This window comes from Megalops cyprinoides, chromosome 4 (assembly GCF_013368585.1).
Source record: "Megalops cyprinoides isolate fMegCyp1 chromosome 4, fMegCyp1.pri, whole genome shotgun sequence".
NCBI classification, from domain to species: Eukaryota; Metazoa; Chordata; class Actinopteri; order Elopiformes; family Megalopidae; genus Megalops; species Megalops cyprinoides.
Window position 1 is genome coordinate 44,706,871 of NC_050586.1, and position 72,089 is coordinate 44,778,959.

Here is a 72,089-nt window from a genome sequence, read left to right on the forward strand (position 1 = left end):
ATATATAGTATAGTATATATATATAATATAATGCGAGAGGGACCCTAATGCATATGAGATGATTGTCTTCACCTAGCATGTTGAAGCCATGGATATTGTGTGTCAAAAGGAAGGCTAAAAACAACACATGATTGTGAAGATTTTCAAAGAGGCTTACAAGATTTTGTGACAGTTTGTGATTATATTATCTCCAGGGTTATCCTAGCTTGCTAGTTTGTAGAAAACAAAACTAGACATATTTCTCATGGGACTCCCAATTGTTCATGCCAACAAATACCTTGGGGGTATAGCCTCCCAATGAAGCTTGTGGTGTAAGTACTGAATTCTGCTACCTTCTATGTGACCTTATGGGAATTCAGACTCAAAGCCAAGATTAAAAACAAAGAATGCCCCTACATTCAATGAACAGGCTTTCATTTATCAGTGAACACAGAGTCATGATTTCCTCTAATGTGCCTTCATCCTCATATCGTCAGAGGATTAAAACAAAAAATAACAACTATTACTCCTATTAAACTAAAACCATGGCATGCATATTTAATTAGCAGGTGTGATTACATAAGAATCTGTAGGCCTACATCCACATATTCAAGTTGAGACCCAAATTCAATACAAAATACTATAAACTTTATATTTGAATGTATGTATATGTCCAGGCAGGGACACAGGGAGTGCCTGGGCAGGGAGCCCTTGAGGTAGCTTGAGTCTTAGCTATTTTGTCAAAAGTGCCCTTTAGTACAAGATTGCAAAACCATGCCCATTTTAAAATTTGGGCCCCTGCCCCCCAGAAAGTCTGTGCATAGCCCTGCATATGTCAGTGTGAGTCTGGGAATAATCAACTAATTTCCATGGTATCAGATCATCTTTCGATCTCTGAGTATTTAACTAGCACTGATTATTTCATAAGTGGGTAGCAGCTTGCTGTAAGCATGTATGCGCACAGTTGCAATAAAACAGACTTCACAAATTCCATGTAAGATAGATCACCAGACACAACACCACAAACTTAAAATATAACAGGCAATAATAGAAAACATTAAACAAAAGAGGTGTAGAGAAACTGATCGAGTGACAGTCACATGTTTTGTGTTTTGAAAGGTACATCATGATGAGTGGCAGACATGAGGGAAATGAATAATAATTGTTAGTTACTTTTTTCATACAAATCACTAGTACATATATCATATATTGTAAATCATTAAGGCATGCTTTCCAAACCTGAAAAAGTCAAATTACAGTACATAAAAATGATGAAAAATTCTAGTAATTCTAGAAGTAGCCAAATCATGTAAATGGTAAAAGTCCAATAACTCTGAACTGAAAATAATTATTAACCAGTTTGTACTATTTTATGGATAAGTAAATGACCATGTTCCCCTAAGCACACTTCTTACACCTCTACTGTGCTTACTCCTCCAAAATCTATGACCCTGAGGCTGCTGTTTGGTCCTGGTAAGGAACGGAAAGGAAAGGAAGAAGGAAATCACACAAACACAGTTTAATTTGTTTCTTGGACAAGCATTGAAAATTAAAATTCAGGGCTGAATTTCTGCAAGTAGAATAACCTTGCAGAAAATTAATAACCTAGCGTTTTTCAGTGATGCACAGTACCCGTTCAAATACCTCTATGCTAGCACTGCCAGGTGTATGTCTAATAGCAGCACAAATTTGACATGCACCATGTTGTGTGGCTTTGGATCAAAGTTCTCAACCAAGAAATCTAGTTGAAATTTGTTGTCATTACTTCTGACCACTCTCTTCATTTCACAAATATGTGGGGACCTTCTGCTAATTTTACGAGAGAGTTGGTTACTGTAAAAGAGAATATGAAGAAATGCAAAATATATCAGTATAAATACATAAATCTAAATACATCTAAATAATAAATACATCGAAATAATAGAATTCCAAGTCAGGAAGGGTACGTAAAATCGTAACGTAAAAAAAAACACATCATGCCATATGATCACAACACATTTGGAGTGCAGCAGCTATGGCCTGATTACCTGGCTCAAAAGGGAGTATAGCTTGGCATTATTACAGCTGTTGTATGACACCACTGTTTCAGCCTTCCAAATTCACACCCATGTCTTGGGCCAAGCTCTCTCAGGTGGTGATCCCCTCCTTGCTGCCAAATGGGACAGATCACTCTGTACACATTAAACATCTGCAACTGGGCAACTGAGCTTTAAATCAGGATTATTCACTAACTGACACCTGTATCCAGAAAAAGATTAAGCTCAGATTTCATATCACTGGAAAATTCTTTGACATTGGAATGACACATTTAATATGGTATGATGTTTCTTCATAATGGGCAGGCACATAAATGCAAGTTTGGCCATTAATAAAAGAAAGAAAAGTTGCTTAACCACCTGGTTAAATTCATATCACTGTTTTAGATATGATCTGGCTTTCACATTCCTTTGAATATCTACACATTTTTTTGATTATTTGCATTAGTCTTTGTTATTACAAAAAACATCAGGACAAACACAAAAAAAAACAAACAAAAAGTGCAGTTGTGTCTCCCTTTCACACACACACACACAAAGCCAGCGAGAAGTTTTCTCCTGCCAAATAAATTCAGCTGTGGGCTATGGGACATATATGCGTACATAAATAAATGAACAAGGATTGGGAGTTGCTTGAAACCATGTCAGCCAGACAGCAGCAGTGCCAGCCCACTCCCTAATCCCTGGCCCTCTAATGTGTGTGGCTCAGCCTGAGTGACTTGGCCGGTCATCTAGTCTGTGCTGGAAGAGCCCCAGGAGGGTGAAGGAGAATTCTGATTTGACCCATGTTAGGTCTCAGAAGACTTGCCAGTACCCAACACATTCTGTCTTCTCAGGCCCAATGGCTGGCCTGATAGCACAACACAATAAAATAAGGGCCATAGTGAGGTGTATTACTCAGCCATGACGCTGTGTGTGTGTGTACATGTGGTTGTGGGCACTAGGTATGCATATTTGGTCCTCTACTGTAATTTTTCCACATTTTAATGCATATCCAGAAGCTTGAGAAAAGCAAAAACAGCAAATTTCCCTGAGCTTGAAAGGCTATGCCACTCATTCCATTTTCTGTGCTTCCATTTCATTTTCATTACTGGCTTTGTCACTGCTGTTTGTTGTCACGGTCTATGAAAAAAATCAAATAATGTCACTACAAAGTGGAAACTTTCAGCACTTTTTCAGTGTTTTCATTTCTTAGCTTAAACCTATTTCAGGATTCAGAGTTCAGGACATCTCTGTCAGGTGTTATCATACTGAAAATGTTCTTTGTCACTCAAGTATTATGCAAACTAAAGTGCAGGTTTAAAAATACATAGAGCAGTCTGAATTACAGATTATGCACATGTTGCATATTTACAAAACACTGCCCCCACTTTGTCCTTTTCCTTTAAACTGGACAGGTTTCTCAGTTCTCTGAATGAACACCTGCTGTAGAATTATGTTTTAAACAAGGTTACAAAAGTGATTCCAATTGGTTAATGCAAACCATATTCATGGGCTATTTGGTCAGGTAATGCCGAGGTTTAGTCACTTAAAGTTAATTTTGTAAGAGTGAGAGAACCTGCAGGCCTGGAAAATTGGATTCACATGGAAAAGCTGTAGCAGCCAGTGTTGACTGGATGCTGGACATGTAGCATCACCTTTCAATGGCTATTTCACCCCCCCACGTTGTCCTTCCATTTGCCATAGACGAGGGAGACGAAGGAGATGAGGGAACTTAAGGCAACGCACTGCATGATGAATAAGGAAATTCAAAATGTGAAAACATACATCAATACTGTACTGTATCTCAATATACAGACTTTCATAATTCAATAGGCCTTTAAAATCTGTCAGCCATCACTGCTTCATTGCTTGAAATTCCATGTATTATGCATATATTGTACAATAAACATAACATTGGTAATGAAAGTGGCAATAATCAATATTAATCTAGATGCAGATGCAGGTATGGCTATGTCTTCAAGTGTGAGTATAAATTAGCAGTTAGGCAAATTATGTATTCTCACAAGAAAATATATAATTATATTGATAGTTCTAATTATTAGCAACACTTAGTGACAATCCATGTCTATCGAAAATGTATCATCATCCAGAAACTGTCTTGGGCAGCAATTGGATATGATCATTGTCGATCAAGCAGGAAGGTAATTGTGCAATATCTGGCTTCTGATGAGTCATTACTTTAAAGCCATGTTTTTCATTAAACAACACTCATTTCCTCAGGAAGAACAGTAAAAACTTGACAGTGTGGTAATACAGATGAAACAAACACATATTTCGTTCAATCAAATATCTTTATGTAAGCGAAGCAAAATTTGAGGAAAAATTCTTGCCAGCCATGATGTCCTTGTATTTACTTCATTTAGGAGGTCAATTCAGACTTAAGTGCGCTAAGCATTTTTCCTCCTTTTTCTTACGCACCCTCACAAATGCATTTGTCAGTTTTTGGGTTTCAGGAATAATTTACATTCCATCGTATCACTGAAAATGGGTGGTACAAAATTCTTTGACCATGATTAAATGTAAATAGCCCTGAAAAAATACCCGCCTATCAAGAGTCTGGCAGCGACGTGACCACTTTGGGAAAATGGCTGCCTGGTAGTTGAGCTCCTGCTTCCACCCCGCCTTTTTGGTAATTTACGAACAACCAGTCTGAGTTAGGATACCATTAAGTGCTATTTCTTCAATATGAGCGCCCCAATTATTCGTGTCCCTTCGTCTGCTGACTCCCCTTCTAAAACTCCTGACAGAGAAGGAAAAACAATCACGATGACGACGAATGGGACGGTCGCTTATCCCAGTTAGTAAGTACGTTTTCAAGGCCACAGGTACACGAGACTTTGAGGCCTGTTACCCAGTCAGTCACCGAAGCTACAAACCTTCTCAGCGCTCTTAAACAAGAAATGACTGGAATCGCTTCTACCGTGGAAAAGTTGTCCAATAGCCACGACAAGATCAAAGCAGAGCTTCGCCAGCAGAAAAGCGAGCTCAACCTATCGAAAGATGCACTTGAGGCCGTAAAGGCTAAAATGGCGGAGACTGAGGATAGAAGTCGGCGGTGCAATGTCAGGCTAGTAGGGCTCCCTGGAGGTCTTGAAGGTGGCGACTCAATTCGGTTCCTACAACATCATATACCGAAATGGTCTCCAGCCATACAACCCACCCAAGGGAAGCCTTTTTTGGAAATAAACCGAGCCCACCGTATATATACTAGCGCTCGCCGAGGTACTGATAAACCCAGCACCTTGATATTCAGTTCTTGCGATACAGCGATCAAGGTCAAGACCTGCTCCGTCAGGCCAGGAGCTCTGAGCCAGGCAGCAGATTGTTTTTTTTCACGCGGATTACTCAGCTGTTACTGCAGCAAAAAGGAAGGCGTTTAGAGAAATCAGGGGGAAGCTTCGGTCCAAAGGAGTGGATAATGTTCTACTTTACCCGGCGTTACTAAAAGTTATGGTGGGCGGAGAACAGCTGTGTTTCAAGAGTCCGGAGGAGGCTTCTTCCTATTTTAATCAACGCTTCCAGGATACCTCCTTGGCGAAGAGTTGAATGGGCTCTACAGCAAGCAAGGGACACTGGGTTCAAGGACTGGAGAGTTTACTTCTCAGTCAGTGTTTCGGGTTTTGACTCCCTATTGCTTTTACGTTGGACCGGCTACTCCTGGACTTGTTCTGCTTTGAACTTTTGTTTGGTCACGTTAGCTGGTCTTATTCGGTAAGAGCAAAGTTAATGGTCAGTGGTTCTGATATGTTTCTCGTACAGTTTATATTTAGATGGTTATCTTTTAGATCTTAATTTAGAAAGGTAGTTTTTAGCATTGCAATTTAACGATACAGAGGTAGGCTAATGTTTGTTAGCTTACTGTTGTTACTTATGGCCGCATGCATATAGCTGCTGTTTAATATCGGTTTAGCGAGCAAAAGGTCATTTCTTTTCTTATTTGTCACCTGAATTTGTTGTTACTGGAACTAGTCTGGGCTTCCGGACATTTTCTTGCAGACGTGCTTATACCATGCTGGTTGTTCGGTCCGACATATGTACGTGGTATAGGCGGGGTGGGACTCTACTACAGTTAGCCCTTCTTGTAATGTGGTGCACGGGTGCGAGTACGGTTCAGGCTGGAGTGTGGAGGGAGGGTAGACTGGGGGGCCTGGGATATTCTTGTTCGGGAGGGGGCAGTGGGAGGGAGACGGGATTTCGCACTGCTGTTTCAGTTTTGTACACTTGTAGTAGCTGTGTAGATCTCATGTATGGATTTGCTTGGTCCCTCGAACTGCGTATCACTAGCACTTTTCGTACAGATCGAACCATGTGCTATGCATTTATTTTTCGATTACTTTACTCGGTCAGATTGTTCAGCAATTTATTTTTCAAATTCATATGGCTCTAGTGATTAACTCATGGAATTTACGTGGAGTGAACGAACCTGTCAAGAGAGCTGTTTACAGTATCTGCTGAGGAAGAGGGTCGACATTGCTTGTGTACAAGAAACCCACTTACTCTCCAAAGACACTAGCGGTTTGCAAAATAAATACTATAAGATAATCGCACACTCATCGGCTTCTAGCAAACGCGGGGGCGTTGCCATAATTGCTAAACGACCACTAGGTCTGAAGGTTCTATCTCACGGTGCAGATACAGAGGTGAGATTTTGTTGCTTTATTACATCTTTGAATTCAGTTCAAGTATGTATTGCAGTTATATACGCTACTAATATTTCTGAAAAATCCTTCTTTGATGAAGTGAAGCGTATTTTGTCTTCTATCGGTAACACACCCATCATACTAGCGGGGGATTTAAATCATTTGTTTGACCCTAATTTAGATTCTTCCCATCAACCAACCTCTCAATCCATCAATATTACAAATGCATTAAATGGGTTTAAATATGATCTTTCACTGTGCGATCGTTGGCGGATTGAAAATCCCTCTGCAAGAGACTACACGTTTTTCTCGGGGAGACACAAAACATTTACCAGAATAGACATCATTTAGGTCTCTAGTAGCATTTTGCGTCATGTAAAATCCACCGAGATTCAGAGTATTTACTATTTGATCATGGTCCAGTTTCTTGTTGTTTTAACTTTTATCCCGGTCTAAATCGTGAAAAGAGATGGAAATTTAATACTTTTGCTACAAGATAACTTCGTGGAATATATCAAAAGAGAGCTAAGTGATTTTATTACGATAAACTCTTCATCGGAAGTCTCTCCTCATTGGGAGGTGACAAAATGCTGCATAAGAAGCTCTACAATTTCATATGCTTCTCACATGAATTAGTCAAAGTTGTACATTGTACAGCTATCAGCTGTTGTTAAATGCTCAGATAGATTAACATATTTAGGTATATCTATTTACAATATTATCTCCGCTATTTTGAGGCACAGTTACACCAACTTGCTGACAAACCTAAAATCAGGTTTTGAAAAATGGTCCTTCCTCCAGTTCACTCTCCACGGCAGAATTTCCGTTATTAAAATGAGTATGCTGCCCCAGATTTCATTTTTATTTTCAATGTTACCTCTTTCTCTACCCTACAAATTTATTGATCAGATTAACTCCCTATGTTCTCGATTTATTTGGAATGGGAAATGTCCTAGAATTGGATTAGCTACATTGTCACGTCCAAAAGCTGCTGGGGGTCTCGCATACCCAAATTTTTTACATTTTTACTGGGCCTTTCAGATCAGGGTTATGTTAATGTGGTTTCAGGCAGACGCTAGGGTTTCTTGGCGTTCAATAGAGGAAGGAATAGTACGACCATACCGTTTACAAGACTTATCTATGCTTTAGGTTGGCAAAAGGTATTATTGTAATTGCATGGGTACCATTATTTCTCAGTCTCTCAATCTTTAGATGCTCTCTGCCCTGCTGTCTCCAGGCCATCCCGACCATCACCCTCCTGTCCATGGCTTACTGACTCCCTCCGCTCTGACAGGACTGCGCTGCGAGCTGCTGAGAGGAAGTGGAGGAAATCCAGATCCTCCGTGGACCTGGCTACCTATCACTCTCTGCTAACAGCATTTACAACCACAACAACATCAGCTAAGTCCTCTTTCTTCCAATCCAAAATTAATGCTAACATAACTAACCCACGAAAACTTTTCTCCACCTTCTCCACCCTCCTCTCCCCTCCTCCTCCCTCCCTCCCCCTCTCTCCTCTCTGCCAATGATTTCAGGGTTTACTTCGAGGAAAAGGTGACCAGCATCCAGGACTCCTTCACTCCTTCAATAACACTCTTGACCACCATGACCAACTGCATCAACCAGCTGTCCTCCTTCAAGCCGCTCAAAGACTTGGAAGTGCTTAAACTCATCACAGACCACCATGCCACAACCTGCCCTCTGGACCCCATCCCCTCTACTCTGCTCCAGTCTATATCTGGTGAGATCGCCCCATTTCTTTCCTCATTTATCAATTCCTTACTAATCTCTGGTACTGTCCCCAAGAAAGACTTCAAGAAAGCTCTGGTCACACCGCTCCTGAAGAAACCATCCACCGACCCATCAGATGTTACAAACTACCGACCAGTATCTCTCCTCTCATTTCTATCTAAAACCCTGGAACGTGCAGTACTTAACCAACTATCCCCTTTTCTTCTCAGGAACAACCTTTTGGACCCCCATCAGTCAGGTTTCAGAGCTGGCCACTCAACGGAAACCGCACTCCTGGCCGTGACAGAGGCTCTCCACACTGCTAGAGCCTCCGACTCCGACTCATCCTCCTCGACCTCTCCGCTGCTTTCGACACAGTCAACCACCAGACACTAATATCAAAGCTGTCTGAGATGGGCATCTCTGGAACCGCCCTCTCCTGGTTCAAGTCCTACCTGACTGGTAGATCCTACCAGATCTACTGGAAAGGCTCCACCTCTGCACCCACCCCCCTCACTACAGGAGTTCCACAGGGTTCAGTACTGGGACCCCTACTCTTCTCAATTTATATCAACTCTCTTGGCTCAGTTATCAAATCACATGGCTTCTCCTATCACTGTTACGCTGACGACATCCAACTCTTTTTCTCTTTCCCTCCCTCTACCCCCCAGGTCAATGAAATAATCTCTGCATGCCTGGCTAACATCTCCAAATGGATGTCATCCCACCATCTAAAGCTGAACCTCAGAAAAACTGAACTGCTCTTCATACCAGCCGGCCCTTCCCCCCTGCATGACCTCTCCATCACCGTAGATGGCACCACAATACCATCCTCTTGGTCAGCAAAGAGCTTGGGCGTCATCCTCGACAGCAACCTGGACTTCAAGGAGTACATTGCTCGCACGTCACGGGCCTGCCGATTCCTCCTCCACACATCAGGAGGATTCGTCCATTCCTGACAACATACGTGATGCAGCCCCTTATCCAGGCCACAGTTCTCCCTCGCCTGGACTACTGCAACGCTCTCCTCGCAGGCTTCCCAGCCTGTACCACCCAGCCTCTCCAGCTCATCCAGAACGCAGCTGCTCGACTAATCTTCAACCTCCCCAAATTCTCCCATGTTACTACCCTGCTTAAATCCCTCCACTGGCTTCCTGTCGCTGCTAGGATCAGATTCAAGACCCCTGACCCTCGCCTTCTCTGCAATCAACAGGACAGCCCCTACGTACCTCCAAGAACTCATCCAGCCCTACACACCAGCCCGACCCATGCGCTCAGCAGCAACTGGACACCTTGCTCCTTGCATGGTCAAGGCAGGAGGTGCTCGTTCTGCCAGACATTGGCGTTTTGCCTACATCGCTCCCCAGTGGTGGAATGAACTCTGTCCTGCTACGGACAGCTCCTTCACCCCATTCCTTCAGACGGGGCCTGAAGACACACCTCTTCAGACTCTACCTGGACTGACCCAGCACACAATTGCTGCCCCCCCCCCCCAATCAGTGCTGTCGTAAATTGCTGTGCTTTTTAAATTGTTTCTTGTTGCCGCCTTTACTCTGACACTCATTGTGCCGTTTGAAGTTCTTGAAGTTTGAAGGTGTATCGTATTAGTTGCCCTATACGCTGTAGTTGTACAAATCTGACAGTACTGTGTCCTCAAACAGACCTTGCTCTCAGCTGAGAACTGTCTCATTGTGGAACTGTGCACATCCTGTCCCTGTACTGTCGCTATACTTACTGTATGCACTTTTGTAAGTCCCTTTGGATAAAAGCGTCTGCTAAATAAATAAATGTAAATGTAAATTTCCAACACACTACAAGTTTGGGCTGATGTGAGCAAGTTTTTTCTGTGGTCCTCTGCACTGCATTCCCATTTCCCCCATATGGAGGAATAAAGCTCTTGTCAGGTTCTCATCCCTTTGTTTTTTCTCCCTGGGCACGCTGTAACATCCAGACACTAGGTGACATTTTTAAGGTCTCAGGGTTATTTTCCTCTCCGGAACTACAGGAAAAATACTCAGTGGATAAGCTCTCCTTCTCTTTATACCTTCGGCTTCGGTCAGCTCTCCAGTCCTGTGGTATTTCGTTACAATCATCAATTCCTTGCCACCCCTTTTTGAGTTTATTACAGTACAAGCCTCATGAAATTGGTTTTGCATCACTCCAGAACTTGAAAACCTTAAAATTCACAGCAAAATGGGAAAATGATTTACAAAAGTTTGGCATCCTGCCTGATTGGAAAGGACTTCAGCTAGACTACAAAAAAACACTTCTCCCAAGGTTCTTTCTGCCTGGGAAGCACTTGTGGAGAAAGTGCTGCAAATGTTCGAGTGACCAAAGAGTCCTTGAAATAGTTTTTTTCTTGTATATATTCATTATGCTTATATACGCTATTTTGGTGCCAGTATTACACTATTTGTCTTTTGTATCTTTTAAGTACTGTATTTATTTTGCCATACTCAGCCACATATGTTTGTGTTTTCAAGATGCTGAAATATTTTGTACCTTCGTCTCCCCATCCTACCCCTCCCCCTGGGTAGGGGTTGAGGAAAAAGTTAAGATACAAATAAAAAAGTTATTCACAAAAAAAGAGTCTGGCATCCACTCTCAGAGTTATTAGTCCTCATTGCAGAACACAATCAGAAGACTCTCACTTTACTAATGAATGATGCTGATGCTTTTGGGGAGGGGGGGCAGTTCTGGAACAGAGATGAACCTTTTCAATACTTCAACAAGGTGCAAGTTAAAAATGTCTACCAAATATTTTATTTTGAAATGGAAAAAAAACAAGTTTGTTTTTCTTTTTCTTTTATTATTTTAACTAATACTGTAAGAATAAAGCGGCCATTTGGGTTAAAATATTTGATTGTACAGTTAAATGTTAATTTGAAACAGTCGATTCAGATTTTAGTTTATGAATGCCCCTGTGTGCATGGTTAAATATGGACATTGATAAATGGGAGGTTGTCTGTGGTCTGAACTAGCTAGTTCATGTGGTTGTTCAGACCACTACCTAGCTAGAGGGCAAAGTGGGCCCATACTTCCTGACTGTTCTAGGACAACTGTGTCAGCTGTCCCATGGCACCGTTAGCTTTTTATGTTTGCAGCTGTGTCTATACAATGCCCTTTTTATTCATCGTCAGTATGAATGGGCCTACAAAATGTCGGTTTGACAGGCTATCATTTCAATTATAGCGACTGTTACAGCGACTGAGTTGTGACATATTTCTTGACTCCTTCAAACTCGAAAGCATTAAAAATAAATGTTTCATAATAAAATCAATAGATTACATTTTTGTTTGCTAGCAGCTAGTTAGCGCATTTTCAAATAAACTGAGCTGGCTGTATTCACGGAAGAGAATCCTATTCTCTCTTTGTCTTCTGGTGAGAATTAAGTGTTGCTGAACCACTGGAGAATGTCTTAGCTCACTACCAACAATATTGCCATTGATTTATGGGAGTAGCACTTTTAGGATATACCATGATGTACCAACTTGCAGCTACTGTATGTGGTTTGGATCAAGAGCAGTTTTCCCAGCATAACCAGCATAATGTGTGCATCTAGTTGGCATTCGGCTTCGGTCCAGGATATGGATAAGTGTTTCTTTATTTGTAGATAGTTGTTGTTTAGCTGCTGTGATTGTGTGACCAGCTAGTTTCGATCTAGTGTCAATTTGTCGATCTGTCACACCTGTGTTTAGATATAGCCAGCTGTAAGTCGTTATTGCTTTGAATTAGGTAATTAGCACTCTCAGATATTTAACTCTAGTCAGAGGCTGCCTCGTTGTCAATCTGTTACACCAGCTGCATTTCTTGTGCCGCTTTCCTTCTCTTCACCGAACTCGCCTCTCACCAAGCCATGTGTTTTCTCCCTATCCCTGTTCACTCCTCTTCTTCCAGGTGATACAACCACCGCAGACGCAACCCGGCCAATCTGGTTCATCCCACTCTGTCCTCCTTGGAGGTACTGTCAGTGGTGGGTGGACTCTGGAACTGTCAGTCATCGGTCCAGAAAACAGATTTCATCATTGCCTACGCTGAAACCAACTCCCTTCAGTTCCTGGCTCTCACCAAGACCTGGATTTCTCCTAACACTGCTACCCCTGCTGCCCTGTCTTCTTCCTACTCTTTAATACACACCACAGTCTTCAGGCAGAGGAGGGGGCACAGGCCTGCTTGTATCTCCATCTTGGAGATATTGCCTTGTACCCCTCCAGAGCCTCTCTATCACCTCTTTCGAACTGCAATAACTGTCTCTCATCCCCTTAAACTCACCATTGTCATTCTGTATCGCCCCCCAGGTCCACCCAGTCTCTTCATCGATGAACTCGACACGCTCCCGAGCTTCCTCCCGGACACCCCGCTGATTCTACTGGGCGACTTCAACATCCAACCTGAGAGCTTCTCAATGGCTAGCGTGCTCTCGCTCCCACACTCCTTCTCCCTCACCCTCTCCGGCAACCAGCTCGACCTTGTGCTCACAAAGAACTGCGCCACGTCCCACTTCATGGTGACTCCCCTCCATGTGTCCGATCACTACTTTGTATCTTTCTCTCTCTCTCTCCCTGCCACTCTCAACTCCCCTGATATCCCCACTACCACCTTCAGGAGGAACCTTCACTCCTTTTTACACGCCACATTCTCCTCCATTGTTCTCTCCACCCTCCCTCCCCTCACCTCTTTCTCATACATGCCTGCTAATACTGCTACAACTGTTTTTAATGTCTGTCTCAATCTCTAGATACTCTCTGTCCCCTTATCTCCAGGACATCATGGCCGTCGACCTCCTCCCCATGGTTGTCCGACTCCCTCCGCTCCGATAGAGCTGCGCTGAGGGCCGCCAAGAGGAAGTGGAGGGAATCCAGATCCTCTGACGATCTAGCGTCCTACCACTCCCTCCTGACAGCATTTACGACTGCAACAACAGCAGCTGAGTCCTCATTTTTCCAAAACAAAATCAACGCTAACATCACTAACCCCCGCAATCTCTTCTTTACCTTTTCCAATCTTCTCTCCCCTTCTCCTCCCCCCTCCCCTTCTCTTCTTTCTGCAGAAGACTTTAAGGCTCACTTGAATCACAACCCACCAAGCTACAACCTGCCCTCTCAACCCCATTCCTTCCATCCTTCTCCAGTCTGTATCCGGTGAGATCGCCCCATATCTCTCCTCCATCATCAACTCATCTCTAACTACTGGCTTTGTTCCCACAGGTCTTAAAAACGCTCTGGTCACCCCCCTGCTAAAAAAACCTACTGCTGACCCATCTGACATGAACAATTACCGTCCAGTATCCCTCCTGCCATTTGTATCCAAATCCCTTGAACGTGCTGTGCTTAACCAACCTCAAAATCTCCCTTTCTCCCCAAGCACAACCTCCTGGATCCCCACCAGTCCGTGTTCAGACCTGGGCACTCGACTGAAATGTCACTCCTGGCAGTGACAAAGGCCCTCCACACAGCTAGAGCCTCGGACTTGTCCTCGGTCCTAATCCTCCTCAGCCTCTCCGCTGCGTTTGATACCGTCAGTCACCAGCTGCTCATCGCCAAGCTCTGAGACTGGCATCTCTGGCACTGCCCTTTCTTGGTACAGGTCATACCTGACTGGTAGATCTTCCCAGGTCTACAGGAAAGGCTCCACCTCCACACCCACTCCCCTCACTACAGGCGTCCCCCAGGGCTCTGTATTGGGACCTCTTCTTCTCTACATCAACTCACTTGGTTCAGTTATTAACTCACATGGTTTCTCCTACCACTGCTATGCTGGTGACACTCAATTAATCTTCTCTTTTCCTCCCTCCACACCCCAGGTCAACAAAAAGATCTCTGCATGCCTGGCCGACATCTCCAAATGGATGATCTCCAACCACCCGAAGCTAAACCTGGACAAGACCGATCTACTGTTTATCCCGGCCAACCTCTCTCCTCTTCAAGAGCTCTCAGTTACTGTTGACGGCACCACAGTAACTTCCTCTACATCTGAAGAGCCTGGGTGTCACCCTCGCCAACAAGCTGGGCTTCAATGACTTCATCTTGCAGACTCCTGTGGATTTCTTGTCAACATCAGGAGGATTTGCCCTTTTCTGACCACCTGCTCCACCCAGCTGCTTGTCCAGGCCACGTGCTCTCCCGCCTGGACTATTGCAATGCCCTCCTTGCAAGCCCCCCAGCCTGCATCATTCAGCCGCTGCAGCTCATGCAAAATGCAGCTGCTAGGCTGATCTTCAACCTCCCAAAGTTCTCCCATGTCACCCCTTCACTGAGATCCCTCTCAGATCCCGGTCGCAGCCAGGATCCACCTCAAAACCTTGACCCTCACCTTTTCTGCTGCAAAAAAGACCACCCTGACCTATCTCCAGGGACTCATCCTACCCTACACACCCCCTCGACAACTTCGCTCTGCCACATCCGGATGCCTCGCTCCTCCTACCGACAGAACAAAAGGACCACGCTCCTCGCAATGTCACTTTTCCATCATCACCCCCCAGTGGTGGAATAAACTCCCCTCCTCCCTGAGAACAACTCCTTCACTCCAACCCCTCAGACGTGGGCTGAAGATACACCTCTTCAGACTCTACCTGGACTGATACCCGTGCCATTTTGACCCTGTTAATCTAAGATTCTTGGTCCGTACCTCTAGCACTCTCTCTTACATTATATTTGTAGCACGTTTTTGCCTAGGTAGTATAGCAGCACGTTATTATCCCAGTGACTGTATTTGATATGTGTAACCTTAGATCAGATTAGCTGTGGCTTGCTACACCGTCCTTGTGCCTGCTGTTTGCCCACTATATGCACTTTTGTATGTCGCTTTGGTTAAAAGCTTCTGCTAAATGAATAAATGTAAATAACCGGGGCTGCATATGGATTTATGTCACTTCCAGGTTTTCAGAGAAGTCCTGTGGTCGTCGATAGTCAATGTTGCCCTTTCTATTTCCAGATACAAGAGGACAGTTAGCTATGTAGCTAGCTAGTGGTCAGAAACACTTTCCAGTTGCCCTCTGCAATCTATTTCACTTTACTGTACCTTGTCCAAAGCTAACTACCATTTAAACTGTACAGAATGTTATGAAACTGATTACAGAATCATAATGCCAATGTCCCCCTTTTAAATTACAGCACTAAAGTAAAAGGTGACCTATTATAAAATATTTTTGTAGTGGCTAGCTAGCTACATGCTGTTTTCAGCGAAAACCTGTGATTAAAACTACGAGTGCATAGAATACAATACAGGGCAATTTGATATAAAAGAACACCATAGGACAGGGATTATTATTTGAATCACTCTGGTTAATTATCAAACTTTTTGGAGTGCATCTTAATGATGCATTACACCTGCCTTCTATTCCCCCATTTTCAGACCTCAGAGAATGCCATTTGCCATATGCCATTTTCAAAGAAGATAAACATTCATGATTTTATTGACAATACCATCAATTGTGATAAAATACAATATTTGTCAAACAGAAACTATTTTCGATGTTTATGCTGTTACACACAATCGCTACTGTGGCACACGGCTTTTTCAACCATTTCATCCAGGTACAACTTGCAGATTTACGGGTCAGAATGCAAATCTTAATATAATTCTACACACCCTCATTCAGAGAAAAAGTCCCTCCTTTTGGGCAAACTCCGCCCCAAAGCCTTAAGCAGCCCATGTGTGAATTTTGTTAGTGGTAACGGAGGTGTACAGCTCTCTGCAGAGGCACTTAAGTCCTGTAAAGGCCGATTTACACCTCATGCGACCAGCTGGTGCACAAGCAAAAGGATGTACTTTTGACCAGTGCTGTCGTTACGTCCGATCATTTGGGGCTATGCCCCCGAATATTTTAAGCCTAGCCCCAAATATTTTCGCCCTGAAAAAGGAGGTGTTTATAGCAAAACAACAGACAGACTGTGTAACAGAGTGGAACTTGACTTGCAGCGTCCAAAGGTGTGATAATATTTATTATAAAGGTAGATATAACCTCCCCAACCTACCAATGCCGATCTCCCTTCCAAAAAAAAAAAAAAAAAAAGACAATAATGGCCGTCCATACAGAGGATCACTGTGCCCCTGGATTTTGCGAAGGTCTACTCAGACGACAGGAAGATCGTTGCGTTTGATGAATGATTGATGATAAATGTCGTCGCTGCTGGAACACAAATCAACAAACAGGAAAATGAGTTGGAAATTACCCCCTGTAGTCGTAGGCTGTCAAAAACTTGTTTTACCATGACAATTTTCATGGACAACTTTGACAGTCACTTAGACATCATTAACCTACTTGTTAAGGACTTTGGAGTTATAATGGACCCAGACCTCTCTGCTCAACCCACATGCAAAAAAATCTTTGCAGACTAGCATTTTTCAGCCATGAAATATTGACAAATGTATGCCTTCTCTGTCCATAAGAGATGTGGAAAAGCTAGTTCATGCATCTATTACATCTTGATTAGACGATTGTCATACTCTTTTTTTCTGGATGCCTGATAACTTATACCTGAAAATAAAGTTACAAAATAACAGCAGCTGACCTGAATTATTCTATTGCAAGTTGCTGTGATATAAGTGGGTTAAAGCACCCACTACATGTGTTCTTCTAAGCATATACTGTATGATAAACTACTGGTAAGCCATTGGCTAATGCATAGTTAATTCCATCCTTAACTCAACATTAATGACTGTTCCTCACAGCTTTCAGTTTATAAATACAGTCACAAACAGTTATATACAGAGCATAGGTTTATGGCACAATACCTTCTTGATCAGATAATAACTTCAAAAATGTCAAAAGGGAATTTAGCAAACTAGCTATCTATCCAGTTATTCTTCAATATATTTTAGTAGAGAGCATTTTAATATCTTGTTAAAATTTTAAAGCAGTCCTCAGTCGTCAACATCTTTGGAGTAAATCACTGCGGTTCCTGATTTCTATTATTCTACTTTCTGGCAAGATGCTATCCTTGAAGTCATTCAATATATAAATTAAAATGACATATAGGATGACTTATAATGAACAGTAAACATGGTGGAAGAAAAATGCAATGAAAACCCACCTATTTCAAATGAACTCCAACTTACAGTCAAGACAGTTAGCGGACCTGTCTGTCAAAACAGGTCTGTCCAGTCTGGTTAAGACAGGCCAAGACCAATCCAGTGGAGACAAGGCATGATATCAGCACTTCTTACAAATGAAATGCAATACATTTTTTGAAGAGTGAAGAAATAAGTATGATACTTCCTCTACACCCCCCTAATGAGATATCTTAACATGTATGTTCCTCACATTTTTGATGAATCAGCTGACATCTGACAATTTGATGCCATAAGTTTTTCATAAGGGATCATTGTCAAAGGACTGCATTATTCAGGTATTCAGATTATTTTCCCTGTGCATTATCTACCATAATCGCTTGAATATCATACTCATGTGTATATTTCAGGTATGAGGAGGAAAGTAAGATGTCATAGACTTTGCCTAGGGCAGCTTTACATTACAGTATGTAATTAGATTCTACATATCCTACAACTGGTAGATTAACCAGAACTCATTAACTCAGCACACAGAAAGGACATAGTTTCAGAAGAACTGAAATATCTTACATTGTGTTTATCTCAAGTAAAATGTTTAGTAGTCAGTTTAGAGGGGTAATTGAGAGCACAGAAGAAAACACTGACAAATTAAATTAGCCTCCCAACCCTTCTTCTTGGTGATACTGGAGTCCCTTCCAATACGACACAGATGGTCCTCCTGGCAACCAAAGAGCAGACTCCATGGGGAGTTATCGGTGACCAATTTGGAGCCCAGGTCCCCGCAGACTGTTTTCAAGCATCTTTGTGAGTCCCCTCTCATGTTTTGGAGCCAAGGTGGGGCTGATCTCGGCAGGACACCCTGGCATGTCAGAAGCGACCGGCACTCTGTGCTGTCCACAGACACATTACTTTTGCCTGAGAGCCACGGCAAGAGATTACAGTCAATAATCGACAATAGTCAATATGATACCTTGCTTTCAATATCAAAGTGAACAGTGAGGGGTGGCGAGATTTAGGAGTGCGGCGGGAGGATAGTGCAGAAAGAAATTAAAGATGGGAACAGATGTCTGTTTCACAGATGAAAGTCCCCCAAACACAGAAGCGAAGAGGCACTCTGGATGTTTAGTCCCACCTCTAAGAGCTGGCAGAGGCCTCCCATCAGACCTTAAATTCCCAGGCAATTTATTTTATCCACTAGAAGGGAATTGGAGTTCCTTCTGCCTACAGGGTGTGAATGACAAACAGAGAACACTAGGCAACAAGGGTGTACAGATGAGTACTGCGACGGAACAATCTTTGAAATTAATTGCCAGCTGCCGAAGCCACACAACTTAATTACTGTGAGGTTATCGGCTCAGGACAGAGCACAAGGCCTCCAGGCAGAGACCAATAAAATGTAACTGTGAAATACAAAGAAAACCAGAAGATTCTTCAAATTTCAAAGGCAGCAATCACAGCAAAGATATGTCTTTCTTTTCCCTATGCTGCGCATTTTTAAAAGACACCCTTGTCATTTACAGCATGCTGGACATACTTTCCTTTTGAAAGCTAATGAGAATGCACCAACTCAAAAAATCATCTATTAACAGTTGTAAATTGGCTTAAGAAAGCAAATAACTATGATATATGAGTAGGACTCTAATTTATAAGACTCCAATTTATTAAGTGTTGTTTTGACTAAAACACCATGAGATACACCTGCTGGTTTCTTGCTGGAATTTAAACATTAGAAAGAAGATGAGCAAAATCTGTTCATACAACCTGCAGTATGTTTGTGAAAGTACAAGGATTCTTCAAAACTGATTTCCGTGGGTGTTCCTACATTACGTCTTACTGAGAAGCAGTCAGCAGCCAAACCAGATTTACATATTTCAATAAGGTTGATCAATTCAAGACATGACTATCACGGTAGAATGACTGAGCATCACTCCAATCAAATGCGTTTGGCAGGCAAAAAGATCAGATACAGAGATACAATGTAGGAATGGTGTCTTCCTTAGTTCAAAGTTGCAAATGCTGAACTTTATTTCTTAAACAGTTCAGATTCATATGAAGACATCTACTCATGAAATATTGTCATTTAAAAATAAAATATTCCAAAACTTTTTATACCCTGGCCAAATCATGTGATTGAAAATTGTACAAAGTCTGTTTTGCTTTGGTGGCCAGTGTCACCTCACTTCCTATCCCCGCCACTAATTGCATTTTTTCTGTGGGGAACCCAGCCCCCAAAAACTAGCCATGCTCAGCCTGAGCCTGAAGGAAAGAGGGCATGGGTGAGATCACGATGTACAGCATACAGCATTTATCTGTCTGCATTGGGTCTGACATCATGTGCCTGAAACCCATCACCACCCAACAAAGGGGGGGTCACATGCCAATTTTACTGCCTGTATGAAAGACCACAGCACAATAATAAACGCCAGGCTAATTGGCTATTATGGGATCCAATTAATTAGTAAAAAAACCGTACCGCAAAGATAAAGCTCTCTGATTAAATGTCCTGAATCACTCCTTTTTCATTCATGTATTATTTGCCTTTCTGTTCGTTGAGCTCTGTGTGGTGTGCACTGTTTCCTTTCCTCCCCCTCCTCTCTCTGTGCACTTTGTGGTGCGTGGTGTGTGTCTGATGTAGGAAAAGAGAGTGACAGCAGGAGATGCCATAATATTTCCATTTATTGCTCCCTTATGTGACTTTATTGACAATTAAATCATCACCATGCCTATTCCACCACTCAATTTTTTTTTTTTTCGATAAACTAGAACAGTCAGCCCTCAAAGAAGGAGCCTACTGCCCTGACTCTATCCTGCTGCCGGGCAACCACACTTCTAGTACTCAATGTAATGGATCTATGGAAATTAAAATATATCCGTACTACACACATAATATAATGAAATTAAGTTACTAAAACAATATGTACTATAAACAAATGTAAGTGAAATGTAATCTACATGACACTAATGTAGGCCTCGGAATGAGGTATACTCAATGTAGATTAATATTAGTAAAGAAACAGGATGATTAAGCATTTCTAAGTCTTGGACAATTTTTTTTGTCAATTGCACCTCTTTTTACAGAGTTAAAGTTAAAGGAAATGTTTGTGGTTTGGAGGGGAACAGGGCCTACCTGTTCATCAAAGGGCACCAACAGGAAGGACTCCAGCCCTTGGGTCCTTCGGCTGATGGGACTTGTAGGGTTGGGAGAGTGCAGACCAATGGGCTGACCAATATGAGAGGTGACTGTGAGGGAGGTTCCGTGGTTGCTTTTTAATAATTGAATTGAATTGAATTAATTTAATTGAATTGTATTGTGTTGTAAAGAGCAAATATACCTATGAAACATTTTAGATGTGGTAGGGTGATGTCAGTCTGCCAGTATCTGTTGGGTTATGGCTTTTGTTGAGTGGATTAATTATTTTATTCTGCTTAGTGTAGTCCAAGATGGCTGATTGCCTTTATAAGAGCAACATTCAGTCAGTAGGGGACAGGCTGGTGGAGAGTGTAGTGGGTTTGAGAGCTGCAGTGTAATGATGTGGTCTGTTTTTGCCTGCATAGGCAATCATTGTTTGCATTTTGTTTGTTTGTGTTTTTCTTTTTTTTTTTCCTCCACTGTTGGTTTATTATTTTTTTGTTACCTTCACTGGTCACAGGCTTGGGAGAAATAAACCACCATCACCTCATCATCAAACCTTTTGACCTCAGCAGTTTTTTTTTTTTTTCCCATTGCCTCTCAGTCATTCCATGACATACAAACACTCAGGGAATCTAGGAGGAATTGGAATCTCTGTATTGCATTTCTGTGCATGCTAAGAATTGCATAAAGGCACTTTTTGATATTAGAATGTATGCAATCTTGATTGTGAGAACATATACTGTATAAAATGTAATCAGAGACAAATTGGTGCAGAGAAGAAACAACAATATTACATTGAGGAAAAATTTAATTACATCTCATAAATTCAAAATACTGTCATAAAAAATCTTGGAAAGGAAATTAAAAGTCCATTTTTATGTATGTATATATGTATTTATTTATTTATTCAAAAATAGATCTCATTGCATGAGTGGGTTCCAGCTGTTCTCAGTTACAGTACTATAATGCAGAGAACTGCGATACAGATTTTTAATGAACAGTTTGCTCATCCTAAAATCACTGAGCTGGAAGTGATGATGGAATTACACATATCCTCAAAGGGGGGTTGGTGCTGCCCTTAAGCACCATCAATGAACAAGTGCAATCACCTCATATTGTGCAAACAGAACCATTCAGAAAGCAATTACTTTGAATGTGAAGATGTCGCAAAATATGTGTGCTGGAAAATTTTATATATTACAAGATGTTTTTTGATGTACATGTTTTTTTTACTCCTTTTTACTCAGGCAGTCTGTAGAAATTATGGAACTGGTATATGCTCGCTCTCCAAGCCTGCCTGCTATTTCAGTGTGCATGGCAGATTAGTAAATTTGTCAACATCATGTTGCAGCTGAAGTCTAATTAACCTCACGCACCAAGTTCGGTGTTATTCATCTGCCTGAGAATTAACATTGTACTTGACAATGGCACTCCGATAACCTGATCCACCATCACTCCACATCCTCAGCACCCTCAGCTGGTCCTCAGCGGACCTCCTGATCCAGACCTATTTTATGGGAGCAATCCAGGCAGGGTAGGACATGGTGGGGGGGGTAGCCATTCTCAGGGAGATGCTGACCCTTTGAACATTCGCCTTGCCGTTGTATACCCAACTATTAAAACCTGGCGCCTCTCTCTCTCTCTCTCTCTCTCTCTCTCTCTCCTTTTGCTTTTATCTTTTTATATTTTTATTTCATCAGCAGGATGATCATGCATGTGTGCCTCCAAAGCATGTGCATATCAAACAGTGAGAGCAACAGAAAAAAAACAATACAGTGCAACTAATCATTTACAGTCATGAGAAACATTTCAATGAAAGATTGATAAGATTGGTAAAACAGAAAAATCAAATTTAACAAGCAAGTAAGTGTCATATTAGACCTCATGTGTTTCAGATATAAGGGGGGTGCTCATCATGACTGCCTTACTTAATGTCAGTTTGTGTTCTGTCATCTCTTTGGCCATGGTAGCATATTGCACAGTGCACATTCCTAACTCAACAATGTTATATTTACGGTAGCTTTACAGTCTAAGTAATTGCAAAAGCCCTTGGTTGCAAGATAATTGCATGTTCAAAACCTATTTTCTGAATTTTATGTTGAAATCTTCACTTTCCTTTTATATTTGATATTCATTCATATATAGAAAGAAGGCTACAATATTAAGCCAGCTTCTACCATATTTTAGACAGAAGTCAACATTTTCATTTACCATGGTGTTTGCCTTTCTTTATCAAACATGTCAGCAGTGAGTATTTGCGTGACAGCAGAGCTGGAACTGATTTTAATGGTAGGCTCAGTGCCCCAGACTGGCCAGATATCATCTCGTAATCACATCCCTGCTCCTGCTGACCGAGCAGGGAGTGTCGACAGCAGAGGATTACTGTAAGGTACAGCTGCTGTCTATGTTATTAGGGATCTAAAAGTAATTGAGGGTTAGAAACTCAAAATGTCAGGTTCCAGATTGAAACACCTGAGCTTAAAGGGTATAGATGTTTCTCAGCTTGTGAAAATATAGTCATGTGACACTGCTGATTTCAGGCAGGATAATACATGCCTCTACAGAGGTGCTCAATACCTGACACTAACTGCTGACTCAACATTATTATGAGGAGTCACATTTGGTAATATTTCACATCCATTCAAATTAATATTCAGGCTTCATTATTTAGAGCTCCAATTAGATATTCATGCTTGATGTATAGTCCTTGGAATCCTTGAAATTGTTGTATCGTAATTTCTACAATAACCACATACGCACCAATGGGAAAAAAAACATGATTTGCAACTCTTGTTTAAGGGTTGTTGATGGTTTAGCTCATTAGTTAACATGATTTATTTTTTTTTATTGTTATTTCCTGCACACATTCCTAGCACACCCTGTACAAGCGTATGTCATAATTGATTTAATATATGACAATTTATCAAAGCTTGTTTTAGAGATTAAAGGAAAACATGGTTCCTTATTGTTTGAATATACAGAAACTAAGCTAATTAAACTTTAATCTAAACTTGGCTTTCTTTAAAATAATGAGCAACAACCATTCAAATTAATTACACACCATAAATGGCTGAAAGATGCCATCTCTATCAAAACTGCAAGAATAGTATAACAGTGCAACAAAAGCTTCTAATGTCTACCTTCAACAACAGTTCTAATATTATATATAGAACTGTGTGCTTTTGATTTTTAATTCAGCTGATTGTCAGAATTTTACAAAATCTGATATGATAGTAAAAGATGGTAAAAGATCAGATCTGAAAGCTGATATTTTACTAAATATGATCAATGGCTACTTTCTGCATGAATAAACAGTACATTTTGGCAGTGATATTAAATAATATGTTTAAATACATTTATGTTCTTAGATCTGGAACTGTTTTGCACAACAACTTTCATTACAATTTTGGCGCTCTTCCTGCTCCATCTGAATTGACACACGATTGCCAAACAAGGAGCATGACAAAATGAACAAATGAGAATAATTCGTTCCAAAATGTACTTTGAGAGAGAACTGCATGTGATTGATTTATGAAGTAAAGGAGTTCATTATCCCAATTCAACCATTGACCCTGGATTTAACTTGAAATGCCACTGAGGTTACCTTCAAATATGCTCCACAACTTCCCAGGAATGGGATCTTTATGCCAGGGCATGCAAACAACAAACATTAATAATGCCACCTTGATTAACCGCCTCTTGTTGCAGACAACTACTCCATGATGGATAATGGCAGAGTGTGACACAGGAAGCCCTATGCAAACTCTGAGCTGCAGCACCAGTGTGGACTGCATCTTGATCAGTATCCAGCCATTTTCACAGCCACCCTATCTCATCAGCCAAATTCCCAGCTAACACACAATCTCATCAGAAAGGTTTTGCAACATAATGGTAATGTTTACAGCTTCCTTTAGGACCATAACAGTGGTGAGAGAAAGTTAAGTGTTAACTGGGGTTCAAGGGGAGAAGAAGTGATATCTGTTGATGAATTACACACCATTTAATGATGATGACAGAACTGAGGTCGTACTCACATATGTACAAAAAAGATAAAAAGGCCTTCACTATTTGCACAGAAGATGGAAAAAGTAGGTGAATAAGTTCATTGGCTCCAAGCTCCAGAAAAAGCATTTATTTATTAGTTATTAGTATTTATTTATTAAAACACAGATTTTACTGTGTTCAGGCTCAGCCTAAACAGAGGACCCAGGCTATCCCAGTGAGGCATTTTCCCATGAAAGTAGTCCTCTGGAAAATGGCACTTTACAGACCCTCACTGGTTTTTCAGAAAGAAGTAGGAATGGCCCAATAGCATCAAATATGGAAAGGCTGGACTTCCTAGTTCATATCAAATTCATACTTAGTGAATATTGTCTGTATGACAATATTGATGATGAAAGTCAAGGTCACCATACTGACATTAAGAGTAAAGGGGGTGGCATTCTTAGTGCCACTCACTATAACCCTGCACATGGGTTAGAATCTCCACTGTAAAAAGCGCACATGTTCATGTCCTCACTTTCACAAGATGATGGTTTCCAGGCAGTCCCGTATGTCTCCTCATTTCTTTTCAGCAGCTGTTTGCAAATATGTGGATGGATGAAGCTTCAGTTAAATAAATAAATGTTTGCACACAAAGTAACAATTTCCTGTGTCCAGTGACATGTCATGACAAGTGTATCAAGGAGTCTTTACCTCCCCTGCTATTTTCAAATAAGTGGATTCTCTGGAAGTGACTTTCCTACATGCAACTAAGAGAGGAAACATATAGAACAGTCATAGGTTAAATTTTTTTGCCATTTTTCAAAAAATGTTAACCAGTGTTAAACATTGGACGCCAATGTGCTCAAGGTTATTTTCCACTTTGATGCTGGATATTTCACACCAGAAGATTTTGTAAACCACAATCTCTGTGAAGTGAAAAAATAAAGCAACATTTCTGCTGTGTTCATGTTTCTCATAAAAGGAACTTTTTCCAAATAAGATTCAATGAATAATGCACAATGGACATGAGGCATGAGTGCAATGCAAATTGAACTTACACTATATGGACAAAAGTATTTGGCCACACCTGTTTTTCAGGGTTTGGGCTAGGCCCCTTATCTCCAGTGAAGGGCAATCTTAATGCTTCAGCATACCAAGACATTTTGGAAAATGCTATGCTTCCAACTTTGTGGCAACAGTTTGGGGAAGGCCCTTTTCTATTCCAACATGACTGTGCCCCAGTGCACAAAGCAAGGACTATAAAGACATGGTTTGATGAGTTCGGTGTGGAAGAACTTGACTGGCCCGCACAGAGCCCTGACCTCAACCCCATCGAGCACCTTTGGGATGAACTGGAACGGAGATTGCGACCCAAGCCTTCTCGTCCAACATCAGTGCCTGACCTCATAAATGCTCTACAGAATGAATGGGCACAAATTCCCACAGAAACACTCCAAATTCTTGTGGAAAGCCTTCCAAGAAGAGTGGAAACTGCAAATGGGGGACCAACTCCATATTAATGTATATGTATTTGAATACAATGTCATTACGATGTAATGGTCAGGCGTCCAAATAATTTTGTCCATATAGTGTATGTTTCATTTAATAGCGTCATAGAGCCTTTTCTCCTTTCATAGTCTTTTCCTTTCCTATATGTTGCTCCTTATATCTATTGCAATGTATCTGAGTCACATACTATGACAACATAGAAGTGACACTTTTTAAAATTTTTGAGCATTGTTAATTTGAAAAAACGCAAAACACGCTTTACAGTAAACATATATTTACAGTAAAACAACACAAGTAAAAAGATTCCAAAATAATCGGCCTTCCCACTCCCAACTTATCAGCCCTCATTGACACTGCCATTATTCACAAAGCACAAACCATAGCACAGGACCCCTTCCATCCTTTAAATACATGCTTCTCACTCCTCCCCTCTGGTATCAGATACAAACAGATAACTTATAAAAAGACAAAATCTGGAAAAAGTTTCATCCCATCTGCCATAACTGCTTTAAATAACTTGTGCAGAAGATAGCAGTGTTGTTGTAGGTGCTGTATTGTCTCTGTGTTAACTGTTAGGGTTGTTATGTTGAATGTTTTTGGTCTGTTATGTTGAATGTTTCTTATGTTGAATGTTTCTTGTTAAAGGGTGGTACAGACTGTGAAGACAAATTTCCCCACGGGACAATAAAGAATGAATCTGAATCTGAAGATGCTGATAGAAATGTATTTTTTATTTCATTTCAATTTGTAGCCTCTATCCTGCATAGACCTGCATTATCTGTCCAAAATCTGTCTAAACCTGCAGTATTTCGTAATTATCATTATAAACTATTATACAGTTATATTGTTGACCAGTTCAAATCATACACATGATCCCACCGAAAAAGAAGAGGTGTTCACCATTTCAGTAATTACTCAGTTCCTAAGGCAGATTTCTTGTCTCTGGTTGTAGCAGCTTGAATTTCTGACAGATGTTTATTTTTATAGTTATGAATCGTTTCAGGTAATATCACCTTGATGGATTCAAAGTGGACTGAAGTTACTGTGGATAAGGTGTCTGATAAATAAATATCGTAATGTTATTACAAATAATCCTTCTTTTCTGTTTGTTCATCAGCTCCACGTATGCCATCATGCACATTAGTGCTGACCGATAAATCGCATTTTCATCGTCATCGTGATATGAACATGTGCGATAAACACATCGCAAAAGACTGCCTGAAACGCGCTGAATAAGAAAAAATCATTTTATTTACATGCATTCACACTCAGCCTTGACCCGCCATGACCTATTCGCTCCCGCAGCCACGTTCTTCCGGGTAAGATGACGCGCCACTTAAAACTGATGTTCCACCAATGAGCGGAAAGGGGCAGGGTTGTAGCGAGCGCTGGTTGAATAGGAAATAAGATGCACTAAAGAAGCGTGTCTTTGTGATAAACTACAGTCGGCCTTCACGACAGGGTTGCCAGTCTGATTTCAAGTGACGTCACATAAAAAGCTGAAATCCTGTTACACGCTATCAAAACCGATTCCCGACAAGGTTCGCTTTGGAAAAAGCACTGAAGCACCACTCTGCCAAGTGTTTACTTACAAATAAACTGCTGTGGAAACAAACCGTGGCTAATTCTGCACAAGAACGAGTGTTGAAATTGGTGGCTAAAGTGCATGTTTTATTTTACACAATCTGCCAACATTAGCAGATACTTAATATGTCCAACCAAACATTTCCCCTGGATTTTTTTATTTTCAGGAAGAAAAAACTCTGCTTTGTCCTCTATTGAGCTCTATTTCTTGTAGCATCGTAATAGGTCTATGTGTTTCCAATTCACCATAGGGTTCATCTTTTAGTAACCACTGCAGCCTAACTATTGTCTTGTATTGGGCTCCCTTCTCAAATCATTGGTAGATAATCTCAATGGTTTGAAGAAAAATAATGATATTCCAGCAGGCATATGATCTCTGCTCACTCAAAACTGGCTCACTGACAGTTCTTTTATACTTTCTGTTACCTCATTGCTTATCTTTTGTTCCACAAGAACTCTCAGGTTTTGATTTGCTGCACCACTATACTCAAATGTCAAGGCTCTGTCTCTGTGTTCTGCTCAACCTATCCTCAGTGTCTCTAACAGTGTGAATTCATCCTTTTGATGGTAAATCCATGGAAACCCCCCTTTTGTTAGACAAGTGATCTTTCATCTATGGAGCGTTTAAGACAATCACAAACACATCCATTCTGCATGGGTTGTATGTGCATGTTTGGATAAACAGCAGACTGAAAAGAAGTTTGATCTCTCTAGAGCAAACTTCTAGGATAGAACACCTGGGTCTCAGCTGGTATATCTCTAAGTGGGTGCAGAGAGGAAAGAGAGGTGTTTTCTTCCTTCAAATCACATCCCATGGAAGCAAAACACAAGGATTTAACCAAGACCAATGTTAAATTAAAGATCATGTTTATTTGCATCAGGAGTTACATTAGCCATCATCATATGCCAGTGAATGGACTGAATAGTCTATAAATCTTTACTTATTAATATATTTATTTGTTCTGGTGATTGTTGTGTTCCGCCAGCTTCATACCCCCATGTGACCGGCCCTTAGCAGCTGAAAGAAATGCTTTCAGTTGGTGTGGATTTACCATACCATAGGGCTGTAATGAAAGAGACAGAAGACCCAACTGCAGAGCTCTGGTACTTTAATCAAGATGTCTACCAAATCCAAATCCATATCCTTGGGAAGGTCCAAAACACAAGCCAGGGTCAAAAAAGCGTGGAGGGCTAAACTGGAATCCGTGCAAACAATCCGAATCACAAGACAAAGAGCAAGGTCAAAAAAGACAGGCAAGCAGGTCAAAAAACAGGAGCAGAGTAACAAGTGGAAACACCAAAGAACCATTCAATAGAGCAGGCTCAATACCTCACAAAGAGGTGCCAGTGGTGATTAGTTGAATTTGCATGTGGTTAGAACTCAGGTGACCCAGAGCGTGGGTGTAGCTGAACAGGGAGTTGGCTGAAGGCAGGTCTGACAAGGACAGGGTCAACGTCATGCTAATTTGTTCATCCAAAGAAATGCTTTCACTGTCCAACTTTTCTGATTAAATCATTATTTCTCTTTGATTTATAGTCAGATTTGTTAGAAGTGGGGGAAGATGTTTCATGTGCTCCCGCCCCTTTTTTCACTTTACACTCTACCATCTGTTCATTGTCCACAAAAACAGTGAAAATGCGTTATCAGCCCACACTTCAAAGTCACTGGAAGCAATGAAGGGAGAAAATTCTGTCTGATGTCATCAACACAACACAGCAATCCCAACACAATCAAAGAAGTTGTGTCTGGTCAATTATTAGAACAAATTTACATACTGCCACTGATAACAGCCCGAAATTACAAACTTATGGCTTGTCTCTGATGCCAGACACCTTCCTGCCACATACCCTTGACTTTCCCCTCATGTTCAACAAATGTACAAAATCCTTCATGTCGCACTCCCTTTGCAAAGAAAGTGAGTTTATGTTTGCATGTTCCAGTCTGAGCAAATAGGAGGGGATAGGATTTATCCAGTGGGCATATAATTGCAACAGTGGTCACAGTAGCACAACTGAAATGTTTGTTGGATGCCTGCGGCTTATTTTCACAGATGTAAAACAGAATAGATGAAAGAAGATTCTCTCCACAGCAGGTCCAGAAGAATCTTTTCCTTATTTGAATATATTTGAGGAAAAATGTTTGCATGATAAACAATAATAATTTGGATGCAATCACTGTATAATTGACTATAAGACAAATATTTCCCACCTCAACGACTGGGTTCAGTACACTGCAGCTGAACAAGGCATTTAATAGTTTACTCCAAGGGACTTCAAAGGGACTCGCCAATGTCGATGTCAAGGAGAGTGAATTCTAAAATGCAAGATGTTGTAGAGAATAGAAACTGAAGTACTGGAGCAAATTGAGTGCAGATTTACTTTTATCCTTGGTTAAAATATTATGACATGACATGTGACATGGTTCTATTTCAAAACTTGTTCAATAAATATTTTTTAAATTATTAATAATAAAAAATACACTGATAACTAGGAGTAAGAATTGAATATGCATAATAGCTTAAGTCAACATCTAAAGAGCACTGATTCAGATGCATCGGCTCCACTTCATATTCCCCCAGTCTGTCTGAAATTTCCAGGCACTTTAAAAGATTAGCGCTTCTCCTAGCTCAAGGATTCACACTCCCCCTCCCCCCACCACCACCACACCCTCTCTTTTTATGATAGCAACTGAATATGAGGGGAATGAAAATCCTCAAGTGCAGCAGACTGAATAAGAATTAATTAGATTTGTAATAAATGTCCCATAGTGACTGCATTCAACAGTTTGAATAATATTGAGCACCCATTTGTCAATAGCAGGGATGTGAAAGGAGAAAATGGACCTACAGTAAATGCAGCATGTCTCAAATACAGAAAAGAGGCTGTGCTTCATCGTATCATCTGGTGCAAACACAGTGGATTCTGAAAAATATCCATGTATCCTCCACACCCTGACCCCATCACATTAATATGAAAAGCCATTACAGGTCATAGTAAAGCCTGCTGCCTAACTGTCAAGGATAAAAGGATTATGCTGCAAGTCAGCAGAGAAACCTAGAATGTATAACATATATTAATGTTGTCCTTATGAAACAACACCGGCAATGAGACCAACTGATTTGATCAGTTCTGAGGCCTCCTAAAATACATTTGTAAATACATTTGAATTTATTGAACAGTTTGTATTGCTCACAGGTTATATACTGGTATAGGAAAGACGCTTGTTCACAATTTTTAATATTACCAATAATTATGGATAGAAAATAATGTTTCCTTACTGTCAAAAACATTTTACTTATACCCTGCACACCCTGTGTTTGTGTGTTTGCATGTGTGTGTGTGTGTGTGGTGTGTGTGTGTGTGTGTGTGGTGTGTGTTCCTCTCCTTGTTTCCATTCTTGTATCATTTATCCAAACATTTCCATGAATCAAGGAAACATAGATTCATGCAAGCCAGTATCAATGAGCAATTAGAAACACTGTGCTCATTAATGCCTTCCTAGCATTGGCAAAATGGTACTGAGAGCCTGCTGGTAATTGGTTTAACCTGTTGGGCTGCACTTTGGCTATTTGTTTGTATTACCTCTGTCACTCAGACAATTAGTAACATTGGAAAACTCTACCAGGAGTAATCTAGTGCATTTAAATGGGCACTTTAGGGCTCCCAAGTGGCTCAGTGTGTGTATGCTGTGCACAGGCTGAATCCAACAGTTTAAACCCAGATTTAAGTCTGAGCTGTGTCATTTGCTAACAATGGCTGGAATTCTGCCATGGCGGAATTCGCTCTGGTTTTCATTGGCTTCGGTGTACTCCTCCCACTGCAGTGTTACCCTCTAGTGGCTCATGAGGAGCCCGTGTGTCACTCAGTCAGTGTCTGCTCTGTTGTGGGGGACTGTGGGACTTGTAGTGTGACTTTGGCTGTATTCAAGTGTATCACAAGTGGATCGCATTTGTTGTAATCCTGAGTGTCTATAGTGGGGTCTATAGTAGTGAAAGATGAACTTAGTGTACTATAACTACAGATTGCAAAAGGGTGAAAAGGGGGAAAAATATACAAATAAATCATTTGAATATTTTCATGTTCTATTGTACATTCACATTGTATTGTATGTTTTAAATTCAAGACTTCTCTTTGCCCATTTACCTACTGAATAGTTATGTCCTAGAACACAAACTGAAACAGAAGAAATGAAAATTCACTGAAATTTATTTATTTTTTCCCACAAGAGGTATCTATTCAATATACTATATAGTATCCCACAAACCACTGGATTCATCCTTATAAATACACATTTAGGAGTAATCAAATGCAGAATGCAAGTACACTTTTCACATTTGGAAATGTTATAAAAACCATACAGTTCCATTTTAGATACAGAGCCAGCACAGAATCTCAATACAGAATACAGTAGTTGAACACAGATATTCCAAGAAGTCTTTCACAGAATTTAAAATATTTTTTACACAAAATTGTCATTTTGAGAGATGTTTCCATTCCTTAGTATGGTTGCTATACCAGACATAAGTTGGAGGTGTTTCCACAGCAAATTGACCCTAGCAGGCCATACACTGGCCAAGCGAAGATTCCCCAGTTAGTTGGTCTACATTTGAAATGAGTCAAGTAAAAGCAGATGGTTTTATTCTGGACTGTCATTTGACACTGGTATGCAAATCATGTGTTTTGTTCCTAGGCATCCCAGCTAAGTAACACATCATTCACATATTATCAAGTTCACACATGAATATAAAAAAATAGTTACCTCCGGTGCATAATACAGATCGCCACATCTGCCTAAACCCTGCAAAAAAAAAATAGTTGCAGCCTCTTCACAATAAGATGAACAAAAGCATCAGCATGATTCCTCCATCAATTGCTTATGAGAAGTCGTGTCTGGCATTTGAGGAGTGACAGCACCCATTTATTTACAGAAATACATTCAAGGTGGGCAGGAGTAAAAGGTATCAGGCAAGTTCAAATCTAATCAGGTGCTAGGATCAGCAGCACTTATGCAGCACATGTGAATTGATGAATTTAAACGCAAACTACTAATTTGGGTCATACTGGAGAGCTGAGGCACATACAGCTGAAGCAGGTCACTAGAAACAATTTTCAGAGAAAATAAATAAATATACCAATTGCATATCACAAGAAGCCTTTAAAACATTATTCCTAAAATCCCCACCCTACTACCATGCATGTGCATATAGTCCGTACAGAAATGTGCCCTCTGTAATTGCCATTTTCACTTTGGCTTGCATTTAAAAAAAACTGGGGATGTACTTCATGTAACACGGAGAAAAAGAAAACCACTTGCATGGTGTACATTAAAACCAGTCCTTTAAAGCATGGCTGATTAGTTTTGAGAGGAAACAACTCATCAAAATGCAGCTGCATGTGGAGGAGAAGATGTGGGTCGATATGCAATGGGTCAAAGCATTTAGCAGGGCTCTGTAAAATTAAGTATTTAATCATTCTGGCTTTCTGTGAACTGATTGGAGGCCCAGACAATCAAAGCATTGGCTCTGAATCCTCACTCCCTTGAGTGCGCAGGACCATGGCTGCTGATCGAAACAATTTATTACAGCTCACTAAAGACAGGCTGGGTGGAGGCAAGGTTTGTTTGTGCATGTGTGCAAGCACTCAATGGCCTTCTTGAAAAGTTTAGCTTGTTTTATTGGCAGACACAGCTAAAAACCATGTGACACCTAAAAAATCAACCGGGGGACAATACTCAATCCATTTTCATTTCAGATATGGTTTTAATTGTTCTAATAATTCTAATATGTTTTAATATTCACAATTTTAATATTGTGCTCTTTGTTATTTGAGTAGGAAAATATAAAGAAGTTAATTTCTTATTCAAAATGACTAGAATAAAAGTGGATGAACTGTTTGCATCATTGTATATGAAATACCCCATTCTGCCAGCAAATTGTCAGTGCAGTCAGAAAAAGACCTTAAAAGAGGGAGACTGTCATCTCCCAAGCTGCATGCACTTCATGTCTGAGGTTAAATGATGCATGACTGTTCTCTATACAAACAGAGAAACATACAGAGTCAGAACTGTATTTAAAATATTTTTGTGTATGTCAGGCATGTTGACTTCGTGATATGACTGTCTATTAACTAAGAAAAACTAACTCTGTTTAGGTTTAAACGTTGCATTTTTGATAAGATTGAGAAATAAATTCAAAGTGATTTCCTTTGGATAACCAAATTAGTGCATGTGCCCATATTGAAACGCCTGATCTTCTATTGATGATGACTGGTGTCAGGGAAGGGATAATGGATTCATCTTAATAAGTAACTTGTATTTTGAAGGTGCCTTTTTATGTGACTGCCTTCTTCCGGCAATATAGTGATAACTGTATAGAGCCCTCTATACTGTATTATATTGCTTTACTATACTGGATACCATTCTCATATGTTGTTGTGGGTGCCGGAGAATTTTTATCTTATCACACCTGAAGACATTAATTCCCTGAACGGGAGCTGATTTCATACTGAATGCTAGATGGAGGCCCTTGTTCAAAATAATCTTAAAATATTGTACTGTACTGAAAGTACATTTACATTTTCTATGAGGTTTGAAGCCACATACAACAAAAGCTATCTGCTTTTCTGTAAAGCTAAACGCCACACAATTCCACAAGGCACACTCACAGCTTGAGAAAATTAATGAGGGTAAAACCCAGGTGGTGTAGGGAGAGTTGTTCAGTTACACATTGTAATGGTCAGGTTGCTGGCTTCTGTTGTTCTTGAGTCTGATAGGCGTTTTTCTCTCGCCCCTACTTCCATGTGCATATGGTCAGGCAGCCGTTTCGGATACATAACCGATGGGTCACCTGCTAAGCATGATTGATCAGCTATAGTGATGTGCAGTTCCTGAATGAACGGATCCTTTTGAACGAATCTTTGAGGTGAACTGAGTGTACTGAATCCCTAGTCTAAAAGATTCGTTCCTTCCTCTTTGCAAACATGCGCGCTGATTAGCTGGCATAGCAACTATAACTCTCCCTCCAGTGGATATTAGATATGCGGTCTGTCCATGAAGCAGCCTATCACAAAACTGTATCAGCAGTATGTTCACGACAACAACTAGCCCATGGCTGAAATGCTAAAACTCTCAAAGCACCTCCCACTGGCCATCTCGGCACAGCTGACAATGTGGGACAATGCAAAAGATCCAGTGACTACAAAGACTCCAAACTCCACCTACTGACCTGATGAACTGTTGACAAAGGAACTGTGAGTCCTCAGTTCGCCAGTTCGTTCGAACTCAAAGGAACTGGTGACTATGCTGACAAGTTCCTCAGTTAACCAGTTCGTTCGGACTCAAAGGAACTGGTGACTATGCTGACAAGTTCCTCAGTTCACCAGTTTGTTCAGACTCCAAAGGTTCACTGACTATGAAGACCTGGTGACTATGTGTTGCCAGAATTGCTAGTTGTCAGTATAGCAGGCTTGGGCTACATCCGCCATTGACTGTGACGATGCAAAATTAATCAGAGCGCTTCCATGACATTATTACAGGAATTAAAAACAATATTAACTATTATTTTGCTCATCTACCTGCAATATTATTTTATATTTATATTTTTAGCAGTAGCATATTTTAGGTGCGCACAATGTATCGCAGTTCTTGTTTATCACAACTGCAATTTTACGTAGGCTATGATGTATTTAATGACATCACATTTCCTTTTAACATGAATAAAGTCCTTAGTAGTAAATACTGACAAATCAACATAGTAGGCTACAAAACAAAACTGAAATGTGATGCATAAGCCTATTTCCTCAGTGCTTTTTTTAGTTTTAGCAAATGACATGTACTTAGGCTATTATATGTGCTAAAATGTGGAGTTCTATTACCTTTCTAAAGAGGAAGTATACTTTGCGGCTGCATGATTGTTTGAATAGCATGGTGCAGTTTCACGCAATGAATAGGCTATTACGATTTAATTATTATTAATTTCATTGACATTTGGTTTCACACGTGCTCTTTTGCCGCAGAGCAGGCTAATAATGGACATTATGTTTGGTACAATGTAGAGTAACTTTTATAATGCAATAAAACTATTTACAGATTCGTGTATGCCGCCCGACCGGATATGGAAATGAACGAATCAGTGAGTCAAAGATTCGAATCATTTTATTGAACTGAACGAAAGGAACCGAATCACTAAAAAGAATCGTTTTGAACACCACTAATCAGGTATAAATCTTGTTGTCATCGGACCTGTTCTCTGGGAAGCACAACTGAAACCGTACACAAGCTGACCCTCTAGAGAAAGGCGGCGAACACGCACAGCTACTGTGTTTATCGAGTTTCTGCTCCAAGTAAGGTGGAATATTAGAGGTCGACAAGGAAACGCATAAATCATGTGAAAGGTTCCAGTTAAAGTTAAGAAACAAAGAATCCTGTCAGATAAACGGCAACAAGTTAGGAAGCTGCCAGGATAAAATTATGCATTAAAATGTGCTTTTTCGTTTTTATTCCCTCGAACCAGCTTCACACTAGCTAAAATCTCATGCTCATGCTTGATTCGTGCCCTATATTCCCCCAACAGTCATTCCAAAACGAAATAAGTTGTACTTCCTTTTAGTGTTAAAACGGAGGAATATGGGTATGTTAGGAGTACTGTGCGCTTCCAACCGCTTTGATAATAGACACGTCGCTACAACTACTCATATTTAGAGGAAATACATCTTTTTGTCGCAAGAATTCATCGTAGTGTTGTTTAGTTTTGCCGTAAACACAGTAAAGCACACACGCAACACCTTGCCTTTGCGGGTGACACACAGGCGACGCTATTCATTGGGCGCTGCAACGGGGTGATTTTAGATGTGTCCGTAAATATTTGCCCACCTGTTCTCATAAACCACTACACGAACCATTCACACAGTGTGCGGTACATCGCCATAAAACACATCAACCGTATTCCAGCGGTTCACAGCTCATGTTGTAGGCTACGTAAGCTTGTGGTCCGGTAAGAGGTCAATTTATGTGGCTCCATTGATGAATGCTTGAATTTCTGATCATTCACCATATTGTATATTACCATATGACAACACTGACTGACCTAAAATCAACCTAAACGCACCAAACACTAATTCTGTGCTCAAAAATGTGTGAAAATGAGGCGAATTACTTGTGTTCAAACGTGAGTGCAATGCGCTTTTGCAGGCAATTTTAGACATTAAGCCGTTGGAAAATTCAGTTACTATCTTAAGTCATGTCTTTCACTATTTCTTGTTCAAAGGAAAAAAAAAAAAACTTCCATGCACGTTCTGCTGACATTTCCACTGTTATAGTAGACGTATCCCATGTATCGAGATATCTGTGCGTGCTAACACCCGAAGAGAATACTAATAGATTGCACACGTTGACAGCCTGGAGAGGGGGTATTTAATCTGTGCGGCTTCCAAGAACAGAAGTCAACACATTTCAGAGGCTACTGCGTTAGAAATGGAGATACATTAATACGAACAGTAGTCTATTTTACAGACCATATTCCCATAAACGTGAACAATTTTTCTAGTCTAGTTTCATACCTTCAAAAATGTAGGCATGTCCTTCAAATCACTTTCAACATGACCAAACATTACTGATTCTGCAGAACACCTGCATTGCTAATTGCTACATGCAGGTCTGGCACAATGACAGTGGCAAACCGCAGGAGAGCTTTGAACTAAAAGTAGCCTCTGTGTTTATGGTAAAGGTCTTTGTGAAATAAGTACACTTTCTGAGATATGAACAATCCGATTTCATTAAAAAAAAATCCTTTAAAATAATATGAAATACAGTAAAACCATATGAAATACAGTAACTCACCAAAGGTTCTGAGGTCAAAGATGTGACCCATGCATACCATAGCAGGACATAATCTCCTTAACGACACGCACGTTGCTTCCACCACAATGGTACACTTCCTATTACCAAGCATATGTATATAGATGTGTAAGCACGTGCATATATTATCAATATCGATACATACACAGATCAGCTTTAAATATACAATACCTTGTACTGTATCAGAACACCGTTGCGCTCGGTTTAGTTAAACTGCAGAGAAAACCAGAGACTATAACAAAAAAAAATCACGAAAACAAACACCCTACGATAGTCTCCCCCATCCAGAACGAGATATTCACACATATTCTCTATATACTTCAGTTAATCTCACCTATGCGAGTGTGCAACACTCCAATGACATCCAGTTCTCAATAAGCGAGAGGAGATGTTACAATAAAAAGTCACCTGTTTAACCAGGTCAAACTGACATCTATCAAAAACAACACAATATATGCTAAATATGTCCCTGGGCAAAATGACCACAGTAAATCCAATTAATACCGTCTGAAGTACAAATAGAAATAAAGTAGTCGTAATGCGAGCATAATTTTACTGTCCTAAAGGGAAAAGGCAGTCTACACACCAATGTCTTCGCCGGTCTGTCTATACAAAAACCATCTGTAGAAGGCAAATACAAATTCATGCAATAATGATGGAAGCAAAATACTTTCGCCAAAGTAGCAAAAATGGTTTTCTATTTGCTATCGTGCAAACTGAATGAGATTGTAAGAGCCTCCTGCGGTAATCTGTTACACTCTTACTTTCTGTGTAACCTCAGAAATACACCGCCATAGTATGAATGAATAAAGGACCAATTAACTTACCATACGATTTAGCTTCGCTTCTGAGAAAACAAAACCATACACATACTAATAGGAGGCGTTGCGGCCAAATAAATCCAATGGCATTCTCCATATCTTTGCTTAATGTTGAACGTCTCGGACCCACAATCCTTCTTCCACACGCACTGAAAGTGGAATTCAATTCATGAGCAGCGAACAGGAGGAAAGCAGAATCAGAAATGAGATTAAAAAAATCTTTGCAACCGTGAAACCAATAGACTACGTAATGTGCTTGTACTTTCCAGGAATACAAAGCCAATTTGGGGTCAAATACGTTGAGTCTCCATCTTATCAATGTTCCAAAAGTAAAATAATAAAATGTGCCAAACAGACTTCGGAAAGAACCTGCGAGGTTCACTTGTTACGGGAGCTGTGCACCAGCAGTTTGAAAGGCGAGTCTGCTGTAAATCTACTGAACTGAAGAGGTTCATGGTAAAATGTGGCAAAATATCCAGCGGAACGGACTAAAACCGATACGAATGGTGCTTATGTGGGGTTAGTCGACTGTGGTCGGCGACAATTGCCTGTGCTCGCACGCCATTTCTGTTTAGACAGTGAACTGCAAGTGTCAGCAGCGGCCCACGGGGGGTTTGGATGCTTGAATGGGAAATATCGATTGATTAGGCTTCTAAGCGAAGTGAAACGTAAGGTATAACAGACCAAACTGAAAAGGCAGATAACGTTGTAAAAATATGAAGTTATCATCAATCCAAGACATTGTAAAACAAACTCACCTCTATTCAAAATCATATTAATATGAAAAAGTAATATGGAGTACATCTATCTATGCAGTACCTGTAAGTATTGTTTGAAGTGAATATCCTTGTAGAGAGATTACTACAGCACAGAAACAAGTGCATTGGTTCTTTGAAGCAATCCAAAGTTCTTACATTTCTAAATGTAATTTTGCAGCATTTGAGTTAAATACATTTCACATTACATTGATGTCATTTAGCAGACAATCTTATCCAGAGTAACTTACATACAGTAGGTTACAATTTATTTACCTTGCCCAAGGGTACAACAGCAGTGCCCTACTGGGGAATCAAACCAGCAATCTTTTGGTCCTACTCCTTACCACTATGCCACTCTGCTGACAAACTGCTGATTATTCATATCCAATAATTCTGAGGTTATGTCTGTAATGCCTTTTAAGCATTGCATATTCTATGGCTTATATGGTAAAGAGCAGTTTCCCATTGTTTAACTTTCTGATTTATAACATTTAAATGCACTTTGTGATATTTGTTTAGTTTGTCACTCTAGTTTGTTAAAAACTGCACATGCAAAGCTTTGCTGACATTGAAAAAAAAAATCACTTCTTCTCAATACTATCACAATGTCCAAGTGTTTAATGGTGGAATAATGCTATGCTTCCAAACATGATACATCTTTCTGATGTGCTTTTGAAAAAAATATTTTCAGCAAAAATGGAAGCTTGGGCAAAGTATTGGTCATATAAATTACAGTTATCTGATAAAGCAGGCAATGGAACCTGTGAAAGATGACTGCTATCATAGCATGCTTCCTCTAAACAAACCAATATTAAACACAAAGCACATGTTCATTTTTCATTTTTCATTTGAAGAATGACAAAGAAACAAATGGTCCATGCAATGATTCATGTTGATGGTTAAATGAATGTTTGTTGAGATAAACAGGATACTAAATTTAATAAAAGAAACATTGATTTAATCTTGGATAGCCCTTATGTTGAAATTACCCATGCTGTGTGTCCCTGAAAACACCTGAAAAACAATACTTCATATGACCCCATATACATCAACAGCCAACCAGTGGAGATAGTGGACAGCTTCAGATACCTTGGTGTCACTCTGGACAATAAACTGAACTTCAACCAACACACCACAGACATCCAAAAGACATCGAGTCCATCCTTCTGTACTGTGCCACCTGCTACTTCACCATGCCCCATCAAAATTGGGAATAAGCTCATAAAAATCACTCAAACATGTTCCAAAATAATCGGCCTTCCCACTCCCAACTTATCAACCCTCATTGACACTGCCATTATTCGCAGAGCACAGACCATAGCACAGGACCCCTGCCATCCTTTAAATACATGCTTCTCACTCCTCCCCTCTGGTATCAGATACAAACAGATAACTTATAAAAAGACAAAATCTGGAAAAAGTTTCATCCCATCTGCCATAACTGCTTTAAATAACTTGTGCAGAAGATAGCAGTGTTGTTGTAGGTGCTGTATTGTCTCTGTGTTAACTGTTAGGGTTGTTATGTTGAATGTTTTGGACTGTTATGTTGAATGTTTCTTATGTTGAATGTTTCTTGTTGTGGTACAGACTGTGAAAACAAATTTCCCCACAGGACAATAAAGAATGAATCTGAATCTGAATCATATGATTTTAGAGAAGAGACAAAAATGTATATCTTGCCCTGTGATGTGATTTGGAGCATCTATCTCAAATTATTATTTTTTCCTTTGCCAGCACTAATGAGTATTTGTATTGTTTGTATTGTTTCATAAATAAGTATAAGGATGTCCCCATCAAACATACAGTATATTATTCCCATAGTGTAAACTGTAAACTAAAGATTCAGCCTATCCTACAAAGCACTTTTTCCTTTTTGAAAAAGAACAGTAACAGTGACTACTTTCTTCATCACTTTATATAGGGCCATTGTTGCTTGTAGAAGGTCTTTCTACATAAATCTTACACTGTAGATTTGCCTCTATATCAGATTCCATTCAGCAATGCTTTGGTTAAAGCTATGTTTGGTGGGATGGTCTAAAAAGAAGCCCTGGGATGAAATCTTCCTTTTGTTTCTTATCTGAGAAGTTAAGTCAATATGAGAGAAGCAGAGCGGGGCAGGCAGATTGAACTTGAGATACCCATAATGAGGGAATGCTCCTCATAATTCAGCTGTATTTGCACATATAATTAATACTATCAGTGAGCAATGGGATTCATCACAGCTGGGAGACTCTGTTATCCGCTGTCAATATTATTAGAGAGCGTTACTTACATATTGTTTTGCAAGATATAATTTTCAAAATATGTATATGTATAAGTATGAAATATTTAGTTTGTATTATCTTATATGTATCTTGTATTATCAACCCTGTCATTCATGGAAAAGACTAATTTGTTAGATAGAATAGGCAGGTTCTGTTGGGCTGATTAAGCCAGGTTACACATTATATTCACACTTTCATTGTTTTTTGTTTGCTAGTTCAGCATGAGGCAGATGACAAGATGTGATAATAAATAAGAAAAATGGAAAATGATTTAATTGATCACAAGATACATGATCACCATGTATCTTTCATCAATTAAATCACCATGACTCTGTGAAAATGTAATTTTCTAGCCAATGATGTGTCCTGCATTCCACACTATCACTCTAAGCATCTTTTACACATTTGAGGACAATAAAGTTGAAATTATGGTGAGCACTATCAGATTTCCATTATTTTGACACATGATAATCTTTGGATGGAGTTGCTTGTAGTCTTAATTATTTGCTTGGACGGGCTGTGTTACCTTATAGGACCATTGTCTCTGTATGAATTTATTAATGTTATTATCTGTGTTGATAAATATGCACCATTCAGTAGCCCTGATGACCATTTTCTGTCAAAAATAAAATGAAATAAATGAAAAAAGTGGATTGTGCTGTAGAGAGGATGCTTTAAGAGGATAACAAGGCCTTAGACTACTCACCAAGGTAGATTTCAGGCACATTACTCCTGTCCTGTCAGCAAGTTAACTTCAGCCCATCCCTCCAAATGATTTCACTCTGCTTTGCTTTCATGTGAATGTCCTTCTAATTACTCCACACATGCACAATATAAAAAAAATAATTTTCTATCACACTGCTAGCACAGTTCTGCAGATTTTGCAGCAGACATGATTTGGCTGTAATGCTCCACAGGCTTAAATAAGAATCTGCTCTATGATCAGTGTTGTAGGAGACAGGTCCACCTGGCTTAGGGTCAGATGGGTTAAAGTGCATGTTTGTGGCATACTCTTTAATTAAGAAATGGCGAGCTTAGTTGGGCCGAATGGCCTGTTCTCGTCATCATATGTTCTTATGTTCTTATGTCTGTACATATTCCTTTTCAAACTGATGTCTTGCATATGCATCTAGCACTGTGTGAGGCCTTGTCTTGAAGACTCACTATGAAATGTGATGAGCCAATCAATGCATTTATACCTCTCTGAGTGAAAACATGCTTCATAGTGTCAGTTATTTGTAAATGGAACATGGGAATTACAGTAGAGCTTCTAAAAATGTTTAGTGTGTAGTATGTCATTATATAACCTGAATGTTATGTAATTTTGCTTCTGTTTGGCTGTTTGATTTTCTTTTTTTATATGTATAGATATAGTCCTTAGGACAATTCCTCCGGGTTATAGTACACCAAGGAGTAATAAAGCAACACTACTTCAAGTTCCTGGCACATGGTGTGTCTCAGCTGCCATAAGGTCCTGTTCAGAAGCAGTCAGCATCTTTTGGCAGGAATCCGGAGAGGAGGGAGAGCATATGTCTTCCTCGGCGGCAGCACACTGGCCAGGCACGACTGTGCCTTCAGGATGGAAGACTTGAGGATGAGTCGGGGGGCTAACCTTTTGCCATAGCTGCCTCTGTCAACAAAACCAAAGTGTGCCCCCGCAGAGTTGCAGGTCTGCAGTCTGCAATTCTACCACCCTGCAAAGCCTTAAAGCAAGCAACTGTGCCATTTGTTTTATTTGTTTAGAAATGATGTATAAGGGGAAAATGTGTTCCTATTCCTTTTCCATAGTGATTTAAGCGCACATCACATGCTGCCAAAATCACACTGGTCACTTGTGCTCTGGCCGAACACGGAAAAAATATATACATGTATATCCTTAAAACTGCCACTCAAATCACATGGCAATATTAACTTGGCAAATACCCCACATATCCCTAAGTTGATTAATGTAACCTACATTTCACTGAGTTATGCGAGATGTTTGCTGAGGCAATTCAGGTTAAGTACCTTGGTCCAGGGTACAGCCACATTGCTCTGTCTAGGTTGTAAACTTGCAACAATGTTTGATAATCTCAAATGCTTCAAGGAGTTGGATTACCCAAAAAAATACACATTGACCTTTAGTGTACATTAGACCATGAGACAATTAGTAGCAGATTTAACATGAGGGAGAGAAGGGGAAAGAGGAGGGGGGGGGCTAGACTTGGCAGATGTGGGAGAAGTTTGGTATGGACAGCAGAGATATTACTCAAAGTTCACTAGTCACCTCACATTCAGCCATTGTTCTGCCCCTGTCAAGCCTAACTTAAAGAGTAACTTGGTGCCTTTGTGAACACCTGTGTCTCGTGGCCAAAAGTAATGACTTAAGCCATGCTGTTCCACTCTCATGACGGGGGTAATTTGCCACACCTCTGTTTCCTTTGACAGCTGGCGCTGTAGAGACCTGGAGGTAGCTAGTCCTCCGACTCTCAAATGGAGTCCTCTGGGCCACTATGGTATCCATGGAGATGCAGAGGACTGAAAATGATCACTCCTGATAAACACTGCCTAGCCAATTTCTCTTGCACTTCCCCTGTCTGTGTGATCCTCTAAATAGGAGGAAATGAGATAGCGGTAACATTTAAGTTAATGGCTTTGGGAGATGGGGGAATTTTTATGAAAGTAACAGTGCCATAGCATGGTCCTTTGAGGAAATGACAGCCCAGCGTGCATCACCCTGCATTCTCCCTCATTCTTACTGTAATAATTGGCTAAATTGCGATGCAAGAACGAGGTAGCAAGCAGCTAACTAGATAACAGTATTGAAACATGATTACCCTATGAATGCACAAAATTTCAATAAGAATTAACATCACACTAACACATACAGGCTACACAAACTGTTAGCCAGCTGGTGGACACTTAATTAGCTAATATTTAATCCGTGTTTAGCGAGCTAAGAGAGCTAGCTAGGCAACGTCACCCAGATGACTGTGAGATGCGAGATCAAGGTAACGTTAGCTAGCTAGATAACAGCAGCAACACACAATTTACATATAAATGGGCAACTTTTCAACAAGAATGACCATCAGACTAACACATACAGGGTACACAAACTGTGGGCAAGGTGTACCCTTTTGCCTTTGGGCACAAGCAGTAGGCTTTGTGTCTATCCTTCACATGCTATGCCCAGCTATTGTCAAATTACCTCGGAGGAAAACTGTTTGTTTACCCAACCAAGCCTTGTTTTCATTTTCAATATGGCCATGAGATGAAAAAGGCTAATTGGAGCAGGGTTTGTAACCCAAAGGTTTCCAGTTTCAATCTCTGGGGTCCCACTGCTGTTGTACCCTAGGGCAAGGTACATAACCTGAATTGCCTCAATAAATATCCATCTGTATAAATGGACCACATGAAAAAATAGTGAGCTATGTAAATCATTCTGAATGAGAGGATCTGCTAAGTTAATGCCATCTAAGTGGCAAACTCTACAAAATTGAAATAAAATACAATCACTGTTGAGTGTATACCAGTTTGAATCAATTGGACTTTGAATGGAAAAATGGGCCTTACACTACTTCCTTCATTACTCCATTTGTTTGCATGTTTAACCCAAAAGATGCAATTCAAAATGAATATAATCACAGAAATATGTGCAAAGAATGCACAGAAAAATGCAGTGCTGATTGCAAGAATGCATGTTTGTGATGGATACAGTTCTCAGAATTCCAATCCTAAATGGACTGTTGTGCTCATCTCCACAAAAACAGGTAAGTCTCCAGTGCTGCTGTAATTGCCCCCTTGAAACCTATATTCATTAGCTGGAGCATCCTTTTGAGATATTGTCTGATTAAAGTTGCATTACAGATGAGACTACAGTCGTTAAAAGAGACATTTTTTATAGAAAGAAAATCTTTGTTTAAACTTGCTTAAGCTCCTTTGAGAGATGGAGGGCAATTAACAATCACATCTTTTACTACAGTTCAGAAAGTAATTTACATGCTATTTAAATGAATGCATTTTGCCCTTAATGCACTTCAAATCAGAACCAGTGCTTCAAATTACAGTGTTGAGTAATTGTAATACTGCAGTGCTTCAAAAAGTTACTGGCTAAATTACTACCGATTCAGTGATTTTGCAATTATTTTCTATTATCAGAAACTCATCTTCTTCATATACAAGTACATACAGCATAACAAGACTGTTATGCTGTATGTAGTAGACAAAACTGTAAAATACAGAAAACATCAGCCCACATTTGAGCAAGAGTCTCCATGCATGCATTCTCAGTTAGTAAAATCAGTTGCAAAGTGGGTCTGCCTATAAAAGTATTGATATCCAATTGAAGTAAAGTTGCACTAAAATTTGGGTCATATTACACCATAGAAACTGAGCAAACATTCCTCAGATGCAAAGCTTCTGAAGAGCTGTGGGTTTCATAGGATTAGCTACAGGGAATGTGATCTTTCAAACTTCATCTGTCACCATGCCCGTAACCATGTATGAGGTCAGCGAAGTCTGGACCTCAGTAATTTTTTTAGAGCTAAAAATAAAATTTGAAGCTAAATACAACTGAGTAAAAAATATCAGTGGTTGAGAACTTCTCCTCCGAGGTGAGGGAATGCGTAATTCAGTTTAGAATTGTTATTTAGTGTCCACTGTGTGTGAGAATTGTGAGAGAGGGTGCAAGCGCAGCCCCTTGCATCATCAGCACTTCTACTGACAGCAGCAATTGGAATTTACGCATGTTGGCAGCAGCAGGTGGCTTGTGTGTGAACTAGCAGCATACCATTCGGTAAAACAAGCAATGATCGTTATGCCATTATCTGTAAGAAACGTTCAAAACAGTAACCTGGTACAGCATCTGAAGTAAAGGCAATTGTATGAAACATGTTAAATATGCATACTCTGGCCTGATGAAGGCTAGGCTATTTCTTTCATATTAGTAAGTTAGTTAACGTTTCACACAACGCCATTGATTAAAAAACAGCTTATGTAGGTGACGGTATCAATAATAGTAGGCCTACGAAACATTTCAAAGCCAGATTTGGAAATGAATATAAGTGTATAATGACATTACATTGTAATGGTGTTACTGTCAAGCATTTTTCTTTTATTTTTATAGCCAGCTAAGGTTAATTATCAAGCTTCATACCGTATACCCATGTATTTTGATGCTCTAGATCTGAGGTTTTCAACCTTTTCTGGGCGAAGGCACATCAAAGGTCAAACCAGAACGTCAAGGCTCACCAACTTAAAGTTAGTTATCGATTATGAAGAATGTCACACACATTTCGATAGGCGATTTGACCCATATTGCACTACAGCAGACTGTCAAATAATTATCAGACAGGTAGTAAAATCAGACAGGCAATTGTATAATTTATTAAAAATGCATTGAAGTGCATCGGAGCAAGAACTTGTCCGACATAGTGTGGCATCATGAACAGCAACATATTAAAATAAAATAAATAAAATAAAACAAAACATTACTCCATTAACCCTTTTGCACGTTCGGTCACACCGGTGTGATTTGCCGTGTAGTGCATGCATATGCTAAAACCGGTGCGATTAGAACACTAGATTGGAAAAATTCTGACTAATTTTAGCTCTGAGGAAACAGCGGTTTAACGTTAAAAAATATAGCAAATGCTAACTGAAAACTATGAGAAGCTTAATAACGCTAATGAAAACATAAGGAACCATGTAACGTAACACGCGCACTACATAGTATAAAAATAAGTTATGTGCAAAAGGGTTAATAGCACAATTTATAACATCAGTCTTTTTACAGAGTATAAGTGCACACACACACCTATATAAAAATGTATCGGGTTTCTCAAAATTCCACGGCACACTTTTGCAGAAGGTTGCAGAAGTAATTCTGCAGTAAACTAACTGTTTATGCCCGTGATTGTACTGCTTCAGTGATATGGCTGTAACAGGGCTTATTCTAATTAATTAAGCAGTCACAGCAGAGCTGAACTTAAGCTCTTCACAAAGACTTTCCTGCAGATTCTTCAAACTTTGTAAGCAAATTCCCCCAATTTACATCTAGGCATCCAGTGTTGGTTGCTATGTGGCTATATCATGTACTGTAGGTCACTCCACCTACAGCTCACTTTGTGAAGATGTTATTATGTGCTGAGTCCTTTGTGGAAGACCTTTCAGGGTAACATACACTATATGGACAAAAGTATTCGGACGCCTGACCATTACACCAACAGGGACTGTAATGACATTGTATTCAAATACATATACTTTAATATGGAGTTGGTCCCCCTTTTGCAGCTATAACAGCTTCCACTCCTCTTGGAAGGCTTTCCACAAGATTTTGGAGTGTTTCTGTGGGAATTTGTGCCCATTCATTCTGTAGAGCATTTATGAGGTCAGGTACTGATGTTGGACAAGAAGGCCTGGCTCGCAATCTCCGTTCCAGTTCATCCCAAAGGTGCTCGATGGGGTTGAGGTCAGGGCTCCATGCGGGCCAGTCAAGTTCTTCCACACCGAGCTCATCAAACCATGTCTTTATAGTCCTTGCTTTGTGCACTGGGGCACAGTCATGTTGGAATAGAAAAGGGCCTTCCCCAAACTGTTGCCACAAAGTTGGAAGCATAGCATTTTCCAAAATGTCTTGGTATGCTGAAGCATTAAGATTGTCCTTCACTGGAGATAAGGGGCCTAGCCCAAACCCTGTAAAACAGGTGTGGCCAAATACTTTTGTCCATATAGTGTAGCTCATACAGGTTTTGACCTCCCTGAGCTCCTTGTGTTTTGAGTGTATTTTTGATAGAAGCAGTGTAGAATAGGTGCTCAGGAATCCATGCTTGTAAACAGAGGGTTGTGGGTTGAATCTTTGGAAACGAATATGCTAAAAACTTTTATCTGAGAAACACTTCTTAAATGCTTCTTTGTGCATCTCAGTGCACAAACAGACACATACACACACATTCACAAAGATACCTCTTCATGCAAGTCCTAATATCGTATGGGAATTGTGACCTATTAGGAATGAGCAATGGCCTTGAACTGCATCATTAACAGTGCTGTCATGTATGGAAGAGCTATTGGAAAATTGTGCTCTTGGAGACCCTTAGTGTCAACGTGTGGTAGCCCAAACAGCACAGAGAAACCCAGAACACCACAGTGAGAAAAATTACAAGAATAACAAGACCTCTCTAGACAACCAATCAGTATGTCAAAGTGATTGAGCAGACAGAGAAAGTTGTGGAACATGGGGAGATACAAATCTGATTTTAATGGTTAGCTTCTGATGGGGGACCACCGCTGAGTACAGTCTCCACTGGCATATTCAGAAACCAGCATATTGCTCCTACCTCCGTAATCACTTTTATCAGGTCTGTAATGAGAGAATGGTTAGCTAAACCTGTGGCTCCAGGAATCAAGCTGCATCAATAAGGCAGATCTTGGCAGAGGTTCTTAATGGGAAAACCACAGGTTAGCTGATACAGCCCAATTTACTGTAATCTCCTGCAAGCAGCATTTAAGGAAAGCTACAACATGTCACTTTTGAGGTAGTAGAAAACATCTTATGCATTGCTAATCTAATGCACAATCAGATGGTGTGGTGTAATTATTGTGACAAGTCCAGAATTATGTTTTTTGGAAGTCTTTGTTACATCCATAATTTTATTGACTTCTCCCTGACACAAGGTTTGGTTTGTAAGTGCAGTAGATGAACAGAATGGCAAAAGACAAGTTCAAAAACAGGATAACTACTTTTGTCTCTGAAAGGGAAAAACCTGCATAGTGAATAAGCAGTTCTGTGCTGGTCAGTTTTGTTTGGGTGAGAATAAGGGTGAACATACCATATGCTTTTGACAGTGCAATACACTGCAAGTAAAATAAACACCTGCTGCCTCCCACTCACTTATAGATGAGGGGCAAAAGAAATATGAATCTCCTATAGTGATTATGTCTTTGATTGGGTGGGTGACCACTGCACTATGATGTTATGCAATTGACCTTCCTAGATACCACTCCTTCTCCATTTAAGCCACAACCCCTTGGGAGTTTGTGTGTAGATGAGGATGAGGTGATGGAGGAGATGCAAGGTGCACACTTTTCAGTGCTGCACTCTTTCCTTGTTCATTTGATCCCTGTTGCTCTAGGGTCCTACCATCACACAGCTCTTTTGGCCTAAATTCTGTGGTAAGAAACTGCACTTGGTGCTATCATGTTTGTTCACACATAAATGTATGATCATTCCATCAAATAATTTGAGTAGTTTTGTCCACTACTCAAATGCAATGAGTTGTCAGCTGTGATTCCTGGTTCTGACAACTGAAACATTTTTAGTTGCTGTGTGAACCAGGTATTGCAGCTTTACTTTCTCCTTACATCACTTTTGTGAGGCATTTCATCTTTACGATCTTACAATGTTAACTTCAGATATTCAATTGTCGGACCAGCCCAGGGACTGGACCCATGCATTGAGACTGTTTGCAACTGAGCAGATCTGGTGTAGACTATGTTCAAATACAATTTATAATATCAGTTCAAAATTTAAGACTGTAGTTGAGCTATCTCTTTAAATGGAACCTGTTAGTGTGTTGGAAAAACGGGACACTTGAACACAGGGAGAGGACAGATTTAGTGACAAAGAACTTCATGTAAAATGAGTCTTACAGGAGGTATGAATGTAGACATTTTGCCACTGCTGTTGGAATTTAGTGTACTGGTGGCATCAAGTTCCCAGCTGGAAAGGACAGTTTATAGTATAAATCTGGCAATTCAGAGCTGTTCTTTGGGTGTTCACAAAAAAGTTGGGCATGTCTTTGCATTGCCACTTGTGACTCATGTCTCCACCCTCATGCCCTGGCTTGAATGTGCTCCAAGTCTCCCATTTCATGTGGTGCCTATTTTCCAGCCATGCTGATTTTACAGTTGTTGTCCTGCAGAACAGCCTGAGCTTTACATTTTCCTTTTTGATTTCAATACTTGTTTCCATCTGGCTCACTGTTTTATTACCACAATTGAAGTTGTATTGTAAAGCCATGCCAAGAATCTGGGCTCTGTGGTTAGCAATGGAAGGAATTAAATCCTGGAGTACTGTAGACTCTGATCTTCCTACTGGGTTTGAGATTTAACCTAGCATTTCTCTTGAAAGGTTTTTGTACTTTTTCAGCCTCTGTTCATTTTGCCATCTTTCATTGTGGCCAGTGATGTGTAGCAAGCTTCATCAGCTGTGCTCTGTTGAGGCTTCAGAGACCCCCCCCCAGCACAAGCAGGCTGGTGGCTCTTTGTGTGCAGCACATGAACCAGAACAAGACCACAGCAAAATCTATGGTCTAATGCTGGCTTACGGACACCAATACATTTCTTGCCCTATTTCTCCTGTATGACCTGTGTAACAGAGGATATCCCACAAAATGACCCACAGAATGTCCCTTATAACTTTTATGGTAAAGGACGTAAGAGCTAGTAGAGTACCTATGTTTCTCTGACTGGCAAATATTGCCTAAGAATCTGAAGTATGGCTGGTCAAATGCAATGTTCTATCATAATTCTGAACACAATGAAATGGCATGTCTGTGTGCACTAAAGTAATATAAGAGGACAATGTCATAATTCACTCAGTATGATATGGATTAAAGTATGCCACACAAAAAAAAATATTTATTGCATGGATGTACAACAATCATACGTATATATACTGTATATGTATTTAATTCACACAGAATTTATTTTGTTTCTTTGCATCTGATTTTCTTTAAAACTGGATTTTGCGCATATATTGACATTTACAAATGTAAACTCTGTCAGCTCTGTCAAAAAGTCATTTATATGGATGGGAATCAAATGGGTTTTGTGCGTGTGTGTAAAATTTTGATTTAATTATGGGTGCTGATTTGTGCTGAATATCAATATGATATCCTCCCATTAATGACATAGCATAATAATAGCTATGCATAATAGCATTTTAGTTTAATTCCATTATCCATTTCTTTCCCTCATAAGTTGCATACAAAAAACATTTTACACAATCTTTGTTTTCTTGGAATTGTCTTCCTGTGTTATGTATTTAAGAGAACAAAAACAAACATACTGTATATGTATTCATTCGCTCCTTGTCAGTATTTCATTTTGGGTGGTGTTTGAATGGTGAAGTTCTACAGAAAATTAAACCCATGTTTCATCACATACTGTCAGGACTCAGGCACGGACTCAGACGCGGACCACGAGTGCTCCAATTACAGGCGTTTATTAGCAGAATCCTCAAACAAGCAGGCAGTCCAAAAACAGGCAGGGTCAAAATACCAGGTAAGCAGTCCAAGGGCAAAACAGGGATCAAAAACAGAAACAGGCAGGGTCAAACCTAGAAGGCAGGCAGATCAGGCAATCAGGACAGAAGGGCAGGCAAAAACGAAGTCGAGGAACAGGCGAGGCAAAAACCAGCAAAATCCAAACAGGGTAAACAGGCGGGAAACGAGACAGGCAGAAACACTGAAACGATCTGGCAAACAACACAGAGACAAGCAGGGTAGATATAGGGCTGGGCTGATTAGAAGATGGGAAGCAGGTGTGCAGGCAGGCGGGTGGAGACAATCAGGTGGGCGGAGACAGGGCGGAGAGCAGGGCAGGGCTAGAACACAAGGAAAACAAAGGCACATGGACAGGGAAAAACAAAAACACAACAGCTAGGGGGCGGGAGCCCTGACACATACATTCAAACATCCTAATCCATTTCTAAAACACTACACTTCTCTCACAAGGTGACACACAGAATCAGAGGACAATAATCACTTGCAAGAGGAGCAAACACATGGGGGAACTGGTGCTGGTGAAGTCAAGGCTCTGCTGTTTGTCTTGCAAATGATGTTTACCATGTTTTGTGGGAGTTCTGGGATATGTCTCATGCATTTTCAGTGCCCTGTTGACAGCATGGGCATAAACAGCTGTTAATCAGGGTCTGCTCCCCTGGGTGCAATGTCCATCCCCATCCTCACTACATTCTCATCCCCACCACACTTCGCTGTATGCAGATTGACTCTAATAACATACCCTTTTCTAAGGAATGAAGCCTTTGTGCATCTGAGGATGGGTCTTGTAGGGCAATGCACGCAGGATATAAAGTCACAATTCTGATTTATCATCAACCAAAACCATCACTGTACCACAGATGGGTTATTTTTAAGGCTTGCAACAAGGGATGTGGAGAAGTGGTATTAGCATTACATTTTGCCACTGCTTACTTTTTTGTTCATTTTTTTCATCTTGTAGAAAGGGATATTCCATCATATAGAAATAGACTGACAGAGCAATTAGGTAGCGATTCTTAGCGAATGTCAATACTATCTGTACTACTTTGTATATGCACCTATATTTTGCTTCTGAAATGAAATGAATTTCACTGCTGTACCGGGTCTAAATGAAATGGAAATGGGACAACACTCCTTATTTGTACAAAGATCTTGCCTTCTAGAGCCAAATACATTTTGTTTCCTCCTTCCATTTCTCTGCACCCAGCATGTTGAATAGTATGTTGTGCAATTATAACGTTATGGAAAGGTAAAAGGTCTTTTTGTGATGTTAAACCTGGAAACAGCACCTCGATGTGGCATCACTTGACCCCCCCCCCCACACACACACACACACACACACACACACACACACCTCTACCGCTGGCTGTATCCCACAGAATTAATTTCACTGGCAGTGCACATTCTCAGCCACCACTGTGGCAAGCAGGGGCAGTAATTGATGACACCCTGATCTCACCATTGCTCCACATCTGCTTCTTGCTGAGTAATTGGTCGGTGCTGTGTGAATGAATCCAATAGGAGGGTTTTCCCCTCAGTGCTGTGATTGTCCACACTCAGGGGCTGGGTTGCCCTGCAGGAGTTCAGTAAGGTATGTCCACCACGCTTCCTTCTGCTCTGGGGGGGCTCACGTCATATGCCACATCCTGCTTATCTGATGCAGAAGGCCATGCCATGCTGTCCACTGTTTTCAATCAGAGGAGACCATGGATGTAGAATGTTGGCACGATGATGGTCAACTTGTAAAAGTAGGACACATGCTCATGAAATATTACTGCTTCTAAATGCACAAACAACTCCGTATAAGGGTTAAGGCCATTACGTTCAGTGGAGTGCAGTTCATTTATTTATGTTTTAATGTAGTGTTTTATCCAACATTAATCTCAACAAAAAGCAAACAACTCAATCTGTTATGTTTATTCAATAACCTGACAACCTTGTCACATTTCAGATTTTGCAGTGATGCTACAACAGTGTGTATCTTCTTTTTTAAATCTACTCTTATATGGAAAAATGTCAGAAATGTGTATGCAATGACCCCTGAATGTAACTCATAAAATTACACAACAATGCTAAATTAGATGAATAGATTGCAATACACTTGTGCAAAAACAAAAGCTTTAGAGATTAAATCTGTAAATGCCACCAAAAGGAATTTCTATCCAAAATCATCCTCAGTTTTCTTTGCCTCCACACCAATAAATAGTGGCTATATAGCAGCAGCAATGCTGCTGTTTTAAGGTAGTTAAGAAAAAATACAGAAATCCCACCAAACTACATACATGGGTAGTACAAAAAATATTCTAAAAAAAATTGGGCTTGTGTGCAGTGTGGTCTTTGCAAATGTGTAAAGCTTCTCTAGTATTGAGGATGACGCAGTGCTGAGACTATCGCGAGACAGCGGGTGAGATCTAACATGGCGGCCCACTGAACTCTAACCAAACACAACACTAACTTTCGCCCAGATATCTTCAATTGTTGTCAGCTTCATCATATCGGATTATTTGCCTCCCTCAATTCTGGATAATTTGTTCACCTTCATCGACAAGTACTTCTATAACATGGACATCATGGCAGAACCCAGAAAGAAACAAGCAAAACGAGACCGATCCACCGAAACCGAAGAAGAAATCACAACAATCAAGGTCAGTGTACTCCAATCTATTAACAGCAAACTTTCCATATTAGAATTACTCCACGATGACATCAAAGAGTTAAAGGCCAGTCTCGAATTCTCACAATCACAAATCGAAACACTCATACAAGAAAACATTGAACTAAAAGAAAGTCAAAAACCTATCCACCCAAGTAACACACCTCACCAATGAAAATCGAACCATGAAGGCAACTATACTGGATCTACAGTGCCGCAGCATGCATGATAATCTCATCTTTTCTGGAATACCAGAACAAACACCCGACGACAACCCAGAAAAAGCCCTGAAAGAATTCTTGGAAACAACCCTCAAATTCCCGAAAGACACAGTAAACGAAATAACATTCCACCACGTTCACTGCCTCACCTCCAAAGACAAGAAAGACAATAAAGACAACAATAAACCAAAGAATCCACCTCCAATAATTGCAAAGTTCGAACATTACAAACACAAAGAGCTTGTCAAAAGTAGAGGCAGACTACTGAAAGGAACGTCGTACGGGATGAACGACCAATTCCCAAAGGAAATACAGGTACGGAGAAGAATCCTCGTCCCGATTATGAAGCAATTTAGGGAAAAGGGGAAGCGTGCCACACTGTCTGTAGACAAACTGTATGTCGACGGAACACTGCACCGAAATATCACCACCTGGTTATAATTTTCTATCCCTCACGCCAATATTATCGCTCATTCAGAATTGTGACTGTTCACCCTGCTGTCTGAATATAGGCTAACAAATGTTATACTCACACACGCTAGAAGCATTGCTTCTATATGCCCTTCTCTCTTTCTCTCTCTCCCTCTCTCTTTCTCTCTCTCTCCCTCTCACTCCCTCTCTCTTGTCTCTAACTCATACTCTAGCTCTAAACCTCTCTCTATCCTCAGTGTCTGTATGTGTGTTCAGTGTTTATATGTTCAATTTATCTGTGTCCAGTCTATCTGTGTTCTGTGTATCCATGTCGTATGCTCAAAGCAACTTGGGGAATCTGTGTAATGGGGAAACATTACAGTAACATGGTACTGTATAATAATGTGGTGAAGCCGCTCCATAGTAAGGTTACTATTTATAATTTTGTCTCTATGTACCTAACTCTCTTCAGCCTTATTTCAACAGACGACTTGCTAACCACACAGGTACACCTGTCCTCTACACACAGGTTTACATACATACTCTTATCTCCCCCCAATCCTGCCCACTCCTCCTCTTCCTATCTTCTCCCTCTTCTTAACCCACATGTGCCCATATTTGGGCACAACACACTTACATCAGACATACTTAACATACACACATGGAACCACTTAAACTGATAACGTGGAATGTACGTGGCTTCCACACTCAGTCCAAAAGAATCAAAGTAATCAATCACCTCACAAAATTAAAAGCTGATATATGCTTCTTACAAGAAACACACTTAACAAAACCAGTCTCAACACCTCCAATCTAAACATTTTGATAAAATATTCTCTTCTGCATACAACAGCAAACAAAGAGGCGTTTCAGTCCTAATTAAAAAAATATACCATTTACCTTCAATTCATCTATTGCTGACCCAGATGGAAGGTTCATCATAATTAATATTTCAGTCTACCATTTAACACTCACCCTAGCTAACATTTATGGCCCTAATAATGACGACCCATCTTTTTTTCATAATCTCTTCTCACAATTGTGCAACTCAACAAATCTCATAATAGCTGGAGACTTTAACACAGTCCTCCACCCCTCAATTGACCGATCACGCAACTCTGGCAACACAAGAAGCTGGCATTCTTCTGAAACAATTAAACAATATATGACTGACTATGGTCTTGGCAATCGTTGGAGAGCGAGAAACCCATCCTCAAGAGAATACACATATTTTTCTCCAGTTCACCAATCATCATCCGGAATTGACTTTTTCCTTGTCAGTAATTCCATTATTCAACAGATCTCAGAAAGCACGATCCATCCAATTATAATCAGCGATCATGCTCCTGTATCATTAACAATTGCCACACAGACACGTAGCAAACCCTCTACAAGATGGCGATTCAATACATCACTTCTAGAAGATCAGATTTCTCCGCATTGATTAAGAGAGAATGGACTTCCTTTCTGGAGATGCACAAGTCTCCAGAAACCTCCCCATTAACACTCTGGGAAATAGGCAAAGCAGTCATTAAAGGCATAATCATATCATATTCATCTTATTAGAAAGAGCAACAGCAACTGGAAAAAACACAGAACAAAGAATTAAACAGCTAACAATCCAACAATCTCACAGCCCCTCCAAAGGAACACAAACCGAATTAAGACAACTCAAAGCACAACTAGAAAGCATTGTTACATCCCAGATGGGTAATGGCGTCCAGGGGTACGTATGCGGGACGCAACACAAAAGGAAACAACCAGCCCCCGCTGGCTTGGACAGTGCAGGGGGGGCAAAGAAAGCACAGACGCGGGAGCAATGTAGGGGAGCACGATATATTTACAGTATTTACAAGACGATATACAATGACAAACATTCACAGGAAAAGGGGGGGGGGGACAACAGACGGTGCCAAAGAAAAGAAAAAAACAAAACCAACCCTACATACCTATACAAATCCAACTGAATACAAAAAACAAAAGGGGTGGCAGAGCCAAACAAAAACCTACCCACTCTAACTAACTTGACCAAAATTACACAGGAACGGCACCCGCCTCTAACCTAACCCTAACACAGTGAACCCTCACACGGGGATCTCCCAGCTTACCTGTCCTCCTTCCATGACAACCGAATGCAACCAAAACCGAGACAAGATCCACAATCGAAGTCAATAAACGATGCAAAATCAAAAACACGGTACAGGCAAGTTTGTAAGCAAAAATGATGAACACAACGGATCAAAACAGCGAGCGACCACCCCAAGAATCCAGCATCTTTAAATCGGGGCGCCCTGTTTCTGATTGGCCGAGCCGGAATGAGGAGGCGGGGCGCATTGCCGCGGGATACCTGCGTCAGGAGAGAGAGCGGAAGAGGAGGGGGGGGGGGGGGGACCCAGACACAGGCGACCCAGACTCCACACGCCCAGTGCACCGCACGTAACAGCATTATAGACAAAAAAACACAATTCTTGATCAAACAATTGAATTACAACAAATTTCACTACAGCAATAAGGCAAGCAAGTACTTAGAAAACGTTACAGCACAAAAAAGACAAATCAGTTATTGCATCAATACTCGACCCCTCAGGCAAAACCACCCAGAACCCATAGGATATCAACAAAATCTTAAAACAATTCTACGGCAATTTGTATTCCACCAGTAACCAACCATCCCAATCAGAAATAGATGCAGTCCTTGATTCAATTGACCTTCCCTCACTAACCACAGAACAAGCAGACACATTAGATAAACCACTTACACTCGAAGAACTCTCCAAAGCCCTAAATAGCATGCCAAACAATAAATCACCTGGTCCTGATGGATTACCGGCTGAATTTTACAAGCATTTTTGGAACACCCTATCACCACTATTCACTAGATTAGCCACAGAAATCAAAGCCACTTCCACCATTCCAACCCACATGAACACAGCAGCGATTACACTTCTATTAAAACCAAACAAAAACCCAATCCTCCCCTTTAGTTACCGCCCTCTATCACTTATCAACACTGACTTAAAAATCATCACCAAAGCATTAGCAGCCTTATCCAATGGATGAAACCAAATTTGTGGAGAGTAGTGAATAAAAATGTCCAATTGACATATCCCAAAAACAACAACAGAAAGCCATCATAGTATCACTAGACGCAGAAAAGGCATTTGACAAGGTTAATTGGACATTTTTATTCACTACTCTCCACAAATTCGGTTTCATCCATTGGATAAGGACACTGTACACATCACCTATGGCTACAGTCACCACAAATGGGATCACTTCACCAACCTTCACACTGCACCAGGGAACCAGACAAGGCTGCCCACTCTCTCCATCTCTTTTCGCCATCTTCATCGAACCACTTGCAGCAGCAATACGTCAAAACAGCAAAATTAAAGGAATACAAAATGCCAAGACACAACACAAAATCAGCCTATATGCAGATGACTTATTATTGTACCTACAGAACCCCCGAGCATCACTACAGGAAGCATTCAATATCATTAACAAATTCTCCAAGGTCTCACATTATCAAGTTAATTGGAAAAAATCAATTGTGCTACCATCCTCTGAAGACAGCTGGGACACTGCCATCCAAGATCCAACTCTTCCTCTTAATACTGGTAATATCAAATACTTAGGCATCACTATTTCCCCCAGGCTGTCAGGGCTGTTCAACCTCAACTACACACCCCTGTTAAAAAAAGTAGAAGACGATTTCAAACTCCCACTCACCCTCATCGGCTGAGTCTCAGCAGTTAAAATGAAAACTTTTCCACAGATCAATTACCTGTTCAGCATGATTCCCACTACCCCCACAGAAAAATGGTTCAAGACACTGGATTCGTTAACCACTCACTTTTATTGGAAAAATAAAAAACCCTCAACCTTAGCACCAAACAAATTAACCCCTATCTGGCACAACCCTGACTTCCATCTAAACAATTCCCCAATCCACTTCTCCAAATGGGAACAAAAGGGAATCACTCATTCGAAAACTTGCAATTTAGGTCATTTACCTCAATTATCCAGAAATATGGGGTTGGGAGGGACCAATTCCTCCAATATCTGCAGTTGAAAACAGTCATCAAATCCAAAGTTAACCAACAACAGACACTCGTTCACAATGCACTCAAGGTAGCACTGACAACTATGTACACGCCACCTGGACCTGTCAACCAATTCAATCCTTCTGGATCACAGTCACTAACACAATTTCCTCCATCTTGGACTGCAGAATCCCGCTATCCCCATGACTCTGTCTCCTAGGAGTCACCTCAGAAGTAACCCACATGCGAAATTACAAAAACCCATTACTCGTCTCTCTAACTATCGCTAAGAAAATAGTCTTTCAGAACTGGAAATCAAGAAAATCCTGCCACATCGCACATTGGATAAACCTCGTCGCAGAATACATATGTACAGAAAAAACAACTGCACACAAAAAGAACAATTTATCAACTTTTAATAAATCCTGGAATCCATTTATACTCTTCTTACAAAACTCGGCTACAACATAAGCCACGTACATGACCATAACTCCCTACACGTGTTCATCCCTCTCCACTTTTTTTCATTTTTTTATGTTGTTGTTTACAAATTTATTAATCTCCCTAGGTCCCCTGCCATTGTCCCCTAGATATAAATTTACGATCATGTCTATGTCTGCCTTGTTACTCTGCCTGTTTGTCTGTATATTCGTCTTGTCAGTGTATGTCTGATTGTCCGTCGGTCTGTTTTGTCTGTCTGTCAGTCTGTTTACCTGTCTGTCTGTTTGTCTGTCCTCTGTTTGCACTAAAACGCTAATATACAGAGTCTTTGACATCACTTTTGCCCTTTGCACTTTGGGTGGGTGGGTGAATGGATTATGGAGCAGCTTCAGTCAACGTTTGCATAATTAAACCAGAATAAAAATAAAGTTGTCCTCCGAAGAGGGGGGGTGGTGGTGGGCAATAAAAAAAAAGCTTCTCTAGTATTTCTTGTACTTCAATCACAGCTTTGTCAATGGAAATGTATTATCTGTGGTAACAGAGCATGCATGATCACTCTTGTAAAGTAATACCATTCTCAAAAAGATGCTCTGATCCAGTGATAATTTTATAGAGCCCTTAACACAAAATGATCACATAATAATCAAATACATTGAAGATTCACTGCAGCATCTGTTCATGCTCAAGATGATCATAATCCAACATAGAACTGATGAAAAGGACCTGGCAAGTGGCAACTTAGAGGAAGCCATCTTGTGCATGGACAATGAACTTAACCTTGTAAAGAAATTAAACAGCATTTCAGCATGAGAATGCAAGAGAGATATTCTCCATTTTCAAGATCCTTGCCTTTACAGGTAATGAGAACTGCAACACTGCCTATAGTTGCCATTGCAGGAGTCCCGGACTGAATGCAATACTTTTCTGTCAGATTTATCTTTCAAGTGTTTGCTTGTGTTTGTTTCTAAAGACCCGACCTGATAAAGAAGTGCATTTGCATTGAGGGTGACAGAGATCCACAAGGATGTATTTGGGATTTGCTAACCAGTTGCAATGCATAATGTTGTTTTTTCAAATATAGCATCACCATGAACATTTGCCAAAAGTCTACATACAGTTATTCATATTTGTATGCATATGTTGGATGTATGAGCTAAAACTGTGAGCAGATTTTACAATTATATTTAAATTAATTCATTTGGATGACATTTTTATCCAAAAGTGACTTACAAGTGAGGCAGAGCACAACACAAGTGAATACACAGAATCACAATATTAGAAATGCTCCATGACCAAGTTTCAATAGCTGGCCAGAGGTACAAGCTAGCTGGTAGAGACACAAGTGCATTAAAGCATTATTTTTTTGGAAAATAGAGTTTAGGACATAAAATTGCTGTAGGTGGTGGTGGTTCTGGTGATCAGGTGAGTACAGAAGAGCTGTGTCTTCAGATGTTTCTTGAAATAGTGAGGGATTAGGCAGAACGGATGAAGTGTGGAAGGTCATTCTACCATCAGGGGACACAGACAGAGAAAGTTCTGGATAGTGATTTCTGGACAGATTTTGCAAATGGGGTCCATTCCATTCAATTTACCTACAGCAAAATTTAAGTGCAGCTCTCAGATTTGCACAAAACGTTAAGACCCTTGAAAAGTACTGGCTTCTTGGGGCACAATGTGTGATTGTTAAACCAAGCACCATGAAGAAGCTCAATCAGTCTTTCACTTTACTGAGTGTTAAATAACAAGAACTATAAATTTGAATAGCTTTCAAAATATGATTTATAGACTGAGTTACATATAATCTTCAGTTATCTGTCCAAACAGATTAAAACAGATTAAATTAACCACAAAATGTAACAAGCAAACATGAAACTATACCATAAAATGCTTTGTTGGGTTCCATCAGCAGTTTGAAAATATTCCTATTTTCTTTTGCTTCTCTTTGCACCTATTAACCTACTTAAGATGTGACAGTGTTATTTCTTCAGGTGGCAAAAGAAGCAGCACTGTGCTGAAAATACACATGCAAGACAGGAATTTATTTCAGAGAAGAAATTTGTAAAATGTTTCTTACCCTCATATTTAGTTGGAATTTAAATGTACTGGACTAAATCATCTTGGTTGCTGATAAATTTTCCTTCCATTTTTTAAACTGTCGTACTCTGCACTACAGTTCTCTTCTGTGAATTACATAAAAGTGAGTGGGTATTTTAGTCTGTCATTTTTACAGTCTAATATGAACATGTGCAGGTGTTTCTGTTGGACACATTATGCCATGTACAGTAGCTGCAGTATGTACGGAGAAGTTAATATTCCTCAAGATTTAAGACGGAACAAAAAGTGCCTGTCCTGCAAGCATATTCGAATTTGCAGAGACTGAGAGAGTCTAAATGCATTCTGGAGTTTCTATGAGACTTTGATTGCAGCAGTCCAGTCAGGTTAACTCCTGTTCACTTGGTAGCAATTTCCAAGAAACATAATATGTCTCATAGCTATAATATTCACATTGGGCTTGTATAATAATCAACAACCAATTTCCATAGTATATTGAAATATTTCTCTTTAATATTAAATGTTACCTGACAAAATCTCAAACCAATGCCATCTAGGGTGTAACCATTTCAAAAGTGACATGAAAAAGGCTGGAAAATTCAGAGGGTCGTGAGCATATATCGGATGGTTAATTGACAATGTTTACATTCAGAAGATACTTTACGAGAATGTTTTCTGTATAGCAACACACAGTCAAAACTGTATCTGGCATTCTTGTAACTATTAATAATCTGTCCATTACTGTCTATCTTGCTTTTATTAAATACACCTGAATATTAATACACTTGAAATCTGAATGGAAAACTGAATCTGAATGTCATACAGGAAATCAAGCCAAAAATCAAGGAATCTAGACTCCCTGAGAACAAGTGACAAAAAATGAAAAGCAGCAGAACTGTTGCTGGGGTGGGGGAGAGAATAGGGGGCTAGTTAAATTAAGATTTCCCTGTGTGATGTGAGGACAATATGTAGAGAACTAATAACCTATTATGCATCACAGAGGGCTTGACTGTGTGGAGATGAAGAGGCCACAACCCTGCCAGAATGCATCAAACCTATGCCAGCGACAAGAGCGTTTGCTCATTTATATAACATCATCACAGTAAACACAGACATGCAGCAGTGTGTGGGGATTACCTCCCACTTCAGTCATGGTTGATATGTTTTGAGACAACTTCATTATCCTTCAGGGTCCTCCAAACCCAGATCTCCCAGACATAAGACTGCAACCCAGACCTCTCAAAAAAAAAAAAACAAAAAAAAAACAAATCTCAACTCTTCTCCTTGGTCCTTAGTGACTTGAGTTGTTATTTGGAATGCAAATCACAGCAGTATATATGGTGAAAGGTCACTGTTTCATTTGAGAAAAACAGAATATGCTGAGGTAAGACCTCTTCCACTTTGCATAATAAAGGATGTGAAGAATAATAGATCATTTAAAATTATTCAGAAAATAGTTTTCTAATTTCATGTACCTCCTCAATATTCAAGTGGCTGGCTTTCTGACCTGTTCATAATGGAATTCAATCCTCTTGCTTCCCATATATTTATATTTATATCCCATTGCTTGGTTGACATTTTAGTGAAATGTACACAAAATTACACGAACTTTATCAAGTAGTGAAACCGCAGCAATATTGTCAGTTTTTGAGTGAAAAACATAAATTGAAGTATGACATGCAAAAAGAATTGCTAGCTGTTCACATGAACTCATCAAAGAAATTTTAAAAAAAGCATCAAGTCCTCAAAGACATTTATTAAAAGTAAGTGAAGAAGGGCATCAAGACTTTTTTATATGTTATGTACCCTCAGAAAGTCTTTATGCATTGGTACATGATCACCTTTCCCAAGATCTTTCAAGCATTCTCTCAAATGGATATCACTTTGAAAGAGAGATTAAAAATAAATATGCTTTTTCACAAACAAATAATAATGTACATTTCAAGGGAAAGAATCAGTTGTAATTAAGCTCTAATAGCATTAATTCATCGTATTGAGAGAATGAATTAAAGTTTAAAATTGCAAACCTTGCCATGTAATGAGTATATACTCAGCACGCACAAAATGTTTGTGGATAATGCCATTCAATAAGGGAAGGCACCAAAGTGTATGTGAGAAAAACACAGAAAGGAAATACATACACAATATATCTAAAACAATGCGGTTACATTAATGTTATATTAATATTTTACAACACTCCCTCTCATCCTCTGAAATACAGTAGTCTGCATCTTTTCCATCTCATTACTCTTTTATTTCCAAGTCTGCCATTTGTGTATCATTCCTTCGTGTGAGTGATAACTGTGTGTGTATATTTGCATTTCATCACCTCCATAAGACACATATTCAAAACAATATCTCAGCACTAACCCTATAAATTCATAGTCTGGTATCTCTCTGGTATTTTTTATTTATTTCTTGTATGTTTTTACCAGAATAGCTTGCTTCTTTTTTCTTTGAATGAATTGTAGATTATACAGTATATATCATTATTCCTAGTTATTTTTAAAATAAACTGTGTGGAACTTCACTGTGGTTGCACTTACAGTTTTTTACAATTGCTAACAAGCGTTTACCTATGCTTAAGACACTTTTTCTAAACTCTTAACACAGCAACACACCTACATTACACAATTAGCCAAATAGTTAATTTTCTGCTCAAAACCACATTTTGTTCATTAAATGCCAACTCTACATTTCAAAATGCAAAAACACTTTCTCTACATACACTAACTCTATGAAAACACAGTAAACCTGACTCAATATCAAATGATTCTTTCAAAACACTAGCACATGTTTTCTATCCAAGAGGAACATATAGTCAATCATAGCACAATGACTTTCAAAATACTAACAGTTGATGGCATTATAAAAACTGCATTACTTTTCATGTTTCAGTTCTACCTGCATACAATAGGCAATATGAAATCCATTGTTTTTTATAATTCAGTTTTATAATTCAGTGTGCATTTTTGGCAACATACTATCTAAAAGTGAACGAGTCATCTTTACTTGTGTGTGTACAGTAGAAATGTACAGTAGAAAAAAATAGTATGTGACAGAATTGCTGCAGTAAAAGCTTTATTAGCAACATGAAATTGCTGCCAGTGATCAACAAAAAATCCAACATTGATTCCAAATGTGTAAAATTAAAATACACAAATACAGTAAAAGGGCACAGAAGGGGAAAAAAACACAAAAATGCACAGTCCTGTTCTAATCTATATGATCTTCAGCATTTGGTCGCATGTTCTTGTCCACATCACATCTTATGTCATCTCTCACTATGCGCCTTGGATAGAAATGCTTGGCATGCCTTATCCACCCCTGGCAGTCTTCAGCCGAGATGTCTCTGCAGTCGGCATCCATTGCATCCATGAGGGACATTTGGTCATGTAATGCATGCATCCTTACTCCTCACCCCCTACCTATCCTTCTCCCTTGTCCTGGTCCAGCTACTCCTCTCCCTGGTCCTCTTCCCCTCCCTCATCCAACTATTCCTCTCCCTTGTAAAATATTTTATTTTATGTAACTATTTTACATAACTTAAATCATGTATTTCTCAATGTTTTAATGATCTGTTCATTCAAAAATGCTAATCAGCTGTTGAGCTATTGAGCTGCTGTTGTTGCAGAAGTAGAGGCTTTATACAAGCAGCAGCTATTGAGCTGCTGTTGTTGCAGAAGTAGAGGCTTTATACAATATTCACATTTTATGCAGTGCTGATTACTATCACTACTACCATTGTTACTGCTACTATGACTAATGATAACACATCATTCCTCCAGCTAAAATGAGTAAAACAGAAAATGATTTAGGTAGGTTTAATTAGTAAAGTGTGTTATTTTACCACTCAAGCATCTATGAGCTCATGTTTTCTTTTCCCTCCCATTCTCCCCCAAACCCCATCCTCATTACCTCTATTTCACCTCATAAAAAATTCAAATGCATGTTACTCCCCTTGTAACTGCATAATATATTGGGGAGGAACGATGAAGCAAAAACAATCTGACAATCAGTGCTGAAATAATTCAAAGAACAATGCAACTCAACTATGTCTGACTACCCAAAGAACGGTTTAACTCGAGCCTGCCAAATAACCCGATGAGCAATGCAACTCGAGTGCATTGAACTACCCAAAGGACCGAAAATTGACCGAGTATACCCAACTACTCAAAGAATGATGCAATTTGAGTGTTCCAGACTACCCAAAGAACAATGCCACACAAGTGTTGCCAGTACTCCAGCCCCCTAGCTGTTGTTTTTGTTTTTTCCCTGTCTGTCATTATGGTCCATGTGCTTTTGTTTGTTGTTTTTCCTTGTGTTCCAGCCCTGCCCCACTCTCCACCCTGTCTCCGCCCACCTGATCACCGTGATCATCTCCACCTGCCTGCCTGAGCGCACCTGCTTCCCATCACCTCATCAGTCCAGCCCTATATCTACCCTCCTTGTCTCTGTCTTGTTTGTTACAGTGTTTTTGCCTGTCTTGGTCCCACCTGTGTTTCTGTTTCTATGTTGTTTTTTTTTTTTTTTTGCTTTGCCTGCTCTTTGACCTCGTCTCTGTCTGCCGTTCTACCCTGATTGCCCCGTCTGCCTGCCTTCACGGTTAGACCTTGCCTATTCCTGTTTTGCCCTTGGACTGCCTACCTGTTTTTGACCCTGTCTGTTTTACGATTGCCTTCTTGTCTGACCATTCTGCTAATAAATGCCTGGAATCCGAGTGCTTGTGGTCTGCGTCTGATTCCGTGCCTGAGCCCTGACAAGTGTAGTCTACTGTACTCGCACTTTTCTGCTATCAAACACTATGAAGCAACTAATGATATGGGCAGCCTACAGACTGATATTATTTTACACTTTTATGTTAGCAAAAGTGTAAGACAGGGGTCGGCAACCTCAAACTGGCCTATGAAGTGCCAGTTTAAAATGTTCTTGTTAATTAGTGTGCCATATCAACATTAAGTTTAACATTAGGCCTACACGATATGAGGGAAAATCTGCGATGTGCAATAACATAGTTCAATATTGCCATGAGGATGTGACTTGTGATAAACAAATATTGAAGTGTGCATATTAGCTATCCAGTTCCTATGTCTTTCTGGTTTAATAGGTACACTGCTAACAGACCCCAGACATTGATTAGCCTATGCCCACTGAATAAAGAAATAAATGATTTTGAACATGCTTTTATTGAAATGCAAATTGCACATGAATGCCCAACCAGTTAAACAGAACTTAAGAATTTAAATAAGACATAACTATAAGAAATTAAAGTTTAGTTTCCCCTGCTCCCTTTAAAATATTTTCTTCTAAACCAGAGGTACCCAAATTCTTTCCTATGAAGGGCCAAAAATTAATCTGGATGGTGGGCTGTGGGCCAAAAATAAATGTTGATGTTGGGTGAAATTACATTAAAATGTAATACATTTTATAGATTATTAGCATTCTAAATCTAAAATAAAAATTTCAAAATAAAAACACTACTCTTTAATCTGCGTAACAGTAATTTTATTTGCAGCAATGATTGTCAAAAACATTAAACATCCTATACATTTAACATTTGTAATTACTAGAACATCAATTTGAAATCCACAAAAACATTTTGATTAAATTCGTTTTTATATTCAAAATCCTAAATAAAGTGAGGTTTAACTAATTTACTGATGATAGATAATTTGGCCTCTTTAGGCTTATCCAAAGCCTCCCCCCTTCATGTTGTGCAGCTGATTCCTACAAACTGATTATTAAAATAATTTTAATATACAGATGATTCTTTCCTACTATTATTATAATAGTGTGTACTATGTTTCCTTTATAGCAATGTCAGTTCAGTTAGTTCAGTTCAGCTAACTTCATTTCTAAATGTTTTATTCTATGCTGAATTTAAATTTTCTCAATACGACCTATTGTAAGTGTGATGACATAATTGCCACATCTTTAATACAGTAAAGTTTGCTATATATACTATACTGCTATAAATATACACTCCTTTCAAAAAAATCAAAAAGTGGAACATGGCAAATTAAAAACAACGGAAGCTTTCGTTTGTGCAGCGTCATTTTTCAAAATCACAAAATAAACCAAAAGATGTACACAAATGTCATATGTATAAATCATTTTAATGATTTTTTTATTTAAATCTAATTAAAAAGATCTAGTTTATAAAGACAAATGTCAAACCATAATAGAGAGACCCTACGTTTGGTGGAGATCAGTTGGAATCCTGAGTTTCATGGAAATTATGTTTGAAGATTCCAGTGAAAAAAGAACATTCCAGATGCGAAAATGGTTTGCTCAAAACACTATTGACAGCAGCTTTCCATAAAAGACAGCCCCATATCCCCTAAATGATTGGTGTGTGGTTTGTGCTCTCAATTTCAACCTATTACAGCTAGGCAGTTGCAAGCCAGCTAGCTAGCTAAGCCCTTGATTTGGTGCTAAAATGTACAGTTATCATTAGTGACATGAAATAACAGTTCTGAAGGCAGCACTCTTAGTGCCCATGCATCTCACAGGCCTGATTAACATGGTCTGGTGGCATATACAGTGACACCAGCCAACAGCAATACCACCATTCCTTTTAATCCATGTGTTTTTGTTTCAAACATAATATCATGACAAGCCTGGTATGTTATCTCAGCTGTAGCAATTAAAATGTATTAGATGTGTATCCAGGGAAACTTACATGGTTTGCATTTTTACCCTTATCGATTTAGACAGATTGATATTTACCCAACAATTTCAGTACCTAGCTCAGGGGTACAGCAGCAATGGCACACATGTGATCCCAACCTACAACCCTCCAATTACATAACCTAGTTATATAGTAACAGGGTTACATGTAATGTAATGCACTTCTAGCAACAGTCCTCTTCCCTTGGCTTCCCTTCTGATCATTCTCAGGACTCTGAAACACTACCACCCTCCATTTTTTCCCTTTGATTGGTTGTGATTTTGTACTGTATATATCTATGACATGCAGCTGTCTTCATGTGATCTCTGACAATTCTTCTGTTTACTGAGAGGGTGTTTCAGGGAGCATTGTGTGTTTTCCACCATGCTAACGACATGATCTCCGGGGCTGACTCCCCAGTTTGCGGGGAGAGTCTAGACAATTTATCACACCTGTCAGAGCTGGAATTGCCCGTGGACAAGAAGAAGGCAAAGCACTAATTGATTGTCCTCCTGGAACGTCTTCCATAAAAAGTATTCACAACGAATGCACGGCAAACACATATGGCCCTGACGTGTGTTTCACAAGGAAGAAGTGAACTACAAAATCATACACTAATGTTAAATGATAACCTTTTGTTCCTATGACAGAGAGGGCAATGGAGTGACAAGCTAAATAATATGGTTGTGTTCATTACAGCTCACATCACCTACACTACAGTATTCCTGAAAGGGACTTGATCAACATTTTTGGTTAAATTCAGCCACTGGCAATTTCATTATGTTGTGTAAGAGAAGAAAAACAGATACAACACCTGCTTAAATCTGCCATTTCTAATGGAATTGTAGAACAGGCTTGGCGGAAAACAGACCTACAGCTACAGACACCTATTGAATGCCTGAGTATAAATATAAAATGTCAAGTGAACCAGAACACCTGAGTTTCCCCTCTGTTCTGTATTACTTGTCATCTTATATTTAATGCAAAAGAAGGACTCTTAAGCAACAGTCTGCTACGCTAATGTAACGAGGGGATGGGGATACAATTTGAAAGCCAGGCTAACATCAGCATACATTTTCTGCTCTATGTTTCATAAAATGTAGAAGTTCAACGTTACTGCCATACAGAACAAGGTCACCTTTGCCACATGTTTTCAGTCAAACCAATGGGTAATGGCATTCCCTTATCAATCAAAACATAATCCCTGGTTAAAATCCCCAGTCATTAGCAAATGTTTGGCAGGTAGTGTAACAGATGAGGCACTTTTGCATTCAGAAGCTCCCTCTGCAATTACAAATCACTGTGTGATTGCTATGAAGAAACCTCAAGGAGCCAATCTGGTAGTGGCAATACATATTTGATAGTTGTCTCCATTAATGAATGTAATACGTTACGTCAGCATCATCTGTGTACTGTGGAGTGGGGAACAAAATATCTTGCATCTGAGGGTCATATACAGTATAATATCCTCTGAGTAGGCCAAAATAGTGTAGGATGACAGCTGAATCTATATGTGTGTGTGTGTGTGTGTGTGTGTGTGTGTTGTGTGTAAAGAGTTTTCTTAATTGTCAAGAGCACAAGTTTATGGTAAGAAGAAATTTAAAATTTGTCTTTTTCTGTGTCAGGTCCATTACAGTCTCCCTTTATTGTATATGATTGTGTCTGTAATTTCTTACAAATCTGTAAGTCCTCTCTGCAAACCAATTACAAACGTGATCAAAGACAGAAATAAAAAAAGAAATCCCAGTTCGAGAAAATGAAAAAAAGCTCTGAAAGGGAACATGGGTGAATACTTTCTTTGAACATTTTATTCTTGTAGTTTCTGTGTTGAAATATATGGGCTAACAATTCAACCAAATATTTTGACCTTGATCTTTCTCAAGGGTGTGCTGATGGGCCACCAGCATTTGAAGTATATTTAACCATTGTGGTAAAAACAACCAGTGAAACAATCAATTGCACAGCATTAGAAAACACTGGTGAATTAATTTATGTTACTATCTTTTGATTTTGAGTGATAGTAATAATGAACTTGAAAATGGGATGCTTGTTAAAGACAGTGTTGATCTTACTTGGGTCATACTAATGAAGAAAAACAACAAAACATGCCACCTGCCAGCTTACCAAATACAAAAACACTAGCATAACTGCAAAAAGCAAACAAATGATGCATGGAGGTTAGCTGTCGCATCAGGAGCAGGCTAAAGAGAATTCTTTTTGGAGGCTGCCACCCCCTAAAAAAGCACAGCACAAATTCACTGAAGAGCTCCCAGCCGTCAGATAGGCAGAGTAGCAACAGGTAGAGTCTCTAGCAGGGGCATCACAACTGTGTTGTCAAATGTACAAGAAAGAAATTAAATTGATATCTTTGTTTCAACTGACACTCACAGTGATGACCATAATGCCGGAAGGGGTGCTGTGAGAACGGAGAGGGTTGTTCCTGCTGTTTGGCTGGTTTATATCTCTATGGCCTGGTCTATGAATAAACATGCAACTCAAAGATCATATTGGTGGGCATATACGGTATATTCAATCCAAACTATAATGACATTTTACACCATGCATTGTTTGTGATACTGAAGTTTATAAGAACTGAAAAGATGACAGCCCCCAGTGAGGCAGTGACATACACAATTTATTAGTGAAATGAAAGGCATCCTTTTGTCTTAAAGAACTGAGTTTGCACTCTCAACAGCTGTAAATATTACACAAAAAATTCTAAAGTTTTTGTATGTATGCAATACAGATTTTTTATTTTTTCAATCAATATCTAATTTGAAAAAAAAAATCAGTGTCTTATGAGTTTATTTGCCTTTTAGCAGAACTCCTTATTGTTGTTTCAACAGTATACATTTCTGAATATTTTGTTCCATTTGAATGTTGTTTGAAGTTGGCTTGAATGAATTTGGCTATTGAGCTGTTAGGTACATTGATTATTTCCATGTACAAATTCTTCTAGCAATACGTCACATCATGAAGATAAAATAGTTTAAATTTTTTCTTAATGCTTGACTTCTAAGCCATCATAACATTTTAAAAATTCTACTGACACTCAAAGGTTAGACTGTTAAGAGCTAACATGATTTCATCTTTGGGGAAGAGTACAAACACTCTAACAGAGTTAGATATAACGCAGGGGAGAGCAAGCATTACTGAAGGGAATGGAAACACTTCAAAATCATTGCTATCTTTGAATTATACACTGAATTAAACATATATACAAAATGGATCTATTTTTTATTAGTGTGTATAGAAAAATCCTTATCTTCCCTGTTTCTTTTAATCACAGGGCAAGGTTTATAAGCTTTAGTAAAAACATCGAACGTGTGCACATATTCCAATTCACTAAGCAGCTTTTGTGTATTATGTGCAGTGAAATTTCACAATACACATTAAGATAAATTCTACATACATTTCAGTATCTTATTTTATCCAATGTCTATAAATACATTATTTGAAATCATATGCTAGATGCTGGACGGAACTGGAAACAATTGTGGTGGATAGCTCCCTGGTCTGGGCCAAATGGACCGAGGGTCTTCCTCCACATTTTGATGCCTTCCAGAAAATAATAAGTCCTCACAGAGTCTGATGTAATCATGGTTGTTTGGTTTATTGCATATGGTGATCAATCACATACAGTAAACCGGGTTGGTCCGCGGAGCAACAGGTGTATATGCGGTGTGTATACATTCACAAACACTCCCCAATCACTCCGCCTTCCCCTCAGCCTACATCCATCCTTTATGCCTTTTCTCACTCCTCCTATCCCAGACCACAACTTCCAACTCCTCCCAGGCTCCTCCTTCAAGATCATCCCATTTTCCATTTTAATACACCATTATTTAATTTTTAAGCTGTTACATTTACCCAGCCTGGAAAGTCCCATAAACTCCATAGTCATTAATTGTATATTATTTTTAAACATAACACTTCTGAAATTTCCCATTATTTCCACTCCACACCTATATGACTTTTAAACATAATTAAATAATACACAGCATATATGCCTGGAATATTACCATT